Here is a 72089-nt window from a genome sequence, read left to right on the forward strand (position 1 = left end):
GAAACAACAGTATTCAATCAATGACAGTGTTGAACTTCAGGTTCAATAATTTAGATTTCAATAAGCATCACTTTGATGTAAATAGTCAAAACTTTAGAACTGAATATGTTGAATAAGTGGGTTGCACATGATTTTGAAAAGTGATAATGGCATTTTTTATTCATTTATTGACATCTGGGATGAAACTCTGAACAGGTAGAATTTTTTTTATTATGAACATTTTCATTTTCCCTGAGCTTTGTACATGTTTGTTCTCATCAACATGAACAGGTTTGCTCCAGAGACACACAAATAATACGTAACAAAACTAGAACCTGGCATTATTCTAATCTACAACTAATAAACCGTATAAAGAACATTTCAGTCATTTATTCTAAGTTAAACTTGTATTCCAGAACATTTTTATCATATTTATAGTAAAGGATGCAGAGCTCTAGCATCCTTGTTAACAATTACCAAGTTTATATCTACAAATGATCTTGGCACTCACACAAATGTTGTATCATGTTCACTTGGTGAATGAAATGGTGAGGATTAAATAACATCTTTGAAACATAGAAAGCTATGATACAGGGCATGCAGTACCTTTTTATCACTACCACATAATAAAATGTTGAGTCTGAACACCATTACTACTCCCTTCCGTCACACACATGCTTATAAAACATTTCCCATCAGACAGTGGATACAGTATAAAAACATGAAAAATTATTTTCATGGTTCATTATTCTAATCTTTATATGTATTCATTTTTGCCTGTGCTTGGCAAGTTATGCATACAATTCTACAAAAAGTGTAACAGAGATAAACTTTACTAAGTTAAACAGTAATATTTATATTTTTGTTGAAATATTGAAGATTTAATGTGAAAATTTCTTCTCACAGTTCATAATTCTAATCTTCAGATGTATTACTTTTTTGCCGTTGTGTGGCAGGATCTGTATACATTTCTACACACAAATAAAATATGGACTATATCTTTTATATAGAGTTAACCAATGCTTGTTTTAATACAGACTAATTTTTTTTTAAAATGTTCAGCATTACTGAAAAGTGAACAGTTTCAAATGTTTTATAAATTTACTTAAAATTTTCGTCATAATATGTATTCAGTTTTTTTTCAAATGGAAACAACTGAAGTCCTATGCCTCTCCAAAGACTACAAAGCTTAAGTTCTTTGGGAAAAATGGGAACACTTGCAGAAAAATGGGCAATATTCACAATGGTAAAACGACTAGATATGTTCATGTTTAAGATCTGAGGCAAAATACTCCACAGTAGAGAGGACTAACTGATCTCAATACAGGCTGGGCATAATTGGTAATTTTCACTAAATTTCAATTTTAAAAAAAGTTAAAATTGTCTTTGATAATTACTTATATATTAACAAATTAGAGTTTAATAAAACAAATACAGTTACAGAAAATGTTGATTATTTTAAGCATTTCTTTTTTACATTATATTTCACTCTCTTTCTGAATGAGGTCAGTTGCAGTCAATAACAATATTTATAAATGTATATAAACAATAAAAACAATGACTATACACTAATACGTTAAGTTACGAACAAGACTAAATAGTTTCAGATTTAAAACATCTATAAATATCTTGCCTATTTTTCACCCGACATTAAAAGAAAAGAAACCTCTCACATACAAGATTTAGCAACATTCATACCTCAGTCATACAACCACTGATTAAAACTGAATGTGAAATGCCTTTTTTAAAGTTCAGTAACTAATGAAGTTTGTTCTTTCTAGAACAGTTCTACATTCTTCAAATATCTGAACATGACATATACATATAAGGATCAAAGAGAGTGTTATCTATTTTAGTGCCATTGATACAAATTTACATGATAATACACATTAATTATCTTCATAATACCCAATTACACTAGACATCAACCAAGTCTCGCCATATCATATAAGTATCTAACAATAGAATTCAAGAAAATCTGTAAATCTATCTCAAGAAAATTCAATTCAAAGAACACACACTGTGTTTCTGTTCTCAAGATATGCATCATGCACTGTATAATATCAACTTGATATCCAAGAAACAATCTTTGTCCCTTTTTTCTACTGAAAAATTGATCTTAGTAACAATAATCACTACACATGCAGCTGAAAAAATGGCAATCATACAAATCTGTATGTCTAATCTCCAATGTAAATCAAGCAAATGTATATAAGCCATCCAAATTTTGGAGAGTGGCAGTTGAAACCTGAATCCTAACACCATGATATCTTTTAAGTTGCTCTCTGCACCGGCAAAATGTCCTCCATCCTCAAGAAATTAGGTTCAGGAAAAGAAAAACACTAATTCATCACAGGAAAATTTACAGTGGGAGTCCCATCATCTTTTTTGGTATTTGTTGAAGAAATGTTGCAATCACTGTCCCTTTCAACTGATGGAAATTCAATCAGTCTCCATCAAATCAACTCCATATTTGATATTACAAATCACTGATTTGTTTGTGAAGTTTGTTATGCTTGCAACAGCTTAAAACAGGTGAATATTATGTCTCTGACAGAAGCTCCCACATATAACATACAATAAACTGTCAATCAAAGAAACTCTACCAAAACAGTCAGTTGCTCGTGCAGACAGAAGCCATTGCAAGACTAGTACTTCACACAGGTTCTGTGGCAGCTGTGGCACCCTGGGTGGTCCCCCCATCACCACCAGGATTGTTGTCTCCAGCCACTGCACCAGGATCAGTTGCGTTTCTGGCATGTGGAGGTACAAGGACAGAATTCAGGTTAGGTTGGATAGCTAACTCTGTAAAGGAAAACCAAGCATACGCAAAAAAGCTACATATTAAGTAGTATTTGTTGGTTCTCAATTATGATTTTTTTGAAGAACTTGGGCAGATATACTGTTTGCACACAGAATTTTGAATTAAATGAATTTGAACACTAAAAGACCTGTTACAAATTTCCCTATCACACTACATGTATTTCAGTATTTGAGAAGTAGGTCCAAAAAGTGATAACCAAATTCATGAAATTAGCAATTTGCAAATTTGAAAGAAAACCATTCTAAACCAACAAGCCCCAAATCTGTGAAATACGTGTACTTGTATTTATTAAGGAGGAATCTGGAAAATCATGAATTGCTATAGAAAAAAATAAGAGTTTAAAATTTTAACATTAAAGAACTTGAAATTTAATTCAAACAATTAATACTATGTATCTATAAAATGATGCAAGTAAACATACAATAAATAAACTAATCCATATATACATGTAACTGCAGTTAAAAAAAAAAATACAAGAACCTTCACTTACCCTGTGAAGTGAAATTTAGCAGGAGTGGTAGTTCTCTGCCATTTGGCAACCTGGTGTTAGGGTCTCTCAGTTCATCAAAGAAAGTGTGGGCACATGCTTCCAGCGGAGAGATCCTTGCAGATGGAGTATATTCAAGTAAGCGACTGACCAGCTGAATTGCTTCTGGAGGAGTCCTTGGACGAAAGACCTAAAAATAAACCACAGATACTCTATGATATCCTTATCAGTTTTGACTTCTAAAAAGTAAAAATAACCTTGACCCTGAACTTGACTTCAACACATCCTCAGGTCATATACAATCAAATAGGATAACTATCTTCTGATTTACATATTTCCTATTTTTACTTTCTTAACAACATACTTTTAATACATGTAAACTTTTAAAAAATTTAAAATGCATTTCAAATGTTTGATACAAAGTTGATAGTGGGTCATAACAGATTTTGTTACATTACCTTTGTCCAGGGATGAGCTTTAATTTGAGGAAACTTGAATTCTGTGTAATTGGGGTTCATTTCTCGAATCTGTTCTCTCGTTGGGGTTCCAAGAACTTTGATGATCTCAACCAACTGGTCAACACCACTGTCCCCAGGAAAAATGGGTTGTCCTAACAGTAGTTCTGCTAAAACACATCCAGCTGACCATACATCTGTGGAAAAAAAAACTTCTCATTGAAAGAAGAGTATTTATACTAATAGAATAAATATCAGAAAATGTCTCTTGAGATAGTTCTCTGACAAGACTGTAGCTCTCCTGGTGTATACTTATAATAAAGTAAGATGTATCTTTATGTACTCTACTTGTATTCAAAGTCTTATTAAATTCGGACCAGGCCTGTAGGAGGAGTAATGTTTTAAAAGGATTTCAATGAAATTTTAATTTTTTATAAACATGGCAAAATTGTTGGTCGAAATCAAAAACCAGCTTGTAAAATTATGCATCATAGTAAAGTCTTTTTGTGTTCTAATCCTTACTGAAATCAGACCAAAACTCGAGAGGAGTACATGTAGTATTTTGAAAGAGCACAGATACTTCAGCAATTTGTTATCTGTGTGTTCACAAAGGCAACATAGTAACAAGACACCTATGGACCACAGTGCTTACCTGAATCACTATGGCCCTTCTGTTCCTCATCAGCAGATTTTTTTCCTTATATATTCTTATGTAAAACTTAGTTCACATATTGTGACCCCACCCTACGCCCGGGGCAGGGGTAGACAAATAGAATTTTTCAGTACTTGCCCTCGGACAGGTTACCATCGTAAAATTACTTGTCCTACCAAAAAATATGCTTGTCCCACTTTTTCTTAATTAACATAAAATTAAAGCATTATCGTTAAACATTAAATTATTTCTCAACTGATACACTACATGGGAACCAAACTAGACATAAAATCACTTAATTTTTTGCATGGAAAAATTTAGGGGTAAGTCTTGTTCCATGTAGATTTCTTAGCTTGTGCAGTGCGCATATTTTAAACTTTTCTCTGTATTACTTTAACATCCCAAAAATACTGAAAGATAGAAAATTTTTTTTTTTGAATATTATAAAGTATTTGATTATGAAAACCACCACTGCATGTCGATTGTGGCTTTCAGTGATCGCCAGTCAACAGCTCCAATTTTAATATCAGTATAACACGTTTGTACTCACGGGATGAATTTTTACATTATTTTTTACAATACCTAAAAAGGTCTAAAATCCTCTTCAACTTTTTTGACATGGAATCGATAGCTGCTATGTTTTACGTCCTGTGTGTATTTTAACTACACATAAATGGGTAAATTCTAGAGGAGTTCCGACCGAGTATTCGATGTAGTAATGAACAGCAGCGAAAAACAGGTGCTCTACTGTGATTCATTACATTTCAACAGCGATAAAACAAACAACATTTGATTTTTTGTTAACTGGAGAAGCACTTGTCCGCGGGCAGGTACCACTTATCAAATAACTTGCCCACCAAACAAAATTGGTTGTCCCGGGCGTCGGGCAATGCTATTTGTCTAGCCCTGCCGGGGGTCATTTAACAAACTTGAATCTACACCACACAATTTAAAAATGACTGATCATGGTTTTGCTGTTCTTGAAAAGATGATTTTTAAAGATTTTTCCCCTCATATGTTCCAATGTAAAACTTTGATTGCAAAGTAGTGGCCCCACCCTACCCCTGGGGGTCATAATTTGAACAAATTTGAATCTACACTATGTCAGGAAGCTTTCATAAGTTTCAACTTCTGTTCTGGCCTAGTGGTTTTTTGAGAAAAAGATTTTTAAATGACCTCACTAAATTTTCAGAATTTCTTAATAATATCCCTTTGCTAAGGGGTGTGGCCTTTCATTAGAACAAACTTGAGTCCCTTCCACCCAAGGATACTCTGTGTCAAGTTTGTTGAAACTGATCAAATGGTTGTGGAAAAGATGAAAATTTTACGACAACAATAACAAAGCCGTCAGTTGTGGCAGACAACAGACAAAATTTTGATCAGAAAAGCTATCTTGAGTCTTTGGCTTAGGTGAGCTTAAAAAGCCACATTTCACTCTTCAGACATACATCTTAATATCCATTATGTATAAATGACAATCATAACAACAAAAGTTTTCATACATATCAATTTTGGGCATCATAAGTAGTAATCTGATTCTTTTAATTATTGGAAATAGTTCCTAACAGGTAAACTAAACTAAATACCTATTTGACAGGTGTAATCTGAAGCACCAAAAATCAACTCAGGAGCCCTGTAGTAACGAGAACAAATGTAGGACACATTGGGTTCTCCTCGCACCAATACCTTTGCACTGTGAAAAGAAATAAAAGAATATTGTATTTCACAACACAATCCACCTACAAAGAAATTAAACATATACACTCAGTACCCTAGCATCCATTGTTTTCTCTTTATTTCAAAGTAAAAGTCTAGAGTCCAATTTTAATACAGGGTTTTAAACTAACTTGAAACCTTTCCTAGCCATGAGGGCTTCTAAACCTTGGAATTCTAGGGGCCCACATCAATATTTATTTGCAAATTATTTACCTATACATCTATTCAAGAAAAAAAAAATCTATTTATTTATAGGCTTAGTTTTTTTTAACTTTTCTATTATATTATCATTATGCACAACTTATCTGAATTTGAAATGGAACATTTCTGTTACTGGTTGATATGATTACGGTTATTTAATTACAAGATGTAGAGCACATGGCATGTTTCATTCACAAATTTGGATTCTTGGGCTCACTGACCCTGTCCATGCCACAATGTGTCCGAAACCACGACTTAAAAGCTTTAAGTAGAAGTGCTTCTTACTAGTAATTATGAAGTGCTTTATTGATTATATTTTTCAAAACATTTAGACAAATTTGGAAAACAAATATTTATCATCATAAATTTTCTAATGGCAATGTGGAAAACTTGAACATAATTTAAAGTTGCTCACACAGAAAATAAATCACAAATGGCAAGTGGGCAACTGTTAATTTCAAACCCTTTATTGGCCTAGAGCATTTTTGGAACTGTGTTGACCATATCATTCTAATTTTCAGACTTAATGTATCAAAATATTAGTTTCTATAAATGCTTATTAAAAATGCCATCCAGTTGTCCATTCAACATAAAGACTTGTTTCATTCTTTTTCAAGCAGAAATATATATCATTGCCAGCTGTTTCATTTCCACCATTTTAGCATTTTAAAAGTCAGGACCCAAATATTTTCATCTAGTCATGCTTCATGAAATCATTAAAATAAGGTTTATCAGTAATGTATCTGTGTAAATGGATGGTTCAACAATGTCTTTTAATTTTGATATTGGTAACTGGCATTTCTTTAATTGAAGCAGTTAACTTGGCTGGTAGGTTCTTAGCAAAAACACTGAGCATCATTGTGCAAACAATAATTTAATAAAAAGATTTATGACTTCCTTTTGTACATAACTGAAACAATAACTTGAGGTACTGTGAATTAGCTCACAAAATTATACATTTTTAAAAGGTGCCCATATACAACCCTGCTGCATTTTTAATAGTGCCCACAATATTCTAAATATAACCTTGACCCTGCCAAAATGACAGTTAAAATATGACATATCCTATGGTCATATGTAATCTTTGAGTGAGTTATGGACCTCTGATGTTTCCCCATCAGAAAATTATGAACCTGACATGAATTTTACACTTTTTTCCAGTGACCTTGAACTTGCCACAATGGTTTAAGGTTATAACATTCCTTCAGCTCAAAAATAATCTTTAAAATTTTAATCTCCAATACTTATCTATGAAAGAATACTAAACTAGATACAAGTTTTATACTATTTTTGTCATGACCTTGAACTTGCCAGTATAACTTTAGTTGGGTCACGATGCACTATCAGGACATTAGTAATATTTTTCTGAAGCATGTACTCAAAATGTTTTACCATTAAAAAGTTACAGAATAAACTTGACAATTTTTCCACCAGTGACCTTTAACTTGCTTAAATGACCTTGAGTCAAGGTCATTACATATCCTGAGGTCATATGGAAATATCTGTGATAAGTATGAGCTGCTTTTGATCTCCATTGCAAGGTAAGGTCAGGACAGAAATTACATATCATTCCAAAAGTGACCTTGAACTTGACACAATGACCTCAAGTCACGGCCCTGACACATATTAAGGTCTTTAACAATCTTTGTGTTGGGCTTGAACTTCAAATGTTTCTCTATTTGGATTTTAGAAATCAGACAGATTTTATACTTTTTCTGCCACTGCCCAGTGATTTGAACTTGCTGGAATGACCTTGGGGTCACAGCCTCAGGATATAAATAATCTTTGTACCAAGTATTAGCTTCCAGTGATTCTCCATAACAAAGTTATAGCCTGGACAAGATTGCATGGATAGACATATGGATGAGGTGGTTCCTATATACCAACCCAAACTTCTTTGCTGGCTATAAAAGTATATTGCCCAATATGTTTTTATGTTCATACATTTACTGATGTAAAACAGTTCCAAAATAAATTATTTTGCCAAAAGTCATCTGAAACCTAAGCTGATCCAAGTTGTTTACTAGTCTGATAAATAAAATTTTTTAAAACACAATCATTGTGGACATTTTCATTTCAATCAGTTTAATATCATAACACTTATCCTTACTAAATTTACCTTCAAATAAACTAAAGAATGTTTGTAAATTACATTTCAATTCATTGTTCATAAGTAATACTACAGGGAAAAAAGTACTGAACAAACAAATGGAGTATGCAGTAAATGTACCATTAACTATATTTCATTAACAAATATTAAAAAAAAAAGTAAAAAAAAAATACTTGCTACCATTTGTCTCAAGTATTAATGAAGAATTTTGGCAGATATTCCAACTCTGATTTCCAGGCACTTATTGTCTTTTATCATGGGCCAAATGTTTTGCATCACTATTAATTGCTTAATTGATAGTTTTATAAAAATGTTCATTTCAGTTTGCTCCAGTTTTTTTGATGGGATGAAGAGACTTAAAAGCAAGTACAAACCTTCCAAAATCAATCAGTTTAAGAACACCAGTTTCAGGATCCAACAACAAGTTTTGAGGTTTGATATCCCTATGGCACACACCTTGCGAGTGGATGTAGGCTAAACTTCTAAATAATTGGTACATGTAAAGCTGAAATACAATAAAAGATATATATTTCCAAACAATGTTTACAAATTGTCAAAACCTGAACCCATGACATTTTAGTATGGATCTGCAATGAAATCTTTATTACTTCTGTAAATTGTGATTTTACTAACCTTAATGTATAGAACTGGTATTGTTTGTTTCGATTTACTGTAATGCCTAGCTACTCTATACACTGTCTCTGGCACATACTCCAAAACTAGGTTTAAGAACACTTCGTCTTTCTGAAATTAAATTTTTCATATGTCATGCTTTGCTTTTTTTTTTTTTTTTTTTTCATAAAGCTACCTCCATTCTCACCCTTCTTCATAGAGTTGAATTACAAGCAGATAAAGAACAGTATTGCAGGAGTTCTGGCAACATCTGACATAGAATGACAATGTTTGTTTGTATGATGGCATCAATTTGTTTCTAATGAGAACTAGAAGTCTCTGACAAGACTGTAGCTCTACTGTTTCATACTTTTAACAAAAGAAGAGAAAAGGAGCACTTGAACTTAAAACTATGGCAGCAGCAATAAAAAGAATATTGATCCAAGGTTAATCTCTTTTTTGTGGCAAGTTTAATTTCAATCAGACTAACTGTAGGAGGAGTAACATTTTGAAATAAATTCATAGAAATTTCTTTTGTTAGTGACCATGGTAACACTGCAAAAATACAGAAGTCTACTTGTACATACTACGTATATATAAAGTTTTACAGTCAAACTTGTCTAATCCAAATGAAGTGTAGTCCAAAATCTTGCTTAATACAATGTTATCCTTAATTCCATTTCAGCAAATTCATTTGTTTAAAATGTTGTCTAAGCTGGAATTTTGTGTAATCTGCTCAATTTCTTTGGATTCAGTGGTGTCCGGATTAAACAAGTTTTTAATACTGTATTAAAATCAGAACAAACCTGTAGGAGAATTCACAGAATTTTGTATTTTGAGTGACCTGCAATGTGTTTGCCTAAATCAAAAACTGGTTAACAGAATTATGGATCTTTGTCTAATCATTTTGTTTAGAAAGTTTGATTGAAAGCAGGTCAAAACTGTTAAAGGAATAGCATTTTGAAGGAATTTCACAGAAATGTCTATTTTTAGTAATCAAGGCAACAATATTTGTCGAAATGAAAAAAAAAAGAAATACACGGAGTTATGTAGTCTACTTGTGTAGAAAATTTATACTGAAATTAGATTAAAACTGTAGGGTAGGTAGCATTTTGAAAAAAAATTATGAACAAAGAGACAGGCAGATGATGGACACCTTACGATCACAAAAGATCTTCTTGTCACTGACCATATGAGTTATGAATGGCATATGTTTACCTTTTCACCAGCAGAATAAAAGAAGTATTTCAGCTTGACAATATTAACATGTTCTAGCTTCCGCATGATCTGCAACTCTCTATTCTGAAATTAAAAAAAAATGATTTTAAATATAACCATAATGAACAGAAAAGATATTTAGGAAACAATTCTTTAATTTTGATAATGATTCACAATCGATTTACAAAAACTTATGGAGAAGAAATACCTTGAATCTCTTATCTTGCAACACTTTTTTAATTGCCACAAGTTCATTTGTTTCCACCAGTTTGGCCTGGTATACCACCCCAAAAGACCCATTTCCAATGACTTTAGCATCTGTGTAGGAGACTTCCTGAGTTCTGTCTGAGCCAGACCCAGCTGTGGCCAGCACTGTTGTTATTTTACTTCCATCTTTATCTGCATATTTCAAAATATTCTTTACATTAATGCTCAACTACTTAAAAAATACACTTTTTAAGCAGTATGTCAATATTACACGACTGCTGTAAATCTTAACAAGCTAAGGTCTCCTCCACATCAGTTCGGATATATCAAATCCAAAGAAAATGAATAAGAAAATAATGTAATGCACAATGTACATTTATCATTAAAATTATAACAAAAAGTGGATTGAAATAAATATATAATTTCTAAAATTATATTTAACAAAATCTTAAAATAAATATTAAAGTTTACACCAACTCCCTTAATACTCAGGGTACACAGTTTTCCCTCATTGAGTCATTCAATTACACATCACTATGTAAAAATTAATTTACTTTAACTTTAACTACCTAATCATTTACTCTCTTTTTCCATTATGACTACATTAAGGAAAGCAATTTCATTTGCTCTACCATCTGCCTTCATTCTGACTGTCTGATGCATACAGGAGCACCATGACCTTTCTACACGGTCGTTTACATGGTTTAAAAATCATTTAGTCAAATTAAAATTACAAAGCAGCAAATCAGTGAAATACAATCTCTTTTTCAGAATGACTTTTTCTGAATGTTTGCTGCCATAACAGTAGGTTATGGACATTTCTTTCACATATCGTCCCATTACGTCGCCATGTTTGTTTCTGACTGACCTAATTTGGCCTAGCTACTGATGGAGAATCAATCACTTACTTATAGTTCTCATCCCTCCAAACTGAGCGTTAGAACCAGATTTAACACCCTCAGCGATCGATGTGGTCCGAGGACGCGTACTCATTGTCTTTTTAAAACAGAGTCATTAAAACGTACTTTGTAAAAGTACAGCCTTAGCTTTATGTTACATCTCCCAATGGCGCTCGTGAAACCTGACGGATATTCGGCTTTCACTTGATCACAATTAAACCTTAAAACCTTCGAAGATATTGTTCATTCTTTCCTACAAACAGCACACTTAACAAAGATAAGTAACACACTTCGGGGGCGAAATGTCCTCGTCTACCCCAGTAATTCTACGGTGAATATCACACAATGCTATGCAAATTTGGTTTCCAATGGGTGAGCTACAATGACGGATGATCGGTTCCGAGTGATTTTCGTGAGAGTTCGTGAGATGATATGACCAATAGAATCCAAGAAAATTGATTCGGCATATTTCGTTCAACTACTTCGTCATTTTCCGTAATCATTCTCTCTGACGTCACTTGTTCGATCATTGAAACGCTTTAACATTCTTAAATACGCTTGATGCTTTGAGGGAAAGCTAGCCTGTCTTGTGTATGCCTTTTGTTTCAAGTTAATCATCGTCATGAAGAGAAGACGACTTTGCTTGTAGAATTCATCAAATACCCAACTTTTAATGTAAACACCCAAACATATGGTTTTCATATTTCAATGATAAGAATCTCGTAATATTTTGTGTTTTCATACACTCCTCCAGGAAATTCGGAATCTCTTTAAGTAGTTAACAAAGGGAAAAGGGGGGTTGCGGTTTGAATAGGATGTATTGTATTAATCTGGAATTGGAGCACTTGATTTACTTGGTAACTTACAAAATATATGCTTTTCATGATAATTTCTAATTCTATAGTATATCAGCAGCTGCTATCAGCTGGCTATTGATATGTATCTCAGCTGAGATTGTGCTTGTTGAATATATGTCCGTTTACCCTAAAATGCATTTGCCCTAGATGCTGTTTGCCCTTCTTCTCATTTGCCCAAAGTCTGTTTGCTCTAAAATTTGTTTGCCTATGGTGTGACTGTGCCTTGCCTTCTTTCAAGTTGAATATCATAGTCGGTTAATTTTTGTAATTTAAGCGATTTTATTGAATTTAATGATTCGATCTTTCTATCTGAAATATAAACTGACTTCATACATGCAGTATAGGTTTTTAAAAAATTGCATGCTTGCATGCAATAAATAATTTTTATACTAAAATGATTTTTAACTCTGCGAAAAAAATGGACGGAAACTGCAAATAATTGGAATTTTTCCTAAGTCCAAGGGGCATAACTCTGTCAAAAATTGCTTTATCGTACTCAAAACAGAACTTGACCTAGATATTCTTATGACAAATCTGTATACCAAATTTCATTTCATTATGTGCAACCTCTGCAAAGAAAATGAATGGAAACTGCAAATAATTGGAATTTTTCTAAGTCCAAGGTGCATAACTCTGTCAAAAATTGCTTGATCATATCCAAAACAGAACTTGACCTAGATATTTTTATGATAAATCATTAAATCTGTATACCAAATTTCATTTCAGTATGTGCAACCTCTGCAAAGAAAATGAACGGAAACTGTTGGTGGACCGACAGACAGACAGACCGACCGACAGACAGCAGCAAAGCAATATGCCCTCCCTTATTCAAAGGGGGGCATAATAATTAAACAAATTACATCATTGATACAAATTGGAATTAGTCAATGTATCAATTTATAAGGAAATAAAAATTCTTACTAAATCTATTAACATCCCACCCTCCCAAAAAAAGAAATGACTTTAAATTCAACTGAAATTTTACTAATTTACAATAGCCTGAGGGCAGATGGGATAATAAATAATCGGATATAGGGCAAACAGGATTTAGGGTGAACAAGAATTATGGTGAACACACTCTGGGTTAACAGACTCTTACAAACAGGTAGCTAGGGTGAACAAACCTTGTACCTGCTTTGCTAGATATTTGGACTGACTCCTTCATCGCATTGTCTCCTAGCTGCACATTAATAGCTACAATCAGCAGAAGTCGAGTATGTAGTTCCAGCCATTTATTATGAAGGAGTGTCTTAAGTTTCAAAGAAGATGTCTGTCCATAACTTGGACTTTTAGGTGTTGCTGACAAACAACAAGACATACAGTCCCTGAAACGTTCTACTTTCCCATTTTTCCGTTCGCTCACCGTTCGTTCACCGTGCGTTCACCGTTCGTTCACAGTGCGTTCACCGTTCGCTCTCCGTTCACAGTTTTGCGTTCAGCGTTCACCGTGCGCTCGCGTTCACCGTTCACAAAGCGTTCACCGTTCGCTCTTCGTTCTTTCACTTTGCGTTCACCTTGCGTTCACCTTGCGTTCAGCGTTCACTTATCGTTCAGTCTTCACTGTCATTCGGAACTCCGAAGTGAAAGGACTTATCTTTTATTAAGTAAGGATTTACAGGTTTTGAATTTAATAAATAACATACCGTGTTTAAAGAATCATTATTTCATGGGGAAAAAATTATCTACAATATTTATTTTTATTATTCTAACTTAGCTGTTGAATTGGTTATTTATAAAAAATTTATCTGGAAAATAAATGTTGTTATAAGTACATGTATGTACCTATGTAGAACGATGCTGAAAAATTAAGTTTAAATACGGGAAAAATACTGATACTTCAAGCACTGCAACATTTTGTTGTTATGTTAAAGACGACAAATCGTTAATGGATAGATAATAATCGAAGTCAATTAATTTACCAACTGCAGCAAAAATACGAATATATTTAATTCTATCACATTTTTTTTCAAATAATACAGAAATGCATGTTATAGAACTTGTTCTGAGAATGATAAGCAGTACCGCGGATATCCAGTTAATTAAATATCTTTAGAGGGAATTAAATTGATAGTGTGGTTTTAAAAATATATATATTTGTTTAAAATGTTATACATAAAAGATTTTTTTTCTACTTTACATATATAAAGTCTTTAATTAGAGAGAGAGAAATACCTTTATAACATGATTATCATTTATATAACCAAGGTGATTCTCCAGTAATGATATTTTTCACCGTAACTTATATGTTTGTCATTCGATATTATTAAGAGCCCCCCCCCCCCTTCCCCTAAATCGGTTACTTAGTATATCCAGTACATTTTAATTAACATTTAAAAGGAAGTTAATGTGTTTTGTAGCACACAAATTTCAGTCTCAAAACAAACATGCATCTAAACAAAGTCATTAAACAATAGTAGTTCAAAATATACATGTGCCGGCGGTGATATTTTAAATTGGCAGGGAGTATGTTTCAAATTCAAGCGGCTTAATTATTCCAAGTATTTATTCCCAATGTATTTTATTCATTTATCTATTTATTGTTTTTAGAAATGTTGGAATCAGATCTAGAAATGATAAGAAAAATGCTAAAACTTCTTGGAAATACTAACACTTTGCCTTCGGTGTGACGAGACTTTCACACCTGCACAGTGTCGAATGATTTTGATTGACAGGTCAAGCACGTGGACTTCGTGTGAACTTGAAGCAGGAAAATAAAAACCGATTACGACTGTAAAACAAATGGATTTGTTGATTGAAAATGGTTACTTTCACTGCCTGATATATTTAGAAAAAAAATTCGAATTTTTGTTTGATATAGGTACAAACATTTGAGGAAGGGGGGGGGCTAAAACCGAATCTCTCTCTCTCTCTTTCTCTCTCTCTCTCTCTCTCTCTCATTTGTCTGTTAAATAAAAACTATGACAGCAGATTACTTAAATATCAAGTTGTGAAAATTTAATATATAACAAATAATATGATTGATTCTTTGTATCATCTTGTCCGAGTATAATCACGGCCGGGAAATGTCTACAGATACATGTAGAAGTCTGCTCAATAAATCATTATAAAAAATAAAACTGACACATAAATATATTATTGCATTAAAATTTTAAACTACGAGTGTATTTATGCAATACGTCCACATACCTTTGTAAAAAAAAAAAAAAAAAAAAAAAATTCTCATTATTTTACACGGAATCGCCTTGTATGGTTGTTACAACCGTTGTAATTCATTCTATATGTCCGTAGTTTTCTCTTCTAAAATCCACATTATTTGTAATGGTTTTATATATCAAATAAGAATAAACATATTTATTTTACAACTATAGACTAATTTCATCTGTTATACTATAGCGTTCGGTAACAATTACAATGTTTTACAGCGATAAAAATCGTGTTATTAAAAAGTTGAATTTAAACATCGTACATATGTACAGAAAATATTGTAAGAAACTTAAATTAATAATTTTACTTAATGTGCATGTATCGTCTTTCTTAGGGCAATTTTCATTGATTTGTTTATTTATTTATTATTCATTTATTTTTTAGCACCAGGCATTCGAATACAATAGAATAGTTTAAATGCAAGGAAAAGATCAGAGGCATTCCGAATAAATCGTTCATCTTGCGTTCACCGTTCGTTCACCGTTCACTTTGCGCTCGCGTTTGCGCTCCGTTCGCGTTCTGCGTTCGCTCACCGTTCACCGTTCACACATCGTTCACCAAGTTGCGTTCAGCGTTCACACATCGTTCACTCACCGTTCGCTCTGCGTTCGTTCACCGTTCGCTCACCGTTCAAGTGGGAAAGTAGAACGTTTCAGGGACTGTATATAAGCTTCAAAAGATTTTGATCCTAGTATACAATGTTTACAGATGAAAGTTTAATGACCCTTCATTTTTAATTTTTCTTCAAAAAATTACATGCAATCATCCTCCTGCATTTTCAACCATGATCCTTTGTTTTTTGTGTAGCTTAAGAAGGCTTCAAGGAGTTTCAGAGTTATGGTTTATGAAATTTTATTGTCTCCCTGACATTTTACTCTTAACAACATATTATCTCTATAGGTGAATTGGCAATTCAACAAAATGGATGATATTCAAGAGTGTGTTATCAGTGAACCTCAAGTTGACCTGTCAAGTGAAGGGATGAAGGGAACCAAGCCTAAAAGGGGACGTGGAAGGCCAAAAAATTCAAAGAACAAACCCCAACCCAATTATGATCCTCAAAACTCATCTCGTAATCAGGTAAAGGCTAATAGCAGTGATTTCAAAAAGATGAGAAACAGGTGATACTTCTACAAAAATAGAACATACCTTTTGGAAGCAATTTTAATAAAATAAGTTGCCAAATTTTTCTCCAACAAAAATTTTGGCTGGTACAATCGTGATTTGGATGGGTTAAAGTACTGGGTACAGGCAGATTTTGAAAGGCCTGCCAATAGTCTATAGACTAAGTTTTTATGCATTTGGTTTTTACCATAATGATTGGGGAATACATGTACTTTCAATTCAAAATCTAAAAGTTAAGTTTAGAGTTAAGATTTTAAAGGAATGCAGAATCATACTATCTATATTACTTTTAGCTTTTCTAAGCCAAAGAGGTAATGCGATAACAATTTGTGCTGTGTGCATCAATTTTTAGCTCACCTCAATGAAGTTGGGGGGAGCTAATGTAAGTAAGTAAATTTTATTTATAGTCAGACTATATACATTTAACAAAAAATATGAGCTTGAAAGCTCTTTTACTGATTAATGTAAGCTTATGTAATACCCTTGGCGTCGGCATCCCAGATTAAAGTTTTTGGAGTAGATTTCTTTTCAAGTACTTCTATGCCCTACATTAATCAGAGATGCATGGAAGATGCTTCTATTATATAATTCATTGCACCAGTCAAGGTTTCAGATGCTGCAATTTCAGGTAAAGAATGACCAGGTTAATGTTTTTGAAACAGGTTAAAGGTTTTGAAGCAGATCTCGTTTCCAAGTAACTATGAGTCCTAATTTGACCAAACATGCATGGATGATACATCTAAGGATGTACACCACCAGGCTTGCTTTGGATGCTGGATCTTACCTACATTTTCTGGATGATTGACCAGGTTAAAGTTTTTGGAGCAGGTCTCATCTTCAAGTAACTGTAAGCGACACTATGACAGAATGTCACTTTGATATCCTTTCACACTGTGACAGAATTTCTCTTTTATTCAATAAATAAATTACAGTACATGCATTTCACTGTTGAAAGTGAAATAAAGGGTTGATAATTAATGCTTATATTTTTTTTTTTACTCTAAAATACCGAATTCAAGGATTTATACATGTTTTTAGGAGTGTTGCATTGATTTCTGCTATATGTAGAACATTGTGCAACTTGTATACAATTTCGATCATGTGCACTTAATTTTCAAAGAATTTCTTCAAATGATAAAAACATTTCATGTGCTACTAGTAAATATTTAAGAATATCTGGATCATTATATTAATCCTTTCATTGTCTTGTTTTATATTGTAGTTCCCAAGATCTTGCAGAGCAAGACAGCCAAAAGCAAAGGAAGCATTTCAACCACTCAACCTGACTTGGAAAGTAAAGGAAAAAAGGCTGCTGCTAAGAGCTCTAAAAAGGTCTCTGAGATTTACTATATATATATATATGTACTAGACAAAATTGCTAACGCACCTCTTGTTATTCTTATATGTGAATATTGAACATTTGCCTAATTGGAACTAGAGTGTCTTATATGCCATCTTTTCCATTACAGTGGGATTGACAAATGTCTTGGTGACATGAAAGACCCTTAAATAACTTTATTGCCCAAAAACTAATTTCCTGACGTGCATAAGGCACATTTTTGGCCAGGTATGAAGTTGGAGATTGCCGATGCTTGTTAAATTAGGTTACAACAGAAGCAGTTTCCCACTTAAAAAATCAAATAGTAAACAGTGATTGACTAGCATATCGCCTAGTAGTCATCTAGTTCCTTGGTGTCCATACCCAGACCACTCAACTTCCGTTTGCCCCGATTTTGTAGAACAATGTTTAAATTGTTGTGTAGTGGTTACTTAATGCTGTGGCTATCTATATTTAACATTCTTATGTTTGTTAGTCTATTTGCAACAATGTTTACAAAAGGAATGGATAATTTTTAATTATTTTCATTATTTGCAAATTTCTCCAAAGGAACCCACAGCAGACACCATATTGACTGCTTTAGCATGCTCTTCTAGGGTTAAATACGATGTAAATATTTTTCTAAGTTTTTAACTTGTACTAATATAAAGAACACAAACACATAAAAAAAATAGAAATTTAATCCTCCAAAAATGCATGGGCACAATTTTCATTTTTCTTATAAAATGGTTACGCTTCAGTTAATATTGTAGTTATCTTAGGCCTTTCAACTAATTTTTCAAGTTGCGCGTATGGTAAAAAACATTTGATAGATATATTTACAGCTATGTGGAATTCTAAAAAAAAAATTATAATATATATATATATACCTTTAATTAAATCTTTAAAAAAATTTATTATTAATTATTGATTTGTACGATGTTGTGTTTTAAGGATAGGTAACTCAAGTGCGAAAAACGACCAACAAAGTGCCGATTTATGAGTTATCGTTTATAGGAATGACATATAGGCTGCTTCAGTTGGTATTGTTATGTACACAAAAGGGTTGACCAAAACAAGGAGAATATCCTCACTCTACCTGAAATAACGGGATCAGATGAATGGGGAACGGACTATATTCAAGATTTTTAACTCTCTCTGACAGTTTATAAGGAAGAAAATATAATGTCATTTTTTTGTGTGTGCATTGTTGTGCTTCTTATTTAAAGATATACATTTCTACAAGTAAATGCAACAATTAATTATCTTATTCGTTTTACTAAGCACGAAGAAGAACGACCAAGTATAAAAATTTAATCAGGTTAAAATTAAGAAGGGGGGTAGATTTCACTTTATATTTTTAATAAAAATTTCACTTATATATTATTTCCCAGGGTCGAAAACTACATTATGAATAATTTTAACGTGTGCTAAATTTTAAAACCACTGGATTCCGCTGACAGCAAAGGAAAAATTTGGAAAGGCTGAAAATTGACCTGTTAAAAAACAACTAGATACCTCGCACCTGCTTTAAACAAGTTCCGGTAATGAGTTATCGTTCTTTATAACGAACCCTAGCGGCAGTTGAAAGGCCTAGTTATCTATCAGCTTAGACATTTAAATGCTTCATTTTTTACTTGGAAACATATTTGTGTATCAAATACATCAAATTCAAGTTTTGCAAAGTTAAATATTGATTTTTTTTTGGTGGTGTGTTAGCAATTTTTTACTAGTGTATATTTATATATGAATAAATAATTCATGGGCAATTGAGCATGGAAACAGAGTTGTCGAAACTTTCAAAACATTGTCAGACATTTGGTATGACAGTCAAAGGTTCTGTCAGACTGGTCTAAGTTTTGTCAGACCAGGGTTGCGTTCAACAGCATAGCTGCTATGTAGCCTCTGCATAAAGCTATGCTCTTGAATGGAGAGCTAGCCTAGCCGCTACGTAGCTAGAGCTAGCATGAATATTCGATGCTAAGTACCAAATCCAAGATGGCCTCCTTATAGTTACAACTTCGCAGCACATATGATATTAACTAAATGGGGAATAATTTTGTACATCTTAGCATATTAAATGTATATTTACATATATATATTTTGCTTGAAATAAACTTTTTTGGCTCCAAAAATAAGTTTATACTGATATATTTATATTCGAAATTTAACACTTAGCGGCTAGGTTGGCTGTCTGTTCAATAGAGATAGATATTTACAGAATAGCTGCTAGGTTAGCTGCTACGATCTTGAACACAGCCCAGATATATGTACCTTACTTTGTACTGAAAGTAAAATGTACAACTGCACCAAAATGCGCTTTATTATGTTCAACTGCATTTGATCTCGCCATTTTCTTAAGATAGAGAGTATTTAAGGCCAAGTAAAAAAATATGTGTGGTTACCCGACCTTCCCTATTTTATACCCCCGACCCTAAACTTTTTTTTGGCAATTTTCATATTTTTTCCGGAATTTCCCCTGATTTCCAGCAATGGCTCCAGTGTAAGTTTTAGTTTCAGCAATGATGGCCTCCTTGCAAAACATAGTGCAAGTGTTTAATAGTGTTAATTCCAAAGCAACCTAGCATGTAGGTGTCCCCTACCAATATTGACTAGTATATTATCACACCACATCTAAATGCCATTTGCAAAGCAGTGATAGGTATTATTTAGAAAAAATTAAGAAAATCATTTTGTTAAAAAAAAAAAAAAAAAATCCCTACCTACCTACCCTAATTTTTTTGGAAGTGTAACCGGAACCACACATATTTTTTTGTTTGGCCTAATCAGAGACATAAATAACTTATTTAGTATGTCTCTGCTTTAATATACATATATTTGATCGACCAGTGCCACTACATGGCCGCCTCTGCTGTTTTTGTGACCTTCACCTGAACACCACAATCCCAATCTTTATGAAATTTGCATCACACCTGATTTTTCGCTGGTCACTTGGACTGATGTTTTCTTGTAAGTTTTCAGTCCAGACAATTTTTAACGGCCTTGCAGACAGGACCAAAGGTTTTCGACAACTCTGTGGAAATTTAGCTGTGCATGTTTATAAATGCTTTAAAAAAGCTTTTAATTTGGGTGACCTATAATTAATGAGTTGAGTATGCATCTATTAACTCTGCAGTTGGTTTATTGTGGCAGCAGGAAAAGACCTATTCAGATGAGGGTGATTGATTAAAGAGAGATAACCCCTGAAAAAAATTCCTATCACATTGAATCAAACAATCTTATAAGTTCTCTTGCTGACTTGCCAGTTCAGTTTCTTTATAATGATACAAATTCTGTTGTTTTTCAGTCACTCCCCATCAGACATGGAAGCTTTACACCATGTTGTGAAAACCAAAACCAAAGAAGAGGTTTGTTTGCATCCATTAGAAATCGCTGCTACAGTGTACATATGTCAAGATAGGCACAAAAAACAATTGAATTATTCATGCTTGAAATATTCTTTAAAAATAAACATTTGAAATGGGTTTGCATACTTTATTGACTTCTAGCTTAAGAAATTAAAAAAAAGGAACTCTAAAACAAAATAAAAATAAGAAAGGGAGAAAAAAAGAAAAATGTAAGTGAGTATTCATAATGTCTTAATGCTGATTGTTTTTGAATTGAGTTAAAGTTTCCCTGTTTACAAAGATTGCTGTTACTGAGTTAAACGGTGGAGTGATGTTATTTAATGTTTAGATACATAATTATGCTGTCATATCAATTTTTTAAAAAAATTCTTACAATGAAAAAAAAAAATTGATTAAAAAAAATAAGAGTGAGATAGTACTTTTGAAGAATTTTGATACATAAAATGAGTGCACAGGATATACATAATACATGTACTAGGAGATATGAAGGAAAATGAATTGCTAGAATACTGTTACTGTTTATAGTATTGAATATATATACATTTATGTGCATTTGTCTTGTTAAAACCATGTGTTAATTATATAGTCATCTGTTCAATATCTGATTTTACTTTTGCAGATAGAAATTTTCATAAATAAGATGAAAAAAGGTGCAATCAGGAAAATAAAAGGTATTTCCTTGTATCATACAGATGAGAATCATAAGAATTCAGAGAAATTAAACTTGGATTTTGAAATTTATGTGCGAAACATGATTTTTTATTTTATTTATTTATTTTTTCTTTCTGTTCTTTCACTTTTTACTTTTGATTTTTTTTTTCAGCCAGCAGAGGTCCAAAGGCTCCTATAGAGGTAAATAGTGCCGATAGGATTTCTTAGAATGTTATTTGTAGAAAAAGTTTTGGTAAAACTTTGCCTCTTTTTAATTGTCAAGTGCACATATTGCATCATTGCTGTGACTCAATTTGCTTACATGTATAATGTACTATTTCTAGAATCCATGTGCAGGGTTGGTAATTAAAATATGCTTAATTGGAATGATGATCAAATTTATGAAATTGAAAACATTGGGTCATCTAAGGAATGAATTTAATAGCTACCCAAGTTATACTGTATATTGCAGATTTTTCTCTCACACAAATAAAGGTTGGTTTACAGTATATATTCTAATATCTTCAAGTATTGAATACTGTAGCCAGTTTTTACACTGCCCCCTCCTCCCAAAATAATAACATATGAAAAATTTTGAAATATACTTTCAGGGCTGTTAGGGTAAGTTAAGGGATAGGACCACAAAGTTTACCAAAAAAATATAATGAAAATTCATTAATATCTTTTTCTCAATTTAATAGGGATACAAATTGTAAAATTCCTAAGGAGTCATCATTACGTGAGCAGAATCAAGTCAAGGGGCTAATTCTAAACATTGTATTCCAAGAGATTTTATAAACTTATAATGACAAGGGTGCAATCAAATTATCATGAAAATCTCCTCATGTAAATTATTTTAAACGTTTCAATTTGTCTCTTTAGAGGAAATGGAGATGCATTATGGCTTTCAAGTTGTACAAAGGACAAAAAGGAAAAATAACACATACTTTGGGGAAAAGACTTACATTGTGACACTGACAGGTGAACATTAAAGGCTCTCTTTTTTTTCAGCACTGGCTCACTTTACTAAGTGATTTGACAAGTCAGGAGAAGAAAGACTACACAGTGAACTTGGGCAAGGTAAAACAAATTCCTATGTATCTGTATCTATTATTACCGGTATTCCTTAATATTTGTACATATGTGCTGATAGTATAAAAACTTTGTACGTGTTTACATTTAAGTGGACAGTACCATAAATGCTTTTAAACTTCAGAAAGTTTTGAAATCATGCATATACAGTCAAACCTTGTTATCTTAAACTTCATGGGACCAAGTGAAACCTCGAAATTAGCTGAGGGTTTAGATATTATGGTAAAAATACTTGAAGAAAAGTGTTTTGGACTTCCATTTTTTGATTTCTAGATAGTGAAAATTGACTCTACTATCACATAAAGGAGTTACCTCTCTTCATTCAGTGTATTACAACAGATAAAATGAAATGAATCAACCCAAAAAATGTTAATTACACATTAAAAGAAAGGGGTTAATTAATTTTTTCAAGTAAAGATCTATCCAGACAACTGAGCTTTTTTCAGAATAATGAGGGCTTCTGTTATTTTCAGTAGCCAACAACAAGTGTATAATTTGAGTCTGGTTTGTAACTTTCTGATGGAGAAACGTTGGAAGTTCATACATAACAAAAATGGCCCGGTACATCAAATTACCGAAATGCCCTTGATTTACCGAAATGCCCGTAGAAATTACCGAAATGCCCCTGGAAACTACCAAAATGCCCCTAAAAATATAAATATGTGGGATAATATGGAAGATTATGTGTTCAGTATGTATAATTTATCATGAAAAGAAAAATAAAAAATATTTAAATGTTGTTTTCATATTTGTATGTATAACATACAATACGTATGTTCATCTAAGGAAGATAACTCTTTGTCTGTAGAAGCGCATGTACTTTATATATAATGACAAAAATTAAGACTGATACAAAGCATCAAATCGACCGCAAAAACTTATTTCCATGCACAAGAAAAATGATTTTTTTAAAAAACACAGAAAATTTATACATGTACTAGTGAATGTTTTGATGATGTCAGAAAATAAGGACGTAAACTCTCTCTTGCATGACTTACATTGTATGCCCTAAATCTTTCTTACGTGCTAATCCATGATGATTTCTGCAGATTTTGCTGCAAAATGAGGTGAAAGTGTAAGAAAAAAAAAGAATTACTGTTGTGTCACTGGCAGTTAAAGCATTTTGAAAGCAATCTTGACTCAGACGAAACAATATACAACATGAATTAAAAAATACTGACTTTAAATATATACTTTAGCACCATAATTTTATCAAGAATATTTCAGTGCGTTTGGAAAAAAAAAGAATTATCCACAAATATGGTATCATTAACATTTTACAACAGTTTCTATTTACATGTATATGTACCTGCGGAAGAGCTGCGGTCCTAATTAAGGCAGTGTTGCGGAATAAAGTTATAATATTTTTAATTATTAAAATGAACATGGAATTGACATATTTTCGTTTTCTGTTGTTGTGTATAAATACAAATACTAGGCTAGTATAGACTTTTGAAATCTGGAACGAATTTAGCATTAATTATTTTGGGGGGAAAATTCTTAGCGGAAATTATTCGTTACGGGAGTTAATTTCAACAATAAAAAATTATAATTCTTTGCGATAGATACATCAATGTTTGTTTAAGATGTGAATTAGATGTATTGATTGTTTCGTCTTGAAATTTGTGAATGAGAAAATTGACATGAAGATTTGCAGTGGAATACATGTACGTTTTACAAATGTTCATGTTGTAACCCAAAATGCATGTATGGTTTAATATATTATATACAAAATTTCATGCTTATGTTGAGAATGAGAGTTGAAATCAATCTTTTTAATAAGGATGTTATAATAGTAAATTTGTCAGCGACAATTAAAAAAAATTGTTATTCAGTCAAGTTTAGAAATGCTTTATATATAAAGATCACACTTTCGTTTTTTTAAGAGTGGTGGAATGAAATTGTCAGTATTGTTTGTCGTCATCGTATAATCATTACGAATTTTTGGTCAAATAATAATACAAATTATTAATCTTTACAAAAAAAAAAAAAAATTAATTAAAGTAAATAAATTCATGAAACACAAAAAAAAAAAAGAAAAGAAAAGAAAACATGGAATAACAATATTGCAAGAGTTATCCTTCTTTGAAATCGCGATATTGAGCAAAATAAACACCGTTTTTGTACTTATGTTAAAATTACGGCATATTTTGAATAAAAATTTAACATATTTTACAATAAAATGTATTCAAGAACATAATTAAAGGGGCATTTCAGTAGTTTTCAGGTGCATTTGGTAATTTCCAGGGGCATTTCGGTAAATCGGGGGCATTTTGGTAATTCGGGTTACCCAAAATGGCCTGGGGGTGTATTATTTTTTGATCTCACTCACAATACCACTACCTCTTAGTTATATCTGTTTCATATTGCAAGTCAACTACCTGGAGAAAACTATATGATCTTGAAATATTACACATTGTATAGTACATGTACTCTTTATTTGATGAAATGTTAAAGACAAACCATGCTAGTGACTATCTTATATATCATAAAACTAAAATCTTTATCCATTGTATATATATTAGATCCTGACAGTTAAAAGATGAGATTTTTGCCAGAAATGTCCTGTAGAATAGTGATGGTTTACATTGTATTTGCGAAGTTGCTTGTAATTTATGTTTAATTAATGAAGGCCAAAATGACTAAAGATCAAGGTCATAATCAGAAATATTTTTCAGGTTGTCAGATAGGCCAAAATAAAATTATTGTTTGTTTGGAATTGCCTCCCGCCTCATTGAAATGACCCCTCCTGGAAAAATTTTATTGACCAAAAATAAGATTTTTTTTATTCAATCAATTCTTTGCCCATTAACATATGTGCCACCCAATCATTTAATAAGTGTAGGATCTAGCAAAACTGGGTTCCTGGTTGATGGGAAATACCCTTTACAAAAAGGCAGAAAATAATGTGTTCATTCCTTATTGAGATTTTTATCATCAATTTTTAATTTTGAAAAAAAAAGTAATTTCCCTTCCTCCTGGGTCTGAAACCTCCCAGGCGGCAATTCCAAACAATTTTTTAAGGATGGCCATACTTGTACATGTATATCCATATGCTAGGTGGTAGATTCTGCTGTCTATAAGATATACCATGTGAGATGATGTAACTCTTCACCGGTGAACTTGCTGTTGAGCTTGTCACCATAACAATTTTCTAAATCTTCATTTATATGAAAATAAATGAAAACACAGATTATTTCCATTTTTGCATCTGTAATAATAATAAACAAGGTTTCCCAGAATGTAAGCTTACAAAAACCAAATGGAGATACTAAAAATTTAGATATGCAGGGAAGTGATATATGGACATGAAAGGGTCAGCTAGAAAATTTATTATATATAGATCTATTCTCAAACATGCTAGACGTTCATGGCAATTAAGATACTTTTGACTTAGTGCTAATTAAGGCAAATAAGGAGGGTAGGGACATTAACCGTGGCTCTTGTAGTAGTATATAAGTGTACAGAGGTATAGAGATTATTATTCTTAATTAACTTAAATTTATTGATTATTAACTACGAAAAGGTAAGATGTACAATGCAGTACACCTTCTGGTTTCTGCCTCAGGCTTATAGAGAAACAAATGATGGTAAATCCTCCACACCCATGGTCATGCTTTGTAGTTGTATATCATATATTTTATATGATATTGGTCACAAAATGAAAAGTTATAGTGCATATCCCCAACCCAAAATCCCCCACAGTGAGACAACAAAAGCTTTGATATGAATTTAAATATAATTTTTGTATTTCTGTATAAAGGAATTTATGGGTTTTTTTTTTGGGGGGGGGGGGGGGGGGTCCTTTAAAGTGATTTCCTATTTCCATTGATTTCTATTGTATTTTTTTTAGTTTTACCAAAAATATAGTTATCTCTCTTTCTTTTGATAAATTATTCATATTTTATCAAAATTGAGATAAATATCTATTTTAAAAAAAAGTCATTGGAATATGGTAACTTTGGAAAATTCGTCTAGATCGAGGTAGGTGATGAAACAATACACCCAAACTTCATTATCTTGAACTTGATGGGAAAAAGAAATCTTCAAAACATTCAAAGGTTCAAGGTACTGAGATTAAAAATACATGAAGGGGACTTCCAACCCACTTCAACAATGCCATGGCATATGAGATGTCAAAGTTCGAGATAACAAAGTTCAACTGTACTTTTTTCATAAAATCGCTTACCAAAAGTGTTTTACAACCTGTGACCTGTTTTTAAATAAAAAAATTGGGTATTTGATGTTTTCTTTCATATGGTAAGCCTACACTAAGCTACTATACATACCTCGTTGGTACTACACCTGTGCCTTCTCTTTCTAATCAGGTGGTGTCCATCATAGCAAACCTAGAAGAATTTCCACAGCCTGGACCCAGTACACCAGACTATAAAGCCATCTACAAGTATATTTCCAGCATGTTGTCAGAGAGTGAACTCCCTGAATTAGGAAAGCTAGGTATTGGTTGTAATTTAACAAGATTTTTTTTTCAAGAGGATACATGAATCAATTTTCTTTTGCTACACATGTTATTACCAAAAGTCATTCTTGAGTAAATTTTTTTGTTGCAATAATGGTGTGCGAAATGTATATTTATTGCAAAGACAACCAGTCTAGAAAGGTAGGTAAAAGAGGCAGGCCTGAGCTTCTTTATGCAAATGACAAAATTTTAGGTCACACTTGATACACCTGATTTTTCAACCTGTAACCCAAATCTTTTTTAAAACCTGGGGTTCTTCACCTGATTTTTTGTCAAACAACCCAAAATTCTTCCCCTGTCAAGATTTTGTTTTGTATATAAGTTTGTACATGTATTTTCCAGTTTGCAACAAATGCTTGGATCTTTGTAAACAAGTCACTTTTCCTAACATCAGAGACCTTAATTTTTGACCAGTGTGATGTAATAACTTGCATAATTTTTAGTATAACTTTAATGCACCAGACATTTATTTTATTGAAAAGAGTAGAATTAAGAACATGCTTATATAGCTGCGGAACTGTAGCTCTCCAAAAAATATATATACTGACAGACTGCAGGAATCAATATCTAATTTTTTTTATAGATACAGTTCTGCAGCTAACTATATTGCACAAAGCAAACAATGATTTTGTGTCAAGTGATTGTACGGCTTTCATCTTGGAAATGCCTAGCTGCAATTCTATGGGTGGCACTGTAGCTCTCTGGTCATTCATTCCAATTTTTTTTTTCAGACCAGCGAGCTACAGACCTGCAGCTAGGAAATGCCATTTTAAAAAAAAAAATGTGCAAGAACACTGAATTCTATGTATTTTCTTGAAGGTTTTTAAATGGCTGGGACTGTGTTGGATAAACTTAGTTAGTCCAGCAGTTGTTGGACAGTTGTGTTGAAATTTGTTTGAATGAAAATCTATGCAAACCATTATATTACATATGTGCTAAATGCATTGAAGTGAAATTTTGATGCATTAATATTCTTGAAAGCAGAACTACATGTTATATGTATGTTATAAGCAATATCTTAGGATTTTGAGCAAATTAGCTGGTTATATTAAAAAAAAAATACTGTATTTACTATATATAGTTGAAGAATAATCAGATGAGGACATCTTTTGAGCTTGATGTTTATATTTTAACCTGAAAAGTATGTTTTACTATATAGCTGGGCAATGGTCAGGGGAAAACACTGATTAATACCGGTACTAAGCAATCCCTGTAAAATACATTCATGAATTGTAATATTTGATATCAGCATTAAATTCTAATTCCTGTTCACCAGTTACCAATACTGCTTTTTCAAAATGAATGTTAATTGTGAATGTTGGTAGATATTCAAGTTACTCTTCATTTTTGATTTAGAATGAAGACATTATAATTTAGATTCAAACAATTGTAAGCATTTTTTTGATTCTCCGAATTCATTATAACTGAAATATCTTTCTGCAGAGGCAGCAGTAATTCTGGATCTTCTGCATGGTCTGGTAGATTTTTTAAGATCACACAATACAACCAAACAGAGAGAGATTATGCAGTGGAAGTATGGGCTACTAGCAGGAAAAGTAAACATGAATGATCCCCTCTCAGCACTCATTAAAGCCAGGAAAGCCATTGAGAATGGTAATCATTCTTCAAAGGGACTTTTTATTTTGTGAATATTATTTTTGCAAGTTTTGTTGTACCTTTATCTTAAAAATGCTTGGTTCATATCTGATAATGTTCAAAAGTCTCTAGCTTCCATGTGTACATTTTTGGCAGATTTTTCTGATTTCACATCTGGGAATGCAGGAAGTAATTCCCAGTCCTCTCAGGCTCAATCATCAGTTGACCAAACAAATGTATCTGTCAACCAACCAGGATCTTCAAGACATTCTTCACATCAGTCATCTAGTCAGAACAATTCTGGTAGTGGTCAGTCAAAGTCCACAACAAATTCAATGTCAAGTGCAGCTGGAAGCAGAACTAACAAATCAGAAAATCCAAAAAGAGGCAGAAAGCCAGAAAGAAAGAGAACAGCAGCATCTGAGAGTACCTGTCCCAAAAAACCCACACTATTCACAATGAATCCATTGTGTATCCCTGTCAATGTCATCAAGATGACACCAATTATCAATGTGACAAATAAACAACTAAACAATGTAGACAATCGCAAGCTACCCAACACACAAAGGCTGGTGGCACAGCAGAACTCAGTAGTGATGTATCACATACAGAAGAAAAATATTAGTCCCCATCCCACCCACCCAATTCACCAGCAACAGCTACTCCCTGTTCAGTCAGGGCAGGGCCAGCAAATTGTTCAGAAAAATGTAGTGTATGTGTGTGAACCACATCCGAATACTGTGATTGTAAACCGAGAGGCCCCTGTAAGAAGGGGAGGAACTCCAAAATCAATAGTGGAAAAGGGAATAAAGACAAAGAAGAAGTGAACTAACCCAGAAACAAAATTCGAAAGAAAACATGGCATTTACTTTACCCCTGTTAGTGAAAAGTTGTGATAATTGTCTTCTCAGAGTTACCAAAATGTTTGTTTGTGAAACTACATGTAGAAACTTTCTAACATAGTAAAGATTCAAGTTAGTTCAAATCATGCCCCCTTGGGGTAGTGTGGGACCACAAATAAAGGGTAAAATTTGAAATGGGAAATAAAGAAAAAAATAAAAGTATCTTTTTTCAAGAACAGCTAGGCCCTGATTTGTTGTATTGATAAGGAAGCATCATCAGCTAGTGCAGATTTAAATTTCTTCAAGTTATGGCTGCCATGTTAGTCACATACACATACATATTCAGAAGTCCCATGTACTGTTAATTTGATGTAAGCAAATTAAGGGATGTGTATTAGATGTAAACATGGCAAAAAAATTATTATCATCTTAACAAAAAGTGAGATTTAAGGCATGCGTAAATTTTCCTTAAAATCAAAGTAAAAGAAGCTTTACCAGAAGATTTTTTTTCAGAATTTTCTCAAAATAGAAAGAATTGACCAAATTGATTTGATTTGATTTAACAAAGAACCCTATAAGCAAAACATCATTTTCATTAAGAAATTTTTAAAAAGATTATTTTGGAAAAAGTATTTGGTAAAGAGATCTATGAAAATATTCTTTAAGTTTATAATTTAATGTTTAGGTCACCATGGAAATTTTAGAGAATTTGTTTTACAGGCTTTTTCAAGGGAGATAACTTATAATTAACACTGAATGTTGATTAAAGGGTTTTGTCCATATATTTTATTTAGTTCAGGGTGTTTGAGATAACCTGAGTCACTCAGGTGTCATATTGCTATTTTTTTTTGTCTGTCATTGATATTTATCCATTAACATCTGAAATGTGTTAGCTGGTCAGGAACCACTGAACCAAATTAAACAAATTTGGCATATTGATCATTTAATGAAAATGCATTAATTCTTTGAAAATCCTCTTCTCTGCTCTTGAGCATTTAGCAGAGAAACTATGTGCATGGTTTTGATGAAAAAGTGTGCTTCTTTTGAAATTGTGAAATCCATGTCCCCTTAGACAGGGGTTCTGGAGTTAGAGTGGGGCTCAATTTTAGAGAAGTTATTCCCTTTTGTTATTCACTTATATTGGATCAATTAAATTATAATTCTTTTTCAGTTTTTGAGTTGTGCGTTTCAGAATAGTTTTGTCCCCCAGATCAAATGTTTGACGATATTTTCGGTATTTTAAATACCTGTGGTGAGGGTAGGGTAGGATACATGTAGTGCGTATTTGAAGTATTAAGTCAGAACATATGTATTTTAACGAATATTCGAATACTTATTGAATATTCGAAAGTGAATTATTGACACCCTTAATCATATAATCTAGTAGAGGTATTTCCCAAGTAGAGCTATGTGTCAGTAACGGCACCAGTTTTACGTCATAGACACTTGATATATTGCAGTCAATTTGTCACCGTACATTGTTTTACACTGAATTATTACAATTCCTTTTACTTCAGTGAAGATTAATTCAATCGCTCGAATTTCATTGTACTACAAGTTATAAAAAAGTATTGTTTGCATTTTTTTTGTAAGTGGACGACCATTTGTTTCTCTGTGCTTGTAAAGGTTTTTTTTTATTTTCATGCCAGTCAAGGACAAGGCAGATTATTTATTTTCAAGATGAGGAAAGATTATTTCCTCCTTACGGGAAAAAATTTTGATAAACAAAAATCAAAATGGGGGATGAAGGCTGCCGAACTCCAAAATTCTATTTCGTGGGGATGGGATGGGGGGATTATTACCAGCCAAGGATCGACGGATTATTCATTTTCTGGCCAGTTGAGGACAGATTATTTATTTTGTTTATTTTCAAGGATACATTAAAATCTACGAGCCCCCATTACAGAATCAAATTGTTACCTGTTCACTATTACTGGAAAAGCATTGACTAAAATAAATGCCTGATATGAAAAATATAAAATGCCGGAAAAGAAAAGTAGTAGATAATGCCGTAAATTAAATCCAGCTGAGTCTTTTGGGCAAGGAAGCTAATCAACTCTTCAAATTAATAAAATCTTTCATTGTTTTTTTTTTTTAATTTCAAGTCCATTTATTTCGTGCATCACTATTTGGAGTTGTCATTCTTTGCTAGTTCAGGATGCAAGTGGATGCTGACACAATGGATAGTATACCAGATATTTTTCATATACAAGTACCTTGCCAAAGTCTCGTCAGTTTGGTGTACCCACCCTATCAGTTCGACGTTAACTTGAGAATCGTCTTACAGATTCAATTCATTTTACAAAACTTCTTATAGTGTAGGCAGGTGTATTTGGATACGATTTTAGCCGTTGGAAATCAAAAGAAGGAATGAAAACGATGCATGGAATGGGATATAGTGATGTATAATTGTGCTTATGCATTCTGATTTTGGAATGAAAGAAATGAAATATATATAGTCCATACGTGGAAATGTTTCTTTAGAAAAAGCTTTCTAAACAAAGAAGAAGAAGAAATGCGTTTTAATGAGAACCTTTCTAAATTGAGGCACAATCAATCACAAATGGCCGACGAGTGAGTAATTATAAATCATCGAATAAATCTAATGACAAGAGAGTTCAATATTATTTGCTGTCCTATTGTCCTTAAACGTCAAATGTCAAGTCAATTCCATCTTTAATTTGATTTTTGCATGCCATTTTGTCATCAGAATTGATCTAATTCCGTCCTCAGTTGCTTCTGATTCTGAGGATTAATGGCGTCGTGGTCTGTCTGGTTGGTATTTGTCTGTTTACCAAGTTATTAACGGTGCCAACATCCAAACGCTCTTTGATATTTATGAAGCTTACCAGTATTAGAATCTTTTGATAAAAGCCTTCGTGTCACTCGCTGAACTGATTACAATTATCTAACAACTTGTGGTTACCTTTTTAAGGCTATTTCCTTTTCTTGACTCGTATTGCACATTTTTTCCTGTTTCCAGCTAATTTTGCTGGCTACTTTAAATCTTGCTTTATGAGACGGAGACGTTGATATTTCACGAAAATGTTCTCTTGGGTGTGGATTTATAAAGAGGATTAAGTAAATACTCTTTATCTTTGCATGTTTGAGGTTATAATGAATCGGTTGTAAATTCGAGAAAAATGGTGCTTTCCATCAGGTTCTCAGACTCCCCTCCATACTAGTATGTCTTTCAACATTTTCAGTCAGGCGTTCATACATTGTACAATAATCCTCATTAGAGATTTCGATATGTTTATTGCAAAGCCTAATAAAAATCTAAATTTTGTCAAAAAATAAGGATTGAAGATCAGGAACCACCCTCCCCCCCCCCTTTGTTTTTCCAAAGTATCTTGAAGAACTTTAAACTAGTAATGGCTGTGAAGTTTTGCTACTTAGAAATGTGGTTTTTTTTTTTGCATTTCAAGATACTTTTCTGCTAATATCTTTATGAAAAAGTTATTGACAGCCACCCAAACCCACCCATATACCTTTTTACCATCTAGCCCCTCCCTGGTCACAAGTTCGGAAGTGTGGGTCATCTATAAAATATCAAAATGCTTCATCCATACAAGTTAAGTCCAGGTAGAGCCTGTAGTTAATAGTGATATACCTGTTCCAAAAACTCTCAACGTAGCCACTCATCACGAAAATATAAAAGCAGGTTAAGGACAAGATGTGTTTGTAAAACACTGATGCCACCGTATGGTAGCTTATGGGGAAGGTTAAAGTTTCTCAAATGCAAGTCAAATTCAAAGATCAAGAGATAAAAAAAAATTGCCCCCCCCCCCCAAGATCTTGTTTCCATGAATATACCTGTAAAACATGAAAGCCCTAGCACCAACCGTTGAAAAGTTATGGCGAAGGTCATAAAGTTTTTCAAAAGTAAGTCAGACGTCAAGGTCATATCAAAATTGTTGGTATCCAAGGGAAGGTCTTGTCTCAAGAAATACATATGTGAAATAGGAAAGCCCTAGCTCCAACCATTCAAAAGTTATGAACATGATTGAAGTTTTTCAAAAGTGGGTTAAACTCCAAGGTCAAGGACAAAAAGTCATAGCTGTTGGTACCCAAGGGAAGGCTTTGTCACAAGAAATTTATATATATAAAATGATGAAAGATCTAGCACCAACCGTTCAAAGGTTATGGCCAAGGTTAAAGATTTTTTGAAAGTAGGACAAACTCCAAGGTCAAGGACTTGTCCAAGGGAAGGACTTGTCACAAGAAATACACGTGTAAATTATGAAATCCCTAGCATCAATTATTCAAAAATTATTGTCAAGCTTAAGGTTATCAAAACATAGATAAAAGTTTAAGGTCAAATGAAAGGTCTTGTCACAAGAAATACTACTGTGAAATATGAAAGGCCTAGTACTAACCATTCAAAAGTTATAGCCAAGGTTTAGTTTTTATGAAAAGTGTATCAAACTCCAAGGTCAAGGCCTAAAAGATCAAAAATGTTTCTACCCACGAAAAGGTCTTCTCACAAGGAATAAATTAAACATGTGAAGTATGAAAGCCTAGCACCAACTGTTCAACAGTTGTTTGGTAAAATTTTGCAAAAGTGGGTTTGTTTTGAACATATTCTGTTATGTAATTACATACAAAAGGATTAGATACAACTTCTTTCAACTTAATAGATCCTATCCTTGTTATACAAACAATAAATACCGGCAAAATGATTGTTATAATAAATAGAGATAATTTACCAAAAATATATATATATATATGAAAATAATAAAGACACATACTCTGAGTAATCTACCAGAGCTCTAATGTTACATATACACTGATTACAATGTTTATTGAACAAGAGGCTTGCATGTTTATTAAAAATTTAACATTTTCATTCTACATATACTTATTGAAATCAAAGACATTGTCTTGAATTAGAATCTATCTGATTTTCGAACAAATTTCTGTACACTACAGAAAAGTTGAATATTTGCATCGGCAGATGTTTCCACATAATAAAATTGAGTGTCTATTATGTATATTTATTCAGTCATTTCTTGGACGTTTATATTTCTTGCATACAAAGAAAAAAAAATACAATGTTGATATGTATTTTAAACATTGTAGTTAATTTTGCTTTCTTCCTTCTCTCTACAAGAGGTTCCCATCCCATTTCTGAATAGAGCGATTCACTAGAAACAAAAATGGGGAGACCCCTAATGATGCAAAAGTGGGTTAAACTCCCATGACCAAAAGGGCAAATATGTCGGTACCCAAAGAAAGGTCTTGTCAAAGTGAAATGTGAGAGCCATAGCTCCAACCAATCAACTTATGGGCAGGGTTTAAGTTTTTTGCAGACAAACAGACAGATAGACGGACAGGGCAAAAACTATATGACCCGAATCTTCGATTACGTGGGCATAACAACAGTAACAACAACAAAAAAACCAGTTATTGACCTAGGGTTCTGTCATTAATTTATACAAAACAGTTTACTACATTCCACAAACTTTAATTTGAAAAGGGAAAATACAAATTTAATAGTCAGACAGAAAGTACAAATTTTCTTCGCACGTTACAGAAAATGCATCCAAAAATGTTTTTTTATTTATCTACTTCTTATTATCAAGGTCACCACTAATCTTTTATTGCATGAAGGCTTAGATACTTACAACAGGAACCTCCCATTGTAGTGTTTGAGAGACTGCAATGTTCTGTGTATAATTAAATTCTGAATTTTTATACTGTTGACATGCACAGAAGCTCAGTTCTCTATGACGTCCAGTATATTTAAATCTTTTAAGCTCACATGAGCCAAAGGCTCAGGCGACTTTTTCTGATCAAAATTTAATTGCATTTTGTCTGTCTCTACTATCGTTGTCGTTGTTTCCGTAAACTTTTCATTTCATTCACAGAAACTTCTGGCTCACTTTAACCAATTTAGGCACAAAGTATTCTTGGGTGAAATGGATTAATTTTTTTTAATTCCAAGTGAAGAGGTATGCCCTTTTGTAAGGGGAAATAATCAAGAAAAGGCAAAAAATAGGATGGATATTTTCAAAAACGTTCTCATGAACCATTGGCAAGAAAAGATGAAACTTAAACATGAATGACAGCCTTCTGATCTAGTGTAGATTCAAATTTGTTCAAATTATTCATTCGATGGAAAGGTGGATCACACCGGAGATTAAAGTTTTACATGGGAATATATAGGAATCAGGGTCTTGATTACATGTAGTGATATAGATATATAAAAATTCCCATTTTTTTTTTATATCTTGCCCCAAGAAGGGGTTGGCCAAAATAAAGGATCAAGGTTTCACATAGCAATACACAAGTATAGGGATAAATCTTTTTTTTTAAATCTTCTTCTCAAGAACAACTTGACCTTGATTACTCATAACACTAGTAATATGCTAGCATCCTCAGAAAGTGCAGATTCAAGTTGTTCAGTATATATTTTCAAGAATGGAAAGGCCACGCTAAATTGTTTTAATATTCTACAATTCTTAAGTTGTGTAGATTGAATTTTTTCTTTAAAATTAGGGTTAGGGAGGGGCTACGATGGGTATCAAGTTTTACATATAGCATGTATAAGAAAACATCTTCCTTGGAACAGCAAAGCCACGCTAGTCATGTTTACGTTGGAGCATCCCCATGTAATAAACTGGGATTCAAATTAGGTTCAATCGTAACCCCTTGGAGATAAGACAAGGTCACATTATGGGAACAATTTTTTTACGGGAATAAAAAGGGAATCTTTTTTTTAAATTTTCTGATTAAGAAAAGCAGGGTCAAAGTCACTGAGATGAGCGTTGTGGCCCATGGCATCTTGTTATTTAGAACCGGGGGTGAGGTGGGGTGGGGGTTATGCCAATACTCATGCTAGTAGGTCCAGAATTCATAATTCCATAGAATAAATCAGAAAGATTTAAAAATGAAGCATCCGAAACAAGATCTATTCATTATCCATTCACGTGTGGTCCAGTTAGACTTGCCTTTAGTTGGGGATTACAAATACATGTACTTTCTATAAAAGGCAGTGTTAAATAATCATAAAATAACAAAAATAACATTTTATGCATTTATTTTAGAATGGTTAACGAATCTTTTATGTTGTTTGTACTGTAGGGTATTTTTGTTGGTTTTGACGAAATATGAAAAGATCGATTCTGAATTTATTCATTGTGATTCAATTAAGTTCTTTTCGGAGATAATTGACTCCGTTTAAAAGGATACTTTGTCTTTGATATCTATGTGTACTAATGGGAGGAGAAATATATTTCTTGTAGACAGAATCCCAGGAGGCTTTGAAATACGACAGACTGTGATTCTGCCTTAATGAATACGTCTATCTTCGGATCCATTCTTGAGAAATATTGCTTATCTATACAGACACGTACCATGAATAAAATTTCATTCGCTTTATTGAGACTGGGTACGGACAAGATACAAGGCTTTTAAGCACGTTTTATTTTTCTATTTATTCAATATCCCCCTAGAGCTAAGAAATAAAATTTGACAATACAGGAACTAATTTATTGTCGTCCTTGCGATTATTAAGCTATATGCAGGTGGAAGTTGCTAATGGACATAGAAGGAGATTCATCCTCGTCGTTCACTAGGAGAATATCAATGAACTCGTACCATAGTTGACAGTTCTTATATCGCCGATAATTCCTTTCTCATTAATAAAACTAGTGTTTAACAAAGTTATCAGGGAAACAAAAAAAAATCTAGTTTTGCTGTTTTGTTCGATCCATTTACAATACGAGCAGAAAGAAAGCACTCGCAACAATTTACCATTGCATAAAGCAATCAAAACTGGTGTGTCCCTTTTGAGAACTGACGACAGATTAGATATATAATAGTATCTTTTAATATTTATGAATGTTTCTCTTGATAGCTTAGTGAAACGCACAAATTTAAGATTTTCATAATTCTGTCATGTTGTCAATGGTCATGTTGGCAGTAAATACAAAGTTTACAACATGACAATTCGAAATCAGTACATTGACCAGTGATCTAGTCTAAATAATGTACATGTGCAATGTGTATATACTCTGTTCATGTGTCATTTCCAATGCATTTGAAAAAATCAAACAATTACATGAAAGAATGATAGAGCGTACTTTTTGTCTAGACCAGAGAAGTACAATACTAGCTCATGGCATTTCTGCGCAGTTGCTGTTCTGCAGTTTATATGTCTCGGACTTTGTAGTCACAAGAATGTCAGTATTCAAGTATTTTATTGATGTAGTGAAATTCTAAATTTCAGAGATGAGATGGGAATAAAAACGGTATACAATGTACATAATACCACATTTGCACCAAAATTTATCTCTTCTGAAGAATCTAAAATCAACTTCAAATTGACTCATCTTAGTCTGATTTTTTCCTCTGGTAAATCTGCATTGTGTGTGTGTGTGTATGTGTGTTAGGGATATCTACACATCGTACAGATTTACACTTCACAATCATCTTCTTCGGAAGGAATACTCGGATTTCTTTCCCCAGAAATAAAATCTTATTTACCAAACTGTACTGCAGTTTATATATCAAGATTTTTGCTAGTTAGGAAAATATTAAGTATAAAACTTGTGTTGATATTTAAAAAAGGAAATTCTTTTTTAAAGAAACTTATTAAAAGCAGATATATATATGAATATATGATAGAATCTCTCTCCCCCCCCCCCCCCCACCCCAAATCAAACTAACAATCTGAATATTTTACAAATTTTGTAATCAATTTTACTAATTCCTCAAAAAACTTTCATTCCTGTAAAATTTGACAGCGATTTCTAGATTTTTAGACGGCAAACAAGTAATAATCAAGTATCAAGACTGCAAGTCGATCCCAAATTTGCTGGTATCATTTGAAATCTATTAAAAGAGCCAATATGCCATCCAGTAAATTACACAATGTTTGCTTTTGCTGCGATGATATTATGCATAAAACACAAATTTCCCATTAGTGACACAGATACTGCGAATGATGACAGTATATTAATTGCCTTGGGTTGAAGCTAAAATTTGGATGACAATGAGCTATTGTCTCATACAAGAACATCACTGGGTAATATGCAATAGCGTATAGCTAATTGGAAATCATTTAAAGCAGAATTACCATTGTTCACTAAATCCATGACATCCCTTTTATATCAAGAACTGGAGATTTAATTATCTATTGAATCTAACCGTACTTTGACATTTCTAGTGCAGTATGATTTTCTGTATAGAGCATTGCTTTGAATGTATTTTGTTTGAATTTGGACCAAGCATAGAAGCCAGTGTGCAATAACTTAGCTGTTATATAACAATTTTGGCAGACCACAGATCTGCTAAAAAAATATGGTCGTTTTTGTAAATTTCTTTCGTATCAAAACCATATTATTTAAATGATCGATGATTCAACTAAATTTAAATATTTACATTTGCTGAAAGCTCAAGTGAGCTTTTCTGATCACACGTTGACTGGTGTCTGTCTGTCCGTCTGTAAATTTTTCACATTTTCAACTTCTTCTCAAGAACCACTGTGCAGATTTTTACCAAAGTTAGTACAAAGCATCCCTGGGTAAAAGGGACCCTAATCTATAGAAATGAAGGACCAACTCCCATTCCAAGGGGAGATTTGCAACAAAAAGCAAAAATGGGGTATGGTCATTAAAAAAAATTCTTCTCAAGAACCACTAGGCCAGAAAAACTTACGTGGAAGCTTCCTTAGGTAATGTAGATTTTAAAGCGTTCGAACCATGCCCCCTAGGGAGGGATGTGTCCACAATAGGGAATCAAATTTACCATTGAAAGATATAAATTATAAAAAATATTCTTAAGACCTTTTTAACAAAAGTGGAAAATTTGAAACTCTACAAGAATTGTCTTTTGATCAGAAACAAAGATCAAATTGGATGTGTGAATATAAAATTATAAAAACGGCAATCTGTAAAAAAGCTTTAAGATTAAATATGACGTGTTGTTCATACATACAAACAATAGGAAAGTGTAATTTTAATTTTATCAATAGGGTACATTGTATTGGAGATAAAAAATGTAAATTTTTCTACGATAACCTACTTTTGTAAGAAATTTTAAGCTCCAAGTCATCAATTACTGTTTAAAAAATTATTTTCTGTTGCAAAAGAGAGCTGAAAGTATATATTTATAGAAACAAAGTAAAAGATCTTTATGACAAAAGAATATGTGAATTTAATTACAAACTGTTAAATAATACATTGTGTTGTAACAGTTTTCTTTTTAAGGAGGTTGGATCCTGCCATCAAAAGTAATGAGAATTTTTTATCAAGTATATTTTTAGAATTTATACACATAGCTTTATTAAAAATCAAAACAAAAAATGTGGGTCAATGCGCTTCTTTTGGCGCTACAGAGCACTTAGTTTGACCTTTTTGCACTGTAAATACCTCTTACACATAAATCAATTTTTAAAGTTTCTCCTCCAGTATTTTTTGTTCAAATAAATTATGGGAACAAAAACAGTCTTATTTCATCTCTAATAGACACATTAAAATTGTGACATCGAAGAAATTTTCAAATTACTCAGTATTTTCAATTATTTGACCTTTTTGCACTCAAGCATTTTCATTTTTCTGGAATTAAAAATTTAACAAGCAAAAAAATCATTTGAAAGTAATGACATTTTACTGAATTTAAGAAGAATGGTTAAAAGTATTGTATATATTCAGAAAAGAAAATCAAAAGTGGGGGTCTGTGATGTTAATTTTGAGATATTACTAAAAAAAGTGCTAATTTAAAGCTTAAATTAGGGCTATTTTTTTCTTCATTTTCACAATATATTTGCTATATTTATCAAATATGATGATAGAATTCATGGCAGTTTATTTAGTAGATAATATAGGACCAATATAAAACAGTCCACTGCACAAAATAACTCTGTGTGCATGCTGCATGTAAAAATAGGAATCCAAACTTAGCATACTTTAAATACTTCGAAAGAGAAAAAAATGATCATTTTCTTCTATAAAAACCTTCCACTACAAAATATAGTTCCCCACTTAATGCTTTTGGTATGGAATTTAATCATGGAGTTTAAACTGAATATAGTTAAATTGGCATCGTAGAATCCAAATTTATTGTAAGAATTAAAACATTATGCAGAATTTTTGAAATATAGGTTAAGATAAAAATCTGCTCAAAAGCTCAGGAGCGAACCTCGTTAAATGCAAATATAGATCATCTGCTTTTTGTAATATGTGTGATGAAATTGAAAATATTAGACATTTACTTTTTGATTGTGAACATGTTCAAATATTATGGAAAAATCTGAGCTCTTTGTAACATTTTGATGTACAGTGGAAAAATGTAATCTTAGGGTTTTATTCTGAACGGATTTCCAAGATACAATTTTTGAATACCTTTGTGTCTTTCCTATCATTAATTCAAAATGTTCTGTAGATGTCAGAACAAAACTGAAACAAATGATATGTTACTTTCCTAGGTAAAAAATAATATAAAAAACAACATGGAATTATTACTGAGGTTATCGAAAACTCGTATGTTTAAAAATAAGTGTCATTTGTAGAAATGCTATAATTGATATAATGTATGTTTTTCTGTTAATCTTGTTATGCTAACTATCTTGATCCAGGATAGTAAGAAATTGTAAATGGATTTGCATTAATATAAATAAATAAATTTTAAAAAAAAATTCTTCTCAAGAACCACTGGACCAAGTAAGATGGCATTAAGGTAGAAGCTTCCTAATGTAGTGCTGATTCTAATATTGTGTTTTAATTGTGCAGATCATGGTCCCCGGGGCTAGGGTGGGGCCCCATATGGAATCAAAATATGTTGAAATGTATAAAAAAATATTTTAAAATCTTTGTTAGTAAAACTGTTAGACAAAAAAGGATGAAATTTAGAGGAAAGCTTCCAGTGGTAGTGTAGATTGTAAATTGTTCAGATGCTGACACCAGGAGTTAGGTGGGCCGGCCACAATAAGTGAAGAAATTTTAAAATTGAAATATATAGGAAAAATATTTATTTTTTTTCTCAAAAATCACTGGGTCTGAAAAGCTGAAACTTAAGTGGAAGCTTCCTAAGGTAGTGTAGATTGTAAATAGTTCAGATCATGGTTCCCGGGGGTAGGGTGGGCCACAATAGGGAATTAAAGTTTTACATTTAAATATATGAGAAAAGTCTTTAAAAATCTTCATTTTGGCTGGACCAGAACAGATGAAACTTAGGAAGCTTACTCAAATGGTCTAAGTTGTAAATTGGTCAGATCATGACCCTCAATAGTAGTGGGCACAATAGGGATTACATATGGAAAAATCTTTAAAACTCCTTCTCTTTAGAGCAGCAAAGTCATGATGAATCATATTAAAGTGGAGGCACTCTCTGGCAGAGTAGATTTAATTTTGTTCAAATCACTGTCCCTGGTTTAGGGTGGGGTCACAAAAGGCGATCAAAATTTTACATACAAATGCATACATATTGATGAAAAAAATCTTATGCAAAACAGCAGGGCTACGTGTCTCAGGTGAGCTTGTGAACTTCTTGTTTAAATGTCTTCTCATTAAACCTGCTTCTATAGAAGTTACTTGAAATTATTGAAATTTTTAGTGCATTGGATATCAGTGTATTTTTATTTAGAATTAAATTAATACTAGAATGCACTTCGGATAAATATTTCAAATCAAATACTGTAGATTCCTTATTTTACGCGAGTACTTAATATCGCGAAATGGCTCTTTGCTGCCAAATCGCGAGAACAATAATTCGCGAGTGGCCGGTTGAGAAAGAGATTTTACATGGATATCAGCCCCATAAAAATAAAAGCGAGTAATTTTATTTCGCGAGTTGTGCTTCTTGCGTAATTACGCGATAATTTATTCCTCGCGTATATATAGGAATCTACAGTATATCATGTACTATTTGTGCAACCTAGCCTCCTTAGTTTTCCTCATCATTATCATCATCGTCTTCATCATCATTATCATGATCTCAATATGTGTAGTTAAGATAGGTACACCATGTCGCCGGCGACAACATGTTTAGGATGACAATATGTACTGTCACAATCGCACTGAATGAAATAGTCTAAGAGACACGTCTGTGTGATTTACACATCAATTACATTCAAAACTATAAAAGAAATCTTTAAGCAGCTCTAACTGTGAAGAGACACTATATGCAGTGAGGATAGCAACATGTCGCCGGCGACAATATGTATACATGTGTACATTTTCAGCCAGCGACAATATGTACCAATGGATGTGCAGTGAGGGTAGGTACATATTGTCGCTGACGACTATACAGAACGACAATATGTACCGTCACAGGGAGTCAGTTTTTTCTGATTGCAAACAGAACACAAACACATGTACAAAGAAAAGAAATTTAATCCTTCAAAAAGTTCGAGCACAATTTTCATGCTTTTCTACGAAATGGATAAGCTTCAGTAAAAGTTGTATTCACTTATCAGTTATGGCTTATTTTTAACTATGTTATTATATTGCTAATAAATAGTCTATAATAAAAAAAAACTACTAAAAGTCTAGAAAATTCCGAATACGAGGGTTCAATATCGAACGCCCCGTTGTAAACAAAAAAATGTCGTCTGGTCAACCTCTCAAAGGCAAATTTATGATAGGTAGAGGCAGCTAGGTAAGATGTGTTCATTTTCACGCAAAATTGAAATTATTTGGTAAAAATTTAGTACCTATTAGCCTCAATAATACCTCAATAAGCAAACCATAAGGTTTGGTAGCGTCATTGGAATGATGCTATATTGAACGCTTACTGGACATACGTTAATTTAAATAACGATACTGAAAATTCTCATAAATTTCAGTTATTTAGTTGAAATAATTAATATAATCAATTGGAGATGTTTTAGCTATATAAAAAGGAGTTATTGAACTTATATTGGTGAATATTGGCCCGCATTAGCTGTACAAATGCACTCGAAAGCTCCTAGATTTATACAGCCAACTCGTGCCAATATTCACCAATATAAGTTCAATAGGAAACATATATGTGAATTGTTGATGCATAAAGTAATTTAATGATGAAGGATTTATTAAATTGGAAACAGCTACAGAACCCTATATTATTAAAGTAGGATACATGTGTGTATATATATATATATATATATATATATATATATATATATATATATATATATATATATATATATATATATATATATATATATATATATACTGTCTGAAGCATTAAAATGTTTTAAAAGGCAAGAATTAGTAAAGGATTGAAAGTAGCATGATGCAATTTTTCAGTGTCCTCAGAATTGCGCGTTTTCCCAAATTCGGTCAGACTGAATAATCTCTACATCAACGGTTAGTTTAAGGCCCCTTTTCTTTTCAGAACTCTGTATATAAAGTACGTGACCAAGTGAATGTGGTTGATGTATGCTGATGTGCAGAGGAAAATACCCCAACTGTAAATCACACTTTATCGATTTAAAAATAGTTTATGTAATGTAATAACTAAACTTTATAGGATAGGACAAGAAAAAGCATTTAATTTGCCAATACAAATGTGGAGCAGACATGCTCCTTGTGAACGCTTAGGTCGCGTGAAATGCGTGGTTAAGACTATACCCTTTCACTTCGAAACCTTTTTGGTAAGATACATGTATATATATATATATATATATATATATATATATATAAATATAAATATATATATATATATATATATATATATATATATATATATATATATATATATATATATATATATATATATATATAAAATAGTAAGCTTGCTCATTCTTGCTTATACTGTCCCATTCCTCTTCAAAATTATTAGATTGATGGTTGTAAGCGCATTTTTGTTATTTTATATACATGTCTACCTTTCTTTCAGATAATGCTTAAACTTAATTCACCCCTTATTTTATCTTCTAACAGAAAATTGTGCCTATATATCACACGACACATGATTTATTTTAATAAGTTTATTTCCATCTTATTAATTATCATTATTAATAATTTTGGTCCGTGTTGTTAAAAAAAGACATGAAAGGAAAGGAAATAGTATTAAGATGAAAGTAAATCAATTCTATATCAGTTAAGGCATTTATGGTTCCTTGTTATATTTTTGACGAGGTGATGTAAGTAAAAATATACGCCTAGCGAGAAAATCATATATGTTGAGATCTCAGATATATAAGTGAAATACAAACATTTCATTAATATTTTTTTCAATCGAAAGACTTCCTCGACCACCACAGCTGTTGAAGAGCAAGAATAATGTTTTGTTCCTATTCCTACCTGTATTTTTTTTTCTTTCTTGCCCCCCCCCCCCCCGTTCCCAGTCCTCTGTGCTATTTAGCCCTTTCCTATGTGCAGTTGACTGACAATGTGCGATACAGAGGAAGTCTTTTCCTTTGGCCTTTTTTTTATTTCGTAAAAGTATAGATAAGTTTAACTTGATAAAGTCTAAACTTTTAATGTAACATATGTCCTCTCTATGCTCTAACGTTGTCTTACCAGAGCATCGAGGTCACCAAAGTGCATTTAATTTCTTTTTTTCTCATGAGACCTGATGTTGATTTTTTTGTTCTTTTTTCCCCCTTTTTTTAATTTTTCAGAATTTTCTATAACCTTTACAATGCAATAAAGTATGTAATCCAAGATTTTTTTAAAAATAAAAAATGTAATTAATAGACCCTATTACTTAAAATTTTTGTCCTCTCAAAGTCTAATGAAAAAGTAAACTTATCGGTGGCGAATATAAAGCAAAATTTAAAGAGGGGAAAAAGATCTATTTTACGTTCAATGGCAGATCGAGATTGACACCGTCTACCCCGTGCAGCTCGCGTGTAAAATTTCTGTTCTGCATTTAGATTGAATCTTACGATTTGACCACAATTCTAGTTGAGTAAGAGAATAAATCGATGTGATATGAGATGACGCTTTGTTTTAATATCAATCCAAACCATTTATGGATTCTAGATTGCAAACGATTGCTCCTTCCCCCAGTGGTATTCCTCTTTATTCCATGAAATGAAGCTGTATTTTAACATTCAGATAAACATTTCAACTCCATATTGTGGATGTCTATTTCAATTTCATTGTCTTAATCCTGTCAATTAAAGTTATCCCGATTTCGTTGATCAATTCATCCCTAGACCTCTAGACAATCAATAGGAAAGGCCATTCAATCCTTATCTTGGCCCCGATCCTTCGCCTCGGCTATACTTCAGGAAAACCAGAAATGCCATTTGATGGGCACTTTGATGCATTTTAAGTCCACCAAATCGGCTGGCGGATGTGATTTGTAGCGATGTTTCAACCGAAACGCTGGAAGTTAATACAATTGTTGCTAAGAAACCGCGACTTTTGATAACGAAATGCGTTTGTGAAAGCAACAGTTAAATGAGATTCCGAATTATAGGTCGAGACTTTTGCTGTTTAAACAAACATTTGATGTCTTAATTTCGAAGTACAAGGAATCACATATCAAATATTAGCAATTCAGAGATTTTGCCAAGATAAAATCTTGCTTTGATTTAGACAGGAAATGTTGTCGCTATGCAAAAATCAAATGCAACCAATTATAAAAGAAAATGTCAGCAAACACAAGAAAATTGAGCAGACGAAGACAATAAAAATTTCTCCCTGAGTTTGCATACGTGTTGGGTAGTGTCGTAACTGGATAAAACATTTTCTGCTGAAACTTAAGAAGAAAAATACAGGGCAATTTACCGATTTGAAATTATATAGACGAGGAAACAATGCTAAGATACCAGTCTGGAAACTTGAGAATGCCCCCCTGATAGAATAAGATAAGCCATCTGTCAACTTCAGATTTTACCGGAAAGTAAATATAATTTTCATCCAAGAAACCATATTTGTTCGTCCGTTCTCTCATGAGCTGTCATCCTTGATAACAGATAGACTGGTTTCGTGCTAGCCTCTATTTTTGTCGATCGTAACTCGTGTGGAATAATCTCCAGATAAATGAAGGACATAAATTGTTGAACTTCTTTTTTTCTTGTAGTAATCAGCAAGACTTTCTAAAATAAATAATAATTAACACAAAGTTAACATTGATCTTGTAAGTCAAAAGAATATGAAAGAAACTGAATCAAAATTCTTATATGATATTCTGTGATTATTTGGGAGAATCATTTTAGAAGCATGTTTATCATTAACTAAAACAATGGGCGACCTAAACCCTCACAAATACGTACATTAGTCTTGTGAACAGTTAGTCTCACAAATCTGATGCTGCTAAAGAATTACATGTATACATCTAAGAGGTTGAATTTGTTGGAAACCAGATACGTGCAATTTTTTATCCATCAGTTCTAAATCCAGGAACTATTAATAACCAGCATTGTGCATTTTTTTCTCCTTAAAAAATTGTTCACTTTTCCTTTTAAGAAATGCTTTATCAAATTCACAGTAAAAGAACACTCATAGAAATGTTTGTTATGTCTTAAATTCTGCTTTGAAGTTTAGTCCTCCTTTATAACGATTAAGCTATTACATTTTTAAAGCCTAAAACAGCTATCAGAAATGGTTCCTATAAAGGAAAAAATCTAACCAGGACCATGACTATCCCCAAAAATATTCCTTTATGTTTTATGTAACATAACTATCTTGATGACATTATCTGGCATGCCAATATAAAGGATTGGCAAAAATATATTTTAACTTAAAATATATTTTTGCCAATCCTTTATAGTAATTGATGAACATGATTATCATACACGTATAATTATCTTCGAATGTTAACATACAGTACTCGTAATCTGTAGAGGTTGCATACAGAAGGTATACATGTACGTATAACACTGCTTGTGGAAAAAAAATGTACAGTATGTTAATCTAGACACACTTGGTACTTGCTAGTTGCTACAATGTTTTGATACAAGAAAATTAATAATTTAGGATAATTTTAAAATGAGAAAAACCATCATACTGTTTGGGTTTCTAAAAACTTTAGAAACTTCATTCTCTCAGGGCAACTACATTAATTCAAGAGTTCACTGTATACATAACATGTGGTTTAAAAAATAATATCAGTTCATTGTGTATCGGTAACAGTCCTCTAATAAAACTATTGTTAAATAGCTGTATCTCAAATACATTCTCAATACCATGTAATGAAGGGCACCGCCACGAGAATGGCATCGCAATCGAAAGCAAATTTTCCACTTGCCTGGTCGAGCATGCTGTTCCTACACTCCTAGGAGACATGTCCTATATATATATATATATATATATATATATATATATATATATATATATATATATATATATATATATATATATATATATATATATATATATATATATATATATGTATGTATGTATGTAAATATGAGTATATATACTTTAAATGCTTTATCAGTGTTACCGAAGGAATCATACGATGAGATATTTAGCAAAGTTGCATCTCTAACTATTTCTTAAAATAAATCGGGTGTCTTGCCTGCATTCGTCAAGAGAACACTTGATTACCTTGGGAAATGAAGTTTTAGTTGCCAAGACAAGGATTTTAAATCACGATAATTAAAGTCAAACATACTTTTTCGACACTTTGATCTGTCTACTGATGTAACAGTGATCCTGCGGATATTCTACCGAACAATATTCAGTATTATTAAGTCAATAAAAAGACAAACTGAAAATGCGGAATATTGACAATTTTGTAAGTAGGAGTATCAATGATTTATTATGACCAGAAGATGTCAAATGAAAATTACTAGCATCCGTCCTAATTTTTTTTTTAAATAATACACAACAGGTTAAATGGTGTAAATTGCATGCCCTTTTTTTGTTCTGCAAAAGTCATTGAGGACTTAAAATTTCCCCCCTTTTCCCTTTATGTATTTTAAACATAATTTATGGTAAAATATTTTATATAACAACACACAACATTTCAAAAAATGTTTTTAAAGAAAATGATTGCTAAATTCAGTGTGTAAAACATTAAGTAATTTCACTCGAAATTTATCAATTGTCAAAAGAATATTCTTTGAGAGAACAACTCTCTTATCTTAAAGATTTGTCAAAGAAACTTGCATCTACTAAGCCCTGCAAATACATTTATTAATAACATTATTACTCATAATATATTGTTTCTTTTACTACATCTTTTATTCAACAATTTTGCTTTCCCTTACCCGATTAATACATGTATAGAACAACAGTAGTAAATTCAAGACATGTCTTTATATATCAAAACACGTGATAATACGTGTATTATGCTCAGCGATTTATCGAAAAGATCTAACTTTACATGTAAAATTAAATCAAGTCACCATTTTTTTTAATATAACTATTGAACAGTGGGTTCTAGGGCTTTTATATTTTGCATGTGTATTTTATTGTGACAAGACCTTTCTATGGATATAAATATTTTTGACCTTTTGACCTTGACTTTAGAGTTTGACCTACTTTTAAAAAAACTTTAACCTTGGCCATAACCTTTGAAAAGTTGGTACCAGGGCTTTCAAATTTCACAGGAATATTCCTTGAGACAAGACCTTCCTTTGGATACCAATATATTTGACCTCTTGACCTTGGTGTTTGAAAAAACTTTAACTTTGGTTATAACTATTGAACAGTGGGTTCTAGGGCTTTTATATTTTGCATGTGTATCTATTGTGACAAGACCTTTCTATGGATGTAAATATTTTTGACCTTTTCATCTTGACCTTAGACTTTGACCTACCTTTAAAAAACTTTAACCGTAGCCATAACTTTTGAACAATTGGTGATAGGGCTTTTATATTTTGCATATGTATTTCTTATGACAAGGTCTTTCCCTGTTTACCATTAATTTTGACCCTTGACTTTGACCTTGAAGTTTGACCCACTTTTAGAAAACATTTACCTTGATCATAACTTTTGAATGGTTGGTACTTGGGCTTTCATATTTACCAGATATATCCATTGACACAAGTCCTTTCTTTGGATAACAAAATTTTTGATCCCTTGACCTTGGAGTTTGACTTGCATTTGAGAAACTTTAACTTTCGAATTTGCCATAAGCTGCCATACGGGGGCATCAGTGTTTCACAAACACATCTTGTTTTTTTTTTTATTTGGTTTGCTTTGTTTTAAATTTCTATTTATTTCATAACGCGTTTACATAATAAAAAAGACACATTCCTCGTTTAGTTTTTATTCCTATTTTATTGTTCCTTACTTTTTTCTACTTTAGAAAAAAAGAAAGTCTTGTAAAAACCAATTCACCTTTTACAGAAAACACTTATTCAACAAATTACGTGCCACAAGGTGCATGTAAGTACTTTCAAACTGTTTATAATAACGTGACATTTCATAACTCGATATCTCATTTCATTGAATGTCTCATTTATATTTCTTTGAGATTAATTCATTAAGAATAAACTTTTTACATTTTATGTCAAGTCATGTATTAATATATCAAAACGCATGATATTTTGCTCAGCAATTTATTGCAAAGATCTTACTTTATATGTAAAAGAAATTATGTCACCATCCTTTTAAATGTAACATCTGAACGTTTAAATCGGACACAATTGCGCAAAGGTCATCTTTCAGTTCTCGACATAAATGGTACTGAACACTCATCTTAAAACCCCCCCAAAAAACAACATTTTAATCATATCTTTTGAATAGATAACATTATATATGAGTATAACTACGCTGTAGCAATCTAGAAGCTTTGTTTTTGTTTGTTTGTGTGTTTGTTTTTTTTTTTTTTGTTTTTTTTTTTTTAAATTTCTATTTATTTTATAACGCGTGTACACGATAAAAAAGACACATTCCTCGTTTAGTTTCTGCTCCTATTTTATTGTTCCTTACTATTTCTATTTTAGAAAAAAAGAAAGTCTTCTTAGAACCGACTAACCTTGTCACAGAAAACATTTATTCAACAAATCACGTGCCACAAGGTAAGTACTTTCAAACTGAATGATAACGTGACATTTCATAACTCGACGACTCATTTCATTGAATGTCTCATTAATATATCTTTGAGATTAATTCTTCAAGAATAAACTAACTGTTTACATTTTATATGCACTGGTACAGTAACCTTTACATGTATCTAAGCACTGTATAAACATGTATATAGGAGTAGAGCAAGGATTTGTATAAAATGAATCCTGACGCTTAAAATTCTAGTCACGTTCACAAATGCGTAAACTTATGTCATCTTTGCTGTTGTTTTTATACGATTTAACAACTTAACTTCATTCAAGGTAAACGTAACAGTTTGATAGGGTTAGGGAATGATGTGTATTTATATATAATTAAATAAAAGCAGGAGTTCTTGTAAGCCTAAATGTTGTCTATTCCTATGGAATAGTCTATCTATTCCTATGAAATACAGTTTTTAGTTGCCAAAAGTAAATACAAACTTAAAAATACCGATTTGTTTGTTTTTCAAAGTGCCAATATCTCCGAAACCTATGCGTGGGGGTTACGTTAAACAGAGAATTAACTTTGGACAGCCTTATTAACTTATGCATGTACCTATAATACTTACTTATCATAAACTTATAATACCTATTCAATATGGGTCTCTTGGCCGATTTTATGTTTCAAAATATCCATCGTAAATATTGTTCTTTCTCAGATTAGGTACTTAAGCCATTTTCTTTAAACAAATTAATCAATCTTTCATTTCTATAAGACTTGGATACGTTGGAGTTCAGGGTTCCTTTTGAAAAATTTAGAAATCTGCTTTAACGATTTGAAAACAGCTGTTTTCATTTTATTTATTCAAGATATTCAAAATAAGTAGATTTTTTGAAATTCTGGATATCGCATCACTCTCAATTTCTCACCTACTATGCATCAAGCAAGGCTTATTGGATACACATGTATCCACAATTAATATAGAAATTAGTAACAGCTGCTTTTAAAATCTAAAGCCATATTTATGCAAAAGTACATCGTGTTATCATAAATAACATAACAAGTCATTGAACATTAACGTTTATGTTTCGAAATAAAAGAATGTGTTACTATAGTATTACATAAGCATCATAAGCGTGAGGGAAAATTCATGTGAAGGCAATACATGTTTCTGGACGAATACACATGTATTTATTTTTGTTAGCAAGTTAAGAAATAATGTGTGATCACGTGCACAAAAATTTAACGTGGCCAGTAAGATCACGTGCCAACAAGAAATCATTTCCAGAATTATTAGACGATACAATTCAAGACAAAACCATTTTTTATACGTATAGATTGCTCTGTAAGATATGTTTTTTCAATATTCAATTGACCTGACATTTTAATGGAGACTTTATATATTTTAGCATGCATGGACATCTCATTGAATGCATGCCATAGATATGGATAAAAGAAATACAAGCACAAAAACATTGCTTATATAAGTAAGTTTTGTTATTTCAACAATAGAATTAATGTAATTAAATTATTTGAAATTCTACCTCGATTTTCCATGTTTACTAATGCACGCACATGTATTAGATTTTATAACATCACGAGGCGTCGGTGTACAGAGTGGGGGATATTAAAAATTCCAATGACTGATTCATGTGTCATGGGATTCATGTGATTAGTACAAGGGTAAATATATGATAGATAAACTTAAGGTCGTTTGTTGCAAGTATATACACGTACGTCAATCAAAGTTGTGCGACAAACGTCTAGATTTGTAGTAATTCCTTATTTGTATCTATTTATTGTCTAATTAGGGCTAATTGCTTTCGCCAATACTTCAGCACGATTCCCTGAGCCACGATACGCAGATATCAAGTTAACCTATTCAACGAATCACGTGTCTCAAACAATTATTTCTTAGAAAAATTACATTTAGGTAAACTATACAATTATGAGAAAAGGTCTTCTGCTTTCGATCATTTTCATTTGTTTGAAGATTATCTACTTATTTTTGTTATAGGTAATCCATTGGAGAAGTTTTATAAAGCTTTGGCCAGGGATATTCCAACTTGAACACCCATTTTAATGCTAACAAAACGGAAAAGGATTGCATTGTAATGCCAGTAATATTCACGTGTCATTTTTGTCACACATTCTATCATAACCTATTCTCTCTCTTGAATTGCATGAAAAAAACATTCCATACATAAATTAAATTATTGAATATTTAAATTCTACGATGTTTTATTAGGAGCTCCGACATCTGTCTTTTGCATGTAGATATGTACTTACTAAACACTTAGGAGTGAAGCAAATGACGGCCATAATAGGCTCGTTAATTGAAGCCAATGGCCAATGTGACCTTTACATTAAGTTTCATGTTGTGGTTAATCTCATTCACGTTTCGTTTTTCATAATAATCCATGTGCATATCTGTTTAATCATACTGTTCATACAATGGAATTCAAGAGATGGGTAGACAATGTTTTATAAACAAGACAAAGTACATCAGACATTTAAGAAAAATAGTAAAAATTCTGATCAACGAAAAAATGAGACATGAGAAGAAAAGAAATATACAACCATGATACTTGTCTCCCCCATCACAACATTAAGAGAAAATGGTAACATTAAACACGGGCACTTTAAAAAAAAAATAAAACACGTGAAATCACATGTTTACTGGTAACACACATCCTAACCCTTTTAAAGAATGTAAATAAGGGAAATATAATCTAACAGCAAAAAAAAAAAAAAGTAGTAGAGTTACACTGTACCCTTATAAATATTTCATTATGAAATAAATTCTACATACAAAAGTGAAATGAAAACAAAATTAAATGTTTTAGGCATTGGTCCAATAATTTTGATATTTGACCGGCTATGATGCCGAGGTCTAATATTCATACCTTCAAACGAATCATATATTGCCCTTATGCTTGGTCAAAAACTGTATGAAATCAACCTTTTAAGAGGGAAGATCACATAAATTTGGTATCAGAGGGCAAAAAAGGTATTTTCAAAAATCTTCGACAACCTTCTCTGATAAAGCATTGCAATTCTTCAGGCATGTAATGAAAATCTATTTCATTTTAATACCTCTCCTTTGTGTAATAAGCATCCGGATTTGTCTACTAATCAGATATAAAAGTAATGAATGTACCTTTATATGCATTTCTTGAAAATCCCTTGACAAATAACAAGATGTATCTACTTGAAATCAAAATTATGAAACACCACGTACTAACTTTAGAATAACAACTTAAAAATGTACTAAAATGGTACTAACTATTGCTTCTCAATCTAAGAATTTGTACTTCTCCTTAAAGAAATGTGTCAGAAATGATAACGTATTGATTTTGCAATCTGTATGAATTGCATAAATCTCATCTAAAGGACTTTTGTTCATCAAGCATTACATTTCAGGGATGGAAAAAAGTGTATCATCAGAAAGTAGTTCTATTATAGTGACATAGTACGAGCTTCCTTCCAAACAGTGTCACTATTTATAGGACACCCTTTTTATGCCCCCGTAATCGAAGATTCGGTGATATATAGTTTTTGCCCTGTCCATCCGTCTGTCTGTTTGTCTGTTTATCTGTTTGTCCACAAAAAATTAACATTGCCCATAACTTTTGATTGTTTGGAGCTATGACTCTCATGTTTCACATGTGTATTTCTTATGGTAAGACCTTTGTTTGGGTACCAACATATTTGATCTCTGACCTTGACCTTGGACCCAAATTTGCAAGAATTTACCCAACCTTAACCTTGGCCATAACTTTGAACAGTAGGTGCTAGGACTTCCATACTTCACATGTGTATTCATTGTGATAAGACCCTTCCATGGATACCAATGTTTTTGACCATTTGACCTTGGAGTTTGGCCCACTTTTGAACATTTAGTGAATTTTCGGGGCGCCATCTTTTTGCCCCTTTCACATATATCTATTGGTTGTACTTTTTTTTCTTTTGAGATCGTTCACTGTTCGTTATCTCACTTTTTTCATTGTAGTAAATGTTACATTTTCATGGCATTCAAAAGAAAGAGAACTAAGGCAATGTTCTGGGAATTGAGACCATCAGAAATTGTTAAATTTTTCTGTGCACGTGTACAATAAAAAGGAATTTTCATCTTTGGTCGATAATTTTTTTCTCCATTCAAATCTTAAATCATCTGTCATCGTTTACGTGGATATATTGTATTGTTGTACTTAAACCAATTTGAGTAGCACTTACATTATTAATCTTTGCATAACCTAACCCTAATGCGAAAGCTTCATCAAGTATATTGAAACAATGAATATTGAACGTTTAATCAGGATAAATATTTAATACCATTATATCCGCAACAACGCCAATATAAATAACCTAAGAGTGATTATTTTATTCTGAATATTGAGGTTTTTAGATGGCTGGCTAGCTATTTATCAAATTTAATTCATCTTCCTGGGGCCATAGCTTGATGGATAATTTCAAGTCTGATACCCTGAAGCTGTCTCCTCTCCCAGCAGAGTAGAGAGAGACAATAGATGCTGTATTAAGTCAGGGACTTTGAAATATTAATGTGATATACTGATTAACAACAATATACTCCCAAGAGTGACCGTGTAATATCACAGATTAATTACTTAAACTGTTGTAGCGTTCTTAGTCGTTTTCAATGCCAAGCCACATCTCTTAAAAATAACATAATGTGCATGTTAGATTTTCAGTTAACTAGATGCTGTCATAAGACAGTGATACCCACACATAGATGATTGTCTCTAAATATTCTCACCTTCTTATTATGGAAACAAGGAAAGAAGCCACAATAATTCTATAATTTACAAAAACGGTGGTTTCCAACCCCTAGTCGCTCCAGGGTGAAAATCGATGTTCCGAAGAAACCTAAATGTATGTCTACAGGACACACACAGACAGACTTCTTCCAAAATATGATTGGGTACTGTAAAAAATGTATGAGGAGTTCAGGTAACTAGGTTTCTATAAAATTGAAAAAAAAAGACCACCAATTGGCCACAGTGAAGAATCAAAATTCTGAAAACTTATTGCAAATCTAAGACACCGCCAATCATGCTCCAAAAGAGAGTTTGTTACTGTAAAAAATGAGAGGAGTTCAGGAAACCAGGTTCTTGTAAAAAAAAAAAACCTATTGTTTTTCGAACCCCAGTCGTTCCTCAAAGTGAAAATCGAAATTCAAAACCCGTATTGCACATCTAGAGCACACTCTCAACCACATTCCAAAGAATGAATAGGCTACTGCAAAAAATTAAGAGGAGTTCATAGAACTAGGTTTTTGTGGGAAAATGAAGTTTTTTTTTTTACCCCAAACCCCTCCCTCGGGTGAAAAATTGAAATTCCAAAACCTTCTTACACATCTATACAGGACAACACCAATCATATTCCAAAAAGATGGGTTGGCTACTGTTTAAAATGTAAGAGAAGTTTGAGGAAGAAAAAAGTGTGACAGACGGACGGACCGACCAGGCTCCAGGGCCATAAAATTTAGTCGAGCTCACTTTTGATCTCAGTCTCACTTTTACCAAAGGAATTAATAGTGGAAAAGTGAGACTGAGATCAAGAGTGAGCTCGTCTAAGTTTTTTAAACCACGGGGCCTGGATAACAACAATTCCGGGCTGTCTTTAGAAAGTGCGAGTATAAATATGCTCAACATTAAACAAGTAAAAACAGAACATTATTTGTTTGATTTAAGACTGTAATTCCCCTCAATTCAAACAGAACAAAATTTTCATTAATATCATCAACCTCGCTGCATTGGGTTTCAGGAATCAGAGAAGATAAAAGCAATAGCCATTGGAAGTTGAGATATCTCGACATTAAATCGAACGATTCCCCAACTGTTGAAGACTCGATCCTTGGATCAAATAACAGAAACCACCAAACAAACAGACGCATCTGTATTTTCACAAGATAAAGCATTTCTTCGGGACATTTTGAATTAGTATGCAAATATCATCCCATACACATCTAATCGGTCAAGTAAGCAAAGGACACTGAAAATATCTCTGCCAAACAACTTTTGGGATGTTCTTGGTCTGGATAACTCTTTGAAACAATGAGAAATCATGTTTTATGTCTGTACTTGGAGTTACTGGAATGCAATTTCTATGGTAACAACATTGAAAAGTCAATGTCAAATGTAAATCTGACACTTTGACAAATATTTCTGCTATTTTCTTGTTTACATAGTTATAGAAAATCGATACACTAAAAAGTTTCCGCATTTCTTGCCATAGAAATGAAAATATATTGATATCACTTGTTAAAATGTCAAATATTATGATGTTCCTGCAATCCTCTTTATTGTTGTCATAGTTTTGCATACAAAAACCACATGGGCATTAAACGAAATGAGAAAAAACTTAAAGTCTCTTTCTCTTTTAGATAAAACCTAATCATCTAATCGAAATTGGTTTTATGATCAATTTGTAGTTACAGTAAAAAAGAGGACCAACAATTCCAAATCGACTTTTGCATGAAATGGTTGGTCCCGAAGATTTGTCATAGGTCTCCTGCGTCTGTCTTTCTTTGCGGCAGCAGTGATGGCACACAAATTGGACGCCATTGTAATTTTGCATCTACATTGTCAAAGGTTTTCCCATTACTTGCCATACTCTCGGCACCATTTAGACTACCTCGTCAATATTTGCCATCAATCACAAAAAGTGCTGCGCCCGCTGAGATTTATTGTTTTATAATCAAAAATATTTTGTGAATTCGTGTCTCTTGGTGTAAGGTAATTAAATTGTTCACATACGTTAGAATTAGAAATAGAAGAGAGAGATAAAAAAAAAGCTCGACTAAGTTTTCATACCTGCTATTGATTACAATCGGTCGCGATTTAATTTCCTTTGACTTCGCGAACAGTAATCGATGAAATGGTTAGTTAATCAAGGATTTTCTATAACAAACCAGTTTGAATCCTTTCATCCCATCCCTGCAGTAAATTCATTTGACATTTGTTGCCTACAGAAAAGCTTGTAAAAAATGTTAAATTATCGAGCAGTACACATGGAGTACAATTTTATACTCTGAGATTAAATCTAAAATTTCTATCAAGTGACTATGATGGAATGATTCTTTTAATATAGTATAGGCTGGGAAATCTTAGAAGCCTGTACATATCTTAAGACCAATAAAGCCAGTACATATATTAAGACCAATAAATATACAGTCGGTTTACATTGCTGGTTATCACTTAAAATTTTTTTCTCCATTACGCCACTTTCATGATTTAAGAAAAATAAAATTTGTATTTGGTGCATTTCTTCATGAAATCTTTGGAAACAGGTTTGCTACTACTTTTCTGTTGTTTCATCGCTATACTATCACCTCTTGGAAACAGTGATTGTGCATCATTTGTGTCTGGAATAAAGAGTAGATTACAATTTTTGTCTTCATCACTCTGGATAGTCAATGATGTCACGCATTATGCACATTCTAACCATTTACTTCCCAGAAAATAATGTGTCTATGTCTGTTTACACGAGTTTGCAAATCGACGAAAGTTCGTTTTATAGTAGTAAAATGAAACACACGCCAGTGGCTTTTGTATTGATTTCAATAAACTGAAACGAATTGATTACGAAGTTTTGCCTCATATAATTGATAAATTAGCACGTATCCAAACAGTCGTTCAACATGGAGATTTATTAACCTTATCGGAACAAGCTGTTTTGCAGACTGTTGTGTGTTTTAAAGGACGATCAATGCTTTTAATATGAGAAAAAACTCACTGATTACACAGCTGTTGCGTCAACGATATATGTTACAGTTTGGTAATGTAGAGATATCATTATATTTACACTAGTATGTTAATGATGGGCTTATGTAGCACAATGATTTAAACCAATAATTATCTTTTCTCATCGAATTTTTAAGATGGTCGAAGCGAGAATCAATCCATATTTTGAATAATATTTGATACTATATATGAATTAAAATTATAGAATTGGTGTGTCCAAGTCATGAGAAATCAAATCATGTCCCCAGAGCGTTTGTTTTTGTTTTGTTTTTCTTCCTCCTAATTTTTCCAATTTTTCTTGTAGTGGCCTAAATAATTGTAATAAAACTTTACTTTTATGATAATGACCAAGTCTTATTTTCAAATTTTCAAAATGGCCACTGTTGCCATAGAAACAGAAGACATATGAATATTTCTCAGTAACTGACCAACCAATTCTTGTTAAACTTCAAAGAATTATTCCTTGCATCAAGTCAAAGTGATTTCTGCAAAATACTGAACTTGGTAAGACATATTTCGATACTGTTGCCATAATAACAAAAAGGGAGGGGTTGTGATTTTTTTCTTCTACGGGTATAACAAACTCTATAAAGATGAGTAAGTGTCTCAAGTTTCTGGAGTTATAATTTCCAAAATTTTCCAGTTACCGTGGAAACAAAAAGGGTGTTTTCCTCATTTCTGAGATTTTACGCCGACGTTATTTCTAACATTTTGATATGGACCTTTAAGGTTTGCATGTGTGTAAGTGCAAAAAGATTTTTTAAATACAAAATTGCATTTGCTCACTAGAGGTTTGCAGCGTCGGGGGTCTGTTCAGGTTGAAAACGCTATTGCTTGCAGTAGCAGTCTCTAGTAGTTGTTCCTTTTTTTTTTTTAAATTTACTTATATTAAATTCTATTGTATTTTTGAAAAGTTTATAAAAAACAGGGACAAAATTCGCCTTTTACAACGTATACTGAATTCATGGGATAATTTTTAAATCATAATCTCCTGAAATTCTCTAAGTAGTACAAAAACTTTTTTATTTATTCACGAAAACAAAATGAATATTTATTAAAACTTCTTTTTGAAGTATTCTTTTTAATCTCCTTGTAGACAGGTAAAGACAAAACTTTTGATGAATCTCTCTCACACACACTAGTCTACAGAGAGAAACTATCATCCTTAATACTCTTAAAGTCCTTCTGGAACTAGCAAATGTTTGAAGTCACATAAAATAAATAATGGTAGACACGACAATCTCTCCACCAGCGCTAATAAATGATATCTTCTACGCACTGAAATGTACTGTATGTAAGTTCAGCTCTTCACGTGTGATATATAACACGAATATCTTTTAGGCACGTCGTTGTAAATGTATTTTGATCACGTGTGATTCTTATAGTTTTATAACCGTCACACAGGAACATTTTATCATGTGCAATAAACTTGTTTTTAAATTACCTTAAAAAATATTTTTTAAAGAATTTTTAATATTTTTTCCTGATTTTGGTTAAATATTTTATTTCAAGTTTCTGATTGATAGTATTGCAGAAATCTCAGTGTCAGGTGATGGATATCATCTTTAGATATGTAAGCAATATAACAACACTTTCATAATATTCAATATTATATTTCTTAGAAAAAATAATTTTCTCCCCCAAAAAATTAATGTGATTTTCTTAATCTTTGCATGAATAATTTGGAAAATCAGTTATAAATAGACAAGGAATGTATGTTTATGAATAACAAGTGACAAATTGAATGAAAATTGTTTTATGGAAATGAAATTTCTAATTTAATTGGAATAAAAAGTCCACTTGCAAGAGTTCAGATTCATAATAAGCTAAAATATCTAGAATAAATATACATTTTTCAAAGAAATAAAGACAAGCACACAAACCAACAAGAGTACAGTACTTTAAAAGTGCAAAGTCAATTATAATTTATTTCAACGAGGTTGTAGATTTCAACTCGAATTTCCTCTATATGTACATGTTGTCAGTGGTAGATCTTGCTGCTTTCGCTATGACATTGTACACTACTTGGGTAGCGAAGATTTGACAGTCATTCTCTGTCGGTCTCTACCTAAAAATTACCCTTCTTCGTTTGTGATTTATAATGAATCCGTTACCTTGTTCTCATTCAGTCATTGTTTACAACATCGCATGTAGTCTATTTTTAGAGCGTTTTAAAGATTTAGATCATCAGCAAAGCGAACCTGTACAATTCATCCCCGGGAGAAAACGGACGAAACAGTGGAGGTTTATTTTTCTGTGTATAGTACGTCATCAAAAAGTGGTGTAATGAGCCTCCTTAAGTTCTACTTCAGTTGTTATCTCAAATATGCAGGTTTTTTGAAAATAAAATTAAAGTTATAAAACACCAAATTTTGTGTTCAGATAGAAACCTCTTGGAAGTCTTGATCATGTTCCACTGTTCTCACAAGTAAAAATACACTGAGATAAATCAAGTCACTGCCGTACCAAAAAGGCCCATTTTATGAATCATTTCTTAAGGTATCCGCCCCATATTAGGACCTAATTTTCTAGTCTTAAATATCACTCATGTATTAAATACTCTGCTATTAATTCAAATCATTTCAGAGTTGAAAAGGGTTTACCAAGAGAATTTTTCAGTAATTACTACAGGAACTCGTTTCGGTAATGATTTTTTAAACCCATAGTATAATAATAACACAAGGTATCCAACTCCGAATTACATGGAGTACTCCCTCCCCAGAATGGCATTCATTTACACTTTCAGAGGAAATGCACTGGCAAACTGTTTATTACCACTGTCTTCTACGATAATTTATCTATACAACCATAAATGGCATGCTTTTCTTTATTTTCTTTATTCTCTGTAAACAGAAAACTCTGCTCGCCGACTTGAAAATTCGTCTCACACTACGTAATGGGATGTGCTAATCCCGAACAGAGAGCAAATTTAAAAATGAGCGGGTTTTAAAAATTCAATTCTAGTGTTTAAATATTGCAGCGAGAAAACAGAATTTGTGTATGTTTCATTTTCCATAAAAACATTTCGACATTATTCCTATGTAATTATAGAAACAGATTTTTAGCCAATCAAAATCCAAGAACATATTCCGCCAGAGGTTAGCACATACCTTTCCGTGGTGTGAGACGAATTTTCCAGTCGGCGAGCAGAGTTTATTGATGCTGTTTACGGAGATAAAAGGAAATAAAGACAAGCATACCATATATGGTTGTGTAGATAAGTTATCGTAAAAGACAATGGTAATAAACAGTTTGCCAGTACCTTTCCTCTGAAAGTGTAAATGAGTGCGATTCCGAGGAGGGGGTACTCCATGTAATTCGGAGTTGAATACCTTGTGTTATTATCATACTATGGGTAAAAAAAAAAATCATTTTTTATGGAAACGAGTGCCTGTGGTAATTACATAAACAGTAACTAATTAATGAAAATTGCACTGAGGCCTATAGGGACAAGCAAATTTTTGAAAATATAAAATGAAATACATGTACTAAGATTATCAATATACGCTGTGTTGGAAAGACGTATTAAATCATTAGGAATAGAAAAACAATTGAAAGATTTTTTGGGGGGATTTTTGTTGTTGTTGTTGGTTTGTTTGTTTTTTTACCAGATAGATTTTTTAAAATTGATTTGTATAGATTAAAAGCATAGGGGAATAACTTTCCAGGACAGGATATGTCATAAATTTGGGCACGTTCCGCTCTTACATACGGATCCTAAAATATGAAAAGTATATGTCTAAATGTACTGAATATTCAGCCCATACATATGTTATGCACTCAATTTCATTGAATCTAAGGCTATTATGGATCGGATACTTTAACACTGACCCAAAAATGTAGTTAATTTCTTTATTCTGATTTTGAGACAGGGTCAGAGACAATATCTTTCTTGTATCACCATAACAGTATACATTCAGAAGTTTAAGCTTAATCACATCTTGGGAAACATCCATTATTTGTATTATTTAATCAAAGGCATTGCTTTCATAATCAAATAAATTAATACATATTTGTTGTGTTTTTTAAACCAATGAAGTTTTTTAAGATCTAAAAGGGACGTATCATTCGAAGTCATTTGTTAGAGTGGGGCGTAGAAAACGAGTATTTACACAATTTGCCTGTTGCATATTCATGAGTTAATTGTAGGATATTGCAGATGTAGTATTAATAAGCGTATCCTTCGTGTGCCTCACAAATTGTCATTTATCGTATGCGGCATTCATTGCATGATCAATATTCAGTCAGTAAATTATGTATGTCGCCATGAGCATTTCGTTATTACGGCTTAAACTTGCAGTAGCTGCTTAAATCTTCATATGCTTTTAACAGGATGCAAACTTCTTAATGACAGAGATGACGTTAACGTCACGTGATTTCATACACCTCAGGTGGAATTTCGTTCTATAGATTAATTGCTTTTCATGCAGCAGTCTATTCAGGTAAAATCTGACCCAGGACAGAGAGTGAGAGAAACCCCGCAGAAGATACTCAGCAGCCGGAGCATTCGATCGCAGACCAAACGACAGCTGTTGGACAATATGGGGACACGATTAAGAGTAAGTAAATCGAATTCGTAACTTAATACAGAAACCCATCTGTTTTTCGATGTATGTATTTCAGTTTTAATAAATAAGCTTCTTCTCTCCAAAATGCTGACAGCTGTCTATGATGGACATCCTGGTCGCAACATCGTATTGATCATTTAAAATTTTCATATTCTGTATACTAATTTTTCTCCGTTCGTCTGGGATTTCAAAAAGTGGCATGTAGCGTTTCTGTACAAATTTCGTTTTACTGACAACGAGACAGAAATCGTTATTTTGGAAAAATGATTATTATAATTTGTCCATTAACCAATGTGAATTACGTAGAACAGGCCTCAACTGCTGTTACAAATATGGAAATACAACAGAACGTTTGACTGGATCGATCACCGCGGTGTTTCGTCAAAATGGATTACGGTCCCACGAGAAACCAGTTGAACCCCGCAACGACAAGCAGTACCAGAAGTATTTGGAATTCGTCACGTTGGTCAGGCTCCAGAGTTACTGTGAATGGAAACTGAAAGAAGGTAAGGCTAGCATTTCTTCCGCTTGCTGACTATTTAAACCATATGTAAATGTCCCCATTTTGTATTTTCTTTTTCTTCAATTATTTTAGGAAAAATGTTTTAACAGTATTTATTTGATCTATCAGCATTTATTTATGTATAAATTTGATCTATCTACCAACAAAAAAGGGATTTCAGTACATGCATGTTCAGATTTATCATTTTTATCTATTGAGAAAAATATGGGTTTTTGTAAATTTGACTCTCTCTGCCTCTCTCTCTCTCTCTCTTTCTCTCTCTCCATACACATGCACACAACACACATCGTCACATGTAATTTGTCCTCAAAATCGCAAACGTTTAAACTCTGTTTTCACAGAGAGATCTGCGTTGAACAACGACAACTACACAATTATCAAAATACACAAACAAACAATGAACCAAAAATATATAAGAATTATTTTTTTTTATTTACATTGCCATAGAAAATGTAGAAGATAACTGAATTTGCTTACTGGAAAGTTTGGAAGAATTCAACTTACTGCTTCTTTTGTTTTATTTTAAAGAATCTCTGTTTAACATATATCTATTTATAAAATTATTCCTTGTTATCCCATTTTTCGCCCCTTCTCCTTGATCAAAAGTTAATTACAACAGCAGTCAACTAGTTCATGTTGTTACTCTTATCAAAGTCCTTTGCCAAGAGACAAACGAACTGGAAATAGTTGCTATCTAACACCGGATCAAATGACATTCCAAAATTATACAACTTGTGGCTTGCTACTGGGACAGAAAATCGAGAGAACAGACTAAGGATCCGAACTGATTGAGTGTCCTGCAATCAATGTTTGAGGATAATTGCTTCTTCAATTGCTCTACGCCCTCTGTCCATTAACTGTTATTGATTAATTATATCTTTGTACAGTGGCACAATTAATATTGAATTCACCTCAGGATTTCAGCAATTTATGAAATTTTTGTCATCTGATGACTGCAGTATGTGACTGTTATTGGATTTGCATGATGTATTCAAAGAGTTAACGAATGTGCAGTTGATTGATCTATCAGGATGTCTGATTTTTGTCTCCTTCATTTCGTTTTTGCCCCACTTCAGTTTCGATAGCGTCATTATAATGGATTTCAAATGTAATCTGAATATGATTTGTTGTTAACTTTTGCATATAGGAAGTATAATCAATGCTTAAACAATTGGTGGCGATACAGCTTTGGTTAATCTGTCTGAAAAGCTTAAACCCGAAAGAGGGATCCATTACAATTAATGAATTCATGTTTGCAAATGTAACTTTTGTTCTTTTACATTTGAGAATGAATGACACAGACACACACACAAAACAAAAACAAACAATAGAGAATTTTGGCTGTTTTTGTTTCTTGTTTTTGTTTAATTGTTTATGTTTTAATTTGTTCTGAATTATTTCGCAATGTTTTCGGTGATTCAATTGTCAGTATTCTTGCGGGTTCTGGAATTTATAGCTTCATATTTTGCATTATTTTTCCAGTAAATATGAAAATAACTTCTCAGAACATAGTGACATTAGTTTTTCCCTCTATATAAAGTATTGTGAAATCTTTCCTTATGTTGTTATTTTTCACATTTTTTTCTTATTGGATTGAACTATTTTGACGGGTTTCGCGATAGATGAACATTGAGCGAAACGTTTGTTCGTTGTCGTCGAAACCTGCCTTAAATAGTGATGTAACACGGCTCTACTGTTTCAATATCTGCGTCGATGTGTACTGTATTGTTAGTAATGTAATACGCCTGGAATGTATTGTAGCTTTGCATGTTTTTGTGTCGCTGCAGAGCAGGGCGACTCTTAGGGATCACTTTACCCGGAGTCTGTCTGCCTGTCCGTCCGTCTGTCACACCTTATATCGGGAACTGTAAGAGGTATAGATTTGATATTTTACATAAATATTCCTTGGCATCATGGCTTTTGTAATTTACCATGGTTACCGACTTCGTGACCCTTGACCTTTGACCTACTTTTTGAATATTTAAAGGTGTCAATGAACTTCATATCTTTCACATTTAAGAGGTAAGTTTATGCTATTAAGCATGTGGACTGTATGTCATAAAACATTATGAAAAATACCACTTCCATGACCTTTGACCTACTTTGCAAAAAATACCCTGGACAGTTTAATTTTAGTTATTTTCTTTTGAATTTTTAGAGGCAAGGTTTTGATAATTAGCATTTATACATGTTTATGAGCTGATGATACTATACTTTGAAACTTGGTGATAATCAATTATCAGAAAGACTTATATTTAAATACATGTAGTATCAAAATACATCGGGATCTGTATTCTACAATGGATTATTTGTATAAGTGACAATTGCAGTAAAGACAGACTGAAATCTCTGCTGGAGTGTTTTGGATAATTTTTTAATAAAAAAATAAATAGTTATTTCTAGTTATTTCAATTTAATTATTCATTTGAGGGTTGGGAAAATATATTTTCTTTGATTGTCAGATTCTATTGCAGTCTTGTACTATCCGTTAATATTTTTTTCAGAAAAATGCATGAACTATAATGCATTATAAATAGCTGACCACTCGTATTTATTTATATCTTTAATGAAACTACAAAGCAAACGACACATGCGTTCCTTGGAACACTCTAGTTTTTTTATGTTGTATAAATCCCGGGCGTATAAACTGTGGTATAAAAGTCTTGCATGGCTAAATGGCTGTATTGATTCAATTTTATTGTCATACTTTTATGCCCCCAATAGCACACTTCTATTATTTTTTATGCGTTTTATTTCATGTCTGTAAACTTTTCCTTTCATCATCTAGGAATTAAAAGTAAAACCAGAACAATGGAATATGATGTAATTTAATCCTTCGATTTCTATTTCAATTTCAGGAATTTCCTCTTTAAAACGTGGAAAAAATTGGAATGAAAAGTAAGGATAAGTTATAATGAAAATAGTTTATCAAATCAATAATTAGTCTATGAAATCTCTAAATGAAAAAATGACACAACTGATATTGCCAAATTTGGTCTAGTTCATATAATAACTTGTGTTAACCTTGAATTCCCTTTTTTAACCCGATCATGTAGAAAATAAATGGAAACAGAATTCTTACTATCATTACGTAAACATCATAGTCAATTAAAAACAACATCTATCCCTCCCGATACACGTTCTGTGCTGCGACATTAATATTTTATAACTTTGAGTCCTCAACATCCAGTCTACACTTAATTCCACCAAAAGTATCGGCATACACAGCCATTTGAGTACATAGCAGTATAATGCCGAACGCTAATTCTATGGAACTTTCTACATTCCGTCAACGGGACGACACCATATTTTATGTGTTAACTTATTATTCCGGACTTTTCTATTTGCCCACTATCCTTAATTCTTCAGGGATGTGTCGTGAAGCCAATATTGATGATGATATGAAATGTCCCGTTCTCTTGTCCAGTGTGCTCAAATCAGTGTATGGCATTTTAACGTAATTGCATTGAATGAGCTTCTCATTGATCCATTCAATTGACGATTGGCCAGTGGACAAAGACGGCATTCAGCATTGGTTTACTGACTGCATTATCGGAAACTGATTAGTTGTCCTTTTAGTCAGAAACCTAACAAAGAAATTAATGATGGTGGAATACCGATAAATCGTTACTTCACCAAGGCGAATTCTATTCCATCCAACGCACACATGAAGAAATCTTGTTCAATATCATTACTGGCTTGAAATGTTTATTTGTTTCTTGGTAACGGTTCCTAATATCACATTTGAGTAGAACATTAATTCTACTGTAATTGCATTATATTTCATCGATTTTTCGGAGCGATTTTAGGAGTGAATAGCATTCCTTCTAATCACAGTGGTTAGTTCACTGATTGAAATGAGACAGGCTTTTTAGAAGAGAGAACCAATTAATTTTATCTTAATGGGTTAAATACAACATCTGAAAGTTGCTGAATTGAGATTGATATACAATATTTGAAGTGAATCTTAATTTACACAGTACAGTTTTATAGAAGTAGACGATCAGAGTACTGCCGTTATTACTCAATGGAAAATCATAACAAATAGAATCGTTTGTCTTCATAAAGCTGTGCAAAAAGTACCTCTTACAGAAGCATTCCACGGACTGAAATGGCAATTTACAAGGAAAAATCAAGTTTTTAGAGTAGCGCTCCGAAAATGAAAAGCATCGACCTGTTTCAAATAGGTCGGATGATGTAAAATAAATCACCAATTTGCTTAATGAATGTGAAAATAAACCATCTATGGAACATCATGATAATATTAAACTACGTCGTTAGTTAAAAATAGACCACTTGGAAATCCTGAGGATACAAATTCACGTTTTGTCCAAGAATCAGAAGAGTTAAGGTCACTGAATTATAGTCAGTCTGTATAACTGATATTACTAGGTCTACTAAATATCAAGCGTAACGTATTATACTGTAAACAATAATTTTACGAAATTCATGTTCTAAATTAGACTGATAAAATTAATAATATATGAGTCATTTTTTTAAATCTCGTTTTATCAATATGAATCCTAGATCATACATATAATTCAACTGAATTAAGCTGTTTAAGAGAGTGTGGATTAATGATATGTCAAACTTTGATTGTTGCAAACGCTTTCCTTTGTCTCAATTATTCAATTCTCACTTTTCAAGTTTAATAAACTTATGAACGCAAATTATGTAGAAATACAAAAATCTTGTCAAAATTTATTAAGAAAATTTTCCAAACTGTCTGTCCTTTTTTAATCCTCCATATATATATAACTGATTATATATTTACTTCATTCTTTATATATATATATATATATATATATATATATATATATATATATATATATATATATATATATATATATATATATATATATATATATATATATATATTTGACCCTGGACTGTTATTTTTGTGTGTATTTATGTATCAATTATATGTACCTTTTGTGCCAGTGATCTGGTTTTGAGAGAATAAAGAACTGAAATTGAAAAAGAGGTAGAATGCCTTACTTAATAGCTCATTTATCCATGCTGGAATCATTGAAGTGTCAATCCTTCTCAATAAGAATTTTCACAGAACAACAGGGAATCAAAGCGCTATTCATTTAAAGCAAGTTTTGCTGAAATATTCCAATTTATATATATTTTTATTTATTTATTTTTTTTATTATTTATTTATCTTTTTTTTTTTTTTGAAATCCAATAAAATATTTAGATATTTGAAATTCATACATACATGTGTACAAATGATAACACATATGTAATAAAAAGTAATAGATTGTATTGATTACTTAAATAGATTGTGTTCAAAAATTAAATTCCTGCATTGCTTCTTTGTCAGATGGAAACTTACTTGTTTACGTGACTTTGTCGATTTAATTGTCTAACTGTTCAATATATAAGATTATAGAACAGAGAATAATGAGTTTTACTTTGATGAAATATCCAGATATTTCAAAAACGGAATTGCCTCTCTTTTGAAATACCCTTCACTTATTGAAATCATTTTATGAGCGAGTTTTTACACTCATAAATCAAGCTATGGAATCCCATGCATAAAGTATTCTATGCATGACAATGAGCATAAATTGATTTTTAATTTCCCCCTTTGTATTAGTAATCATGGTACACTAAATCTTAAACACCTTTTTTGGAATGTGTTTTATGGATATGATTTATTTGCCTTTCGCAGGGAAATTTTGTTGGCTTTTCAAAGGCAACTTAAATTAATTTTGTTTAAAATAAACACTTGATATTTGGACATAGATTAAAAAATAGCTATTTAGATTAAATCATATTTTATTTGAAGATTACTAGCAAGGAGTACTTGTAATCACGCAGGAGGAAAAACAAAAATAGCTACTTGTATTTTGGGATTCACTATAAAATGTTCAACATTCAGATTAAGTCTTCATTTTTTTAAGTTTGGACTTCTTAATAGATCTATTATTTGTTTAGAGTTTAGCTTTTTCTGACAAAACTTTTCGATTTGGAAAGACACAATAACAAACTGATTTTTTTTTTCAGAATACATTACATGACATCAAGAGAAACCATCAAAATTCAAAAATGATCTAGAATTGATGAAAACCGGAAAAAATATTCAAAACCATTACATGTACGATGATCAATCATTACATGTACGATATCAATCGCTTTATGGGCAGAAAAATCAGGGGGATTCTAATGTGATATTTTTTTAAGTAACATATTTAACGGAAGTAAACCAAGTAGTATGTGTGTGTGTTTGAAAAATCATAACATCTAGTATATATTTCAAAATCATAATACATATTATTACATATACAGAATTCTGGGACATATACCTGAAATTCGCTTTCAATAACATGATATTTGCTTGTAATGTTCGAAGAATTTTTCGTTATGCAATGTATAGTAATCAAATTTTTTTTTGAAAAAGTTTTAAAAAAAATGTGATGAAATTGTGATTTTAAAGATATGAGATACTTGTATATTTTAGTTTCCGAAAACTACGAAGATAAATGATCGTGCTTTTAATAAGATTTTAGACCTTACAGTTTTGATCCCTGTACCATTCTTACGTAAATTTAAAGAAATAACATATTGATTTACAATTATCTTAATATCGAGATCACCAGAAGCTAGGCTTTTAGTTCTTAAAGTGTCTGTAAGCTAATGCTGAGTGACATAACACGTGTATTTTTTTTTTCACTACTGTTATATAAGCTTAGGTCTGAACTGTGAATCAATCTTTGCCCGAAATACATCTGTTAAAGTTTTAAGAAATATAACAGTTTAGGTTTTTTTCCTAACAAAAAAGTACTATAGTAAACTAAAGTTTATTATAGTTAACTATAATATCAAAATTTTTACTATAGTAAATCAAAGTTTTTACTATCGTAAATCAAAGTATTTTTACTGTGAATTTCAGATCGTTATATTTTATTTGTTTAAATTCCTACAAGCACGTTTCTTGTTTTGAAAGGGAATATTCCTTGTTAGCTCTACTGGTCAGAGACCAGAAGAGCTTATGGGATAGAAAGGTATCCGTCGTCCGTCTGTCTGTCTGTCTGTCCGCCCGTCTGTGAACAATTTTTCAAAACGCTACTCCTCCTACAGTTTTGATCTGATTTCAATATAACTTGGCACACAAATAGACTATACTAAGATACATAATTCTGTATATCGGTTTTTGATTTCAATGAACGGTGTTGCCATGGTTACTAAAAATAGAAATTTCTGTAAAAAACTTTCAAAATGCTACTCCTCCTACAGTTTTGACCTGATTTCATTATAACTTGGCACACAAATAGACTATACTAAGATACATAATTCTGTGTATCGGTTTTTGATTTCAATGAACGGCTTTGCCATGGTTACTAAAAATAGAAATTTCTGTAAAAAAACTTTCAAAATGCTACTCCTCCTACAGTTTTGATCTCTTTTCAATATAACTTGGCACACAAGTAGACTACACAAAGATACATAAAACTGTGTATCGGTTTTTGATTTCGATGAATAATGTTGCCATGGTTACTTAAACTAGAAATTTCCTTGAAATACTTTCAAAATGACTACTCCTCCTACAATTTTGGTCTTATTTCAGTATAACTTGACACACAAGTAGACTACACTAAGATACATAATTCTCTGTACCAGTTTTGGATTTTGATGAGCGGTTTTGCCATGGTTACTAAAAATAGAATTTTTTGGAAAAACTTTCAAAATGCTACTCCTCCTACATGTTTTGTCTGATTTCAGTATAACTTGGCATACAAGTAGACTGCACTAAGATACATAATTGTCATTATTGCTTTTTGATTTTGTTGAATGATATTGCCATGGTTACTTAAATCGAAATTTCTGTAAAATTATTTTAAAAGACTATTCCTCCTACAGTTTTATTCTGATTGCAATAAATCTTGCCACAAAGACAGACTAAACCAAGGATCATTATTCTATTTATTGCTGTTGCAAAGTTTCAAGTCCAAGTGCTACTTTTATCTTCCTTTATATGTACAACCAGTAGAGCTACAGTCTCATCAGAGACTTCTGGTATATTTAAATATTATTTTAAAAGATTGCATGAATGATATGTAATTTATAAGAAATATTAGGACTCAAACTCTTCTAAAAAGTTCTAAAGTAAAGTTTCAAAGTATCAAAGTATTTACTATAGTTTACTGTAGATTATGGGATCCAGGGTCAAAGGAGGATTCAAAAGAAGAATATCAGCATAGCAAATGTCAAAATCTTATTTCCAAGATAAACAGTCGTGCAATTTATGTAGATTGATGTTTGTTATATTGTACATTCTGGCAGATTTTATTTTTTATCTAATAAACTCTACAATATGACTACATAAAAAAATTATGAAATATTATTAGATGAAAAAAAAATCTCTCTGATTAATTCCGGATCTAGAGTGAGGCAACAAAAGGGGTCTTAAGTTTTAACAGCAATTTGCAGAGATTTTTTTTTAGAATCTTCATCGCAAGATTAACGAGAAAACAGTTCGTCATTCAAAATAATGCAATCATCAGTACGTATAGAGTCGGCTCAAGAGTAATTATTTCAATGTCA

The 72089-nt window shown here is 32.2% G+C and overlaps 2 protein-coding genes across 2 annotated transcripts; one reads left to right on the forward strand and one right to left on the reverse strand.

Moving 5' to 3' along the window:
• Positions 1-354: 354 nt before the first annotated feature.
• Positions 355-11766, reverse strand: LOC133197126 (glycogen synthase kinase-3 beta-like). The gene is made up of 9 exons (XM_061332980.1): positions 11370-11766; positions 10463-10653; positions 10255-10338; positions 9058-9168; positions 8799-8929; positions 5984-6090; positions 3749-3942; positions 3294-3480; positions 355-2784 (listed from the first exon to the last, which is right to left on the reverse strand). Exons 1-9 carry the CDS (start codon positions 11452-11454, stop codon positions 2636-2638), a joined length of 1239 nt encoding a protein of 412 aa, XP_061188964.1. The 5' UTR covers positions 11455-11766; the 3' UTR covers positions 355-2635.
• A 203-nt stretch (positions 11767-11969) lies between these two features.
• On the forward strand, positions 11970-31020 carry LOC133196236 (uncharacterized). The gene is made up of 10 exons (XM_061332152.1): positions 11970-12035; positions 16283-16462; positions 17730-17839; positions 21133-21193; positions 21813-21864; positions 22017-22045; positions 22856-22924; positions 27265-27394; positions 28860-29030; positions 29169-31020. Exons 2-10 carry the CDS (start codon positions 16304-16306, stop codon positions 29837-29839), a joined length of 1452 nt encoding a protein of 483 aa, XP_061188136.1. The 5' UTR covers positions 11970-12035; positions 16283-16303; the 3' UTR covers positions 29840-31020.
• The last annotated feature ends 41069 nt before the right edge of the window (positions 31021-72089 follow it).

This window comes from Saccostrea echinata, unplaced genomic scaffold (assembly GCF_033153115.1).
Source record: "Saccostrea echinata isolate AGI-Se365-2 ecotype Australia unplaced genomic scaffold, CSIRO_AGI_Sech_v1 ptg000030l, whole genome shotgun sequence".
Classification (NCBI taxonomy): domain Eukaryota; kingdom Metazoa; phylum Mollusca; class Bivalvia; order Ostreida; family Ostreidae; genus Saccostrea; species Saccostrea echinata.

Excerpts from the sequence above, each read along its gene's own strand:
- LOC133197126 (XM_061332980.1), bottom strand. The coding sequence starts at position 11,454 with ATGAGTACGCGTCCTCGGACCACATCGATCGCTGAGGGTGTTAAATCT. Across the intron at positions 3,943-5,983 it reads AGATTACACCTGTCAAATAG|ATGTATGGTCAGCTGGATGT; the intron begins GTATTTAGTTTA and ends TTTTTTCCACAG. Across the intron at positions 2,785-3,293 it reads GCTAAATTTCACTTCACAGG|AGTTAGCTATCCAACCTAAC; the intron begins GTAAGTGAAGGT and ends TTTCCTTTACAG.
- LOC133196236 (XM_061332152.1), top strand. The coding sequence starts at position 16,304 with ATGGATGATATTCAAGAGTGTGTTATCAGTGAACCTCAAGTTGACCTG. Across the intron at positions 17,840-21,132 it reads CTGCTAAGAGCTCTAAAAAG|TCACTCCCCATCAGACATGG; the intron begins GTCTCTGAGATT and ends GTTGTTTTTCAG. Across the intron at positions 22,046-22,855 it reads GTCCAAAGGCTCCTATAGAG|CACTGGCTCACTTTACTAAG; the intron begins GTAAATAGTGCC and ends CTTTTTTTTCAG.